A 69,266-nucleotide genomic window follows, 5' to 3' on the forward strand; every position below is an offset into this window, starting at 1 on the left:
GATCCAAGAGGGGAAACTCAAGGCCCCCACTCTCCAGCTCCATAATGTGACAGCCACCATTACTGAGCGTTTCATTGGTGGCAAACACATCACACTCATTACCTCACTTCAGTGCAAACACTTTGTGAGGTCGGCGCTGTTACAATCTCTGTTTCGCAGAGAAGGAAACTAGGGCTTGGGGAGGCTAAGGGACCTACCCGACTTTGCACAGCTAGTAGGTAGCAGGGCTAAAATTAACCCGAGTCCAGAGCACCAGCACCATGACCCTGAACTCATCCAGGTCTCAATAACTTTGGCTGCAGAGCTGATGCCGGGCCACTCCTGACCTCCAGGTCAGCATATCCAGCGTCCACTGGACATCAGCCTCAACCCAGTGCGCCACCAACCCCATATCAGCAAGTGGGCCCTTGCCCCTCGCCACCCAGCGCAGAAACAATGACCCTCATCTTGGGCTCCTCCTTCCCCCATCACTCCCTCCATCCCAGGACCTGCGAGTCCTGTCGGTGCCCCGGGACCCTCAGTCCACCCCCCCTTCGGTCTCCTGGCCTCAGTTCAGCCCACGTCACTCACTGAGTACTTCCACGCCAGGCCCTCTGCCAATGCTCAGGGAAGACGGAGATGAAGAGACTCTTGATCTGCTGGGGAGATGGACACACATTTACAACTATGAGAGAGGTGGGCAGAGAGGGCTGTAGAAGCAGAGGGGAAGGGGGAGTTGATGCTCAGCGACCGAGAGATGACCCCTCAACCCTACCACCGTGAGGATCAGCCTGGCTTGCCAGTTACCCCCTCTGCGCCCTCTCCACGCTGTGTTTTCTACTGCCCCAGCACAGGCCAGTTGCTCATTGGAGCCTCAGTTTCCTCACCTGCCAAATGGGGGCAATAATGAGCCCTGTCCATAGTGTTAACAAGACTCAGATGAGATCACGTATGAAAGGTTCCTGGCCCCCAATGGCACTTGGTGACAGGGCATTTTTTTTCCTGCTCCCCAGTTGGCATTTCCAGTATTAAACCAGGAAGGGAAGGAGAGCGGCAGCCCGACAACTGATTTCAGAGCCCACATATTCTCAACCGAGTGCAGCAGAATCCTGCAGCTGGACTCAGGCATAGAACCAGAGCCACAGTCTTTCTCAGACTTGGGGTTGGAGGCCCTCTGAGGCCCTACCACAGCCTCTGTCTCACACCTACAGCTATGGTGTGGGGCTCAGGGTATGGAGAGTGGCTCTTATTACCTCCCACGGCTGACTGCAATTTTCTTGTACCTTCACTTTGCCAATCCATGTGTAGAGCCTGGGTCATAGTATATGTTCAATAAATTATACTGAATGTGCACTTGGCTAGGCTAATCCTGGGGAGGGTGGGGGCAGGGAATGGGGCCAAAGGGGTGAGAACCCAGACTTTTCCAGTTCTCTGTGCCTGCCTGGCCCCCTCCATTGGGCCTGCTTCCCGGAGCCAAGCAGGCCGGTGTCAGGGGGTGGCCCAAGGGCTAATCCGTGTTTTCAGCGTGGCTGGGCCCTCTTTTCACAGGCCCTGGGCCGGACGGGATGCGGCTGAGCATCCGGGCATAAGATGGCCAGTGAAGGCGGCCCCTTTCTCATGGGCCTGGATTCCAGGCGGCCCAGCGTCTGAGTGGAGCCCCTGGGGCGGGAGGAACACAGTGGCTGGGCTGGGCAGTCCTTTGTCTGACCATGCTGGGTGGATATTCAGGCTGGCAGGAGGGATTAATGGCCAGGGATTGGCCCTGGGGCCGGCCTTCCCACTGCCCTTTGGAGGCCAAAGGCCCAGGTCAGGGCACACAGCGTTGATGGCTCCCTAGATAGGAATGGAAATTCCCACCCTGTCCAAAGCTGTTAGCATCAGCCCCCAAGGCTCCCTGCCCCCAGCCCCACCCCTACAGAGGCACGGAGAGCCAAGATGGGCTTCGAGGCAAGGAGCAGAGGGTGGGGGCCAGGCCTTCCTAGCCACTCCGAGAGTCCTTTCAGGTCCTTGCCCTGAGAGTTGCAGCCCCTCAAGGAGGGCCCATGATTGCCACTCCAGAGCTCTGGAGAGGAAGAGCTATGCTAAGCCAACGAGAGTCCAAGGGGCCAGCCTCAGCTGTCACCAGGCCTCAAAAGACTTCCTGGAATATTTCTCAAATACCCCTAGAGACCACTCTAAGGTCATTTATTCCTTAAGCCCTTCGTCACAGCCGCCACGGATCCCATAGCCCAGAGGGTGCAGAGGGGCTCAGGGACTGAAGAAGCTCTCAGGGACACCCCCCCCACCCCAACCACCCCAGGATTCTGAGGGCTGCCACAGGGCCTCTTCCCTCTTCCCCCCAAGACTAGAGCTGCCCAGAATACTGCTCCTTCTCCTCGGGAACCTGGGACAGGGGGTTTCAGCCTGGCTAGGGGTATTTGGGCCCCCATCCTGGTATGGCCTTTTCTAGCCAGGCTGCTCCTGAACTAGTTACTGAAGGCAGCAGCCCCAGCCTGACCCCTGTGGGGTGCCTCTGGGCCAGGGGCCCGAGCCAGGCTCAGGAAAGGGGAAAAAGTCAGGCCTGACTCTGGGGAGAGCAGCAGAGAACAACCCAAGAGGAAGAGGCCCGTCTTGGTGATTCTTCAACCTTCAAGCACTTCTATTCAGTGAATCCCAGGGGAGTGTCCAGGCGGCCTCGGGTGCTGGGTGGCTGCTGAGTTAGAGTGCTCTCTGCCTTCATGTGTGCTCCCCGTGCACGGTGGTCGCTGTGTGATGTGGGCCTAGAAGGGACAGTAGGGGCACAGAAGGGGGACCTCACCCAGGTTGGCAAAGCCAGGGAAGCTTCCTGGAGGGGGCAGAGCTCCAGCAGCCCAGATTGGCAGGCCCCTGGCTGGATTAGGGCTCATTCTGTGCACCCGTCCTGTCACTGCACTTACCCTATCGACTCTCCGTGGATGTGTCTCCCACACTAGACTGTACGCACTGAGGGCAGGTACACGTCTCCCTCACCCTGGGATCCCTGGCATAGGCTAATGGTCCATAGATGTGTACTGCTTGGCTGGAAGGACAGCTGAGTACCGGAACAAGTGAACTGAAGGTACAGAGATCGGAAAGCAAGAGACATCGATGTGGCCCACTCTGGGAAGTCCAAGACCTGCCATATTTTTCTATCGAGAACTGCATGAGCAAATATATGTAACATTCTTAGGACACTGCCCTGCACACCTCCATGTTGTATGTCAGCTGTTGTTTGTGGTTGTTGCTGTTACTGTTATTGCTCACTGTGGCTAATAGAAGGTGCCAAGGGATTGAGACAGAGAAGGTAGACGGGGTCAGAGTGTAGATGACTTTATTTGCCAGTCTAAGGAGCTCAGATCTTTCTAGACAACAGGTAGCCGTTGAGAGTTTTTCAGCAGAGAAGTGACACAGTCAGATCCCTTGTTGAGATCAGTGTGACTGCAGAGACTACAGAGGGAAGAGGCTGGGGGCTGACACCAGAGGGGACGCTGAGCTGACAATGAGGTATGAACCAAGGCTCTGGCTCTGGGGGAGCATCGTTCTCCTCGTTCCCGTTCCCTCTAGACCAGGACGGAGAGGGACCCTCCAGCCATCCGTCTCAGAGGCTTAAACGTCACTGCCACTCGGTGCAGGAATTGGCCACCATCCCGTCCATCCCTGTGCGCCCCTCCATCTCCTCCTCCGACCACCTCCACTCACCCAGACCCGTCAGTTCTCAGAAACCTCTCTCAGATCCGTGCTCTGCTCTCGTCCCTCCGTCCTGGTCGTCGTTCAGGCCAATAGCAGTTCTCACCATGCCCAGTAGCCTCCTGGCTGCTCTCCCAACCTCCCCCTCTGATTCCACCTCTACTCAGCAGCTAGCGCGATGCCCCCTCTGCAGCATCTTCAGCCCCTCCCCCCCCGCTGCCCTCGGGAGTCCGCGCCCCCGCTGCCTCACCAGCCCCCCTGCCTGCTCCCCTCGATGCACACACATTCTATCCAGAGCCGCTTTCAGCCCAGTGCCAGGTCCTCTCCACTCTGAGCCTTTGCTAACGGAAAGGAGCACGGCCCACTTGGCCAGCTTTTTTTTTTTTTTTTTTAAGATTTTATTTATTTCTTCAGAGAGAGAGAAGTAGAAACACAGGCAGAGGGAGAAGCAGGCTCCATGCTGGGAGCCTGACATGGGACTCGATCCCCGGTCTCCGGGATCACACCCTGTACTGAAGGTGGCGCTAAACTGCTGAGCCACCAGGCCTGCCCTTGGCCAGCTTTAGATACAAATACAGACCCCTTTATTTTTCTAGCCAGCCCCTCCGTCTCCTAAGATCTTTATTTTTTTTAAAGATTCATTTATTTATTTGTTTGTTTGTTTGTTTGTTTGTTTATTTATTTATTTATTTATTTATTTATTTATTTATTTATTGGATAGACACAGAGAGAGGAAGAGATACAGGCAGAGGGAGAAGCAGGCTCCATGCCGGGAGCCTGACGCAGGACTCGATCCTGGGACTCCAGGATCACACCCTGGGCCAAAGGCAGGCGCCAAACCGCTGAGCCCCCCAGGGATCCCCTCCTAAGATCTTTATAAGCAGGACATCCCATCCTTCCCTCTGAGGCTCCCTCTGCCCAGCCCGTGGATGGGTGTACTCCTTGTCTGTCGAGTACCGCTCACACAGATAACCGCTTCACCCACTGGAACACAGTTCCCTGTTTCCCCTCCATCTCCCTTCCCCAGGCAGAAGGGCCACTGGCCCGACCCCTCCCAGAGAGACCGGAGCCCATGCTCTGTGTCTCCCTCTGTCTGTGCCCGGCTCCTCCTCGGACCCTGTGCCAGGCTGCAGGCCACACAGCCCAGTGAGCACTGGTGAGGGACTGAGTCCCTGGCTGAACGAATGAATGATGAATGAACAAACAAACAAACGACACACGTGTCTGGAAAGGCAAAAGATCCCCGTGCCTGGTTTCCAGCTAGGGATCTGCCTCCTGCCTCCACTGCCTCTCTGCTCAGCTCTGCAGCCCTGGCCCCAGACCCCCCACGGGGTCCCTGCCTCTGCAGGGTCCAGACTCGGTTCAGGCTGAGACTCAGACAATGTTGGCTCAGCCCTGAGGGTGTAATTCCAGCCGCTCCTAAACCACGCCCCCGGCATCTGAAGTATGTCCCCTGTCATTTCGGGCTGTCAGCGTTCTGTGTTCTGCCTTCGACCTTGTCCCCCTACCCTAGGCGATCTCAGGGCTCACAGGCCTCCCTGCTTCTCATTTCCAGGGACACCGAAGGGGACCGGTGCTGTCAGCCAGGCTGGCTGAGCCAAAGGAGCCCAGACGGGAGAAGAGTGAGTCTGAATTCACCATAATTGCCATGTGAGGGATCCCTGGGTGGCGCAGCGGTTTGGCGCCTGCCTTTGGCCCAGGGCGCGATCCTGGAGACCCGGGATCGAATCCCACGTCGGGCTCCCGGTGCATGGAGCCTGCTTCTCCCTCTGCCTGTGTCTCTGCCTCTCTCTCTCTCTCTCTCTCTCTCTGTATGACTATCATAGATAAATAAAAATTTAAAAAAAAAAATAAATATTAAAAATTGCCATGTGACCCTGAGCGAGACGTACAACTGTATGGCCCACACCAGACACACAAGCCCCCAGTGCCCGAGGTGCTCTGTGATGGTCCAGGCCAGTGTTCCCAGCCTGCGGGCCCCCTCGCTCAAGGAAGGCATCTGGAAACCACGTGGCACACAGTGCTGTCTGTAAAGAGGACAATGTGTCTCACACACAAGTATGAAGGCTTTCCAAACGGACTTCGATGCTGCCGTGACACCTGCATTTTAAAGCTTTGCATCAGTGGATTCTGAAAGCATAATCGCTATTATATAGAGGCACTGAGAGGTATTTTGAATCCCAATTCTTAAACTATTGCTTTAGTCCACAGTATGCCTTCTCTACACTTTTGGATATTAAGGTCCAGACAGAGGAGAGATGCACCGAAAGTCCCGGAACAGGTCAGTGCAAAGCCAGAAATGAAGCCTAGGACCCTGACTGGTCCCCCCGCCCCTACCCCCAGCTCCTCTGCACTTATTCAAGTGTTTATTAAGCACCTGCCTTGTGGTGGGCTCTATGCCAGGCACCAGGAGCCAATGATGACAACCCAGTGCTCTCCTTGCAGGGGCTGACGTTGTCTGGGAGGTGAGTAGGCATGAGGCAAGGAGAGGACACAGTGAACAAAGATTTGATCAGACTCCCTAAAGAAGCCAATGAAGGACTGGAATCGGGAAATGATGTGATAGGGCGCCTGGGTTCGGTGGCTGCCTTTGGCTCAGGTCATTATCCTGGAGTCCCAGGATTGAGCCCCACATCAAGCCCCCCCATCTAGCCCTGCATTGGACTCCCTGCTCAGTGGGGAGCCTGCTTCTCCCTCTGCCTCTCGTCCTGCTTATGCTTTCTCTGTCTCTCTCTCTTTAAATAATAAAATCTTAAAAAAAAAAAGAAAAAAGAAAGTGACGTGATACGATCCCTGTTGTATAACAACCACTGCATTTGCATGTAGATGATGGACTGGAAGTATTTCATCAATTAGGATGCTTTTGGCCTCAAGTAACAGAAAACATCAACTCAAAGTGATTTAAGCTGGAAGGAAATATATTTTCTCCCTAACAACAAGGTCAGAAGGAGGATGCAGTTAGCACTCTGGCTCCCCTTTTCTGTGATTCTCTGGGCTCTGCTGTCCCTCATGGGTAGGCTTCATCTTCAGGCTGGCGACAAAATAATCACAACACCCAGAACACTGAGTTGCAGGCATCCAGAAGAAGAGAGATTGTCTGTCTCTTTTTTTTGCACAGCCCCTTGCTCCCACCCCGTGTCTCCTCAGCTCTCATTGGCCAGAAGTGGATCACTTCCCATCCCTAAACAATCTCTGGCAAGGAGGAATAAATTACAGGTTTGACCAAGACTGATCAGAACTTACCTACTCCCAGAACTGGGGATGGCTCACTTGCCCATGAAACGAGTTGCTACATGAAAGAGTAGATACTGGGGGAAAAAAATGGGTTCTCCAGGGAAGGAGCAAGATAAGTCCTCAACAAGTTCTGCTGCCGGGAGAGAAGAGAGAAGCGTGGAAGCCCAGACTGCAGCTGCTGAACAGAGGAGCTCCTACAGGACACTCACCCCTCTGCCTGGTGTAAAACGCACACGTGTGTCTGCCTCCCCGCTTGGCTCTCAGCTCCTGGATGGCAAGGCCTGGGACTCGTGCTCTTGTGGATCTGGGCACAGGAGTCCCCAAAGAGGAGGGGGAGGAGGACGAGTGTATTTCCACAGTAGGAAGCATGGGCTCCCATCTGAGAAGTGTCCCAAGCAGTGAGTAGGGAATGACACCCAGTGGAAGGTCATCTAGCTGGGTGACCTGGGGCAGTCATCTGGACCTCCTTGAGCCTCAGTTTCTCCTTTAGAGAACTCTCCCAGAGGATGTTCTTATTCTTCAGCAACATCCACCTCCCCACAAAATATTCAGTTGGATGAGCCTGGGGGAGGGTGGTGAATGGGGAGGAGGAAGATGAGGGACCAGAGGGAGCCATGGGCAGGTAGAAAGACAAGGGAGCTCCAATCAGCCTGTGGCATTAGGTGCATCTCATCCCAGCTCTGCTTTCCATGATGTGTTGGCAGTTTGAAATTGGCCAAAACAGAAGGTTTTACACCACAGAAATGGGCAAATGCCACAAATCAGAACCTAACCATCCCCCCACCCCAACTACCACCCAAGAGTCAGCTGTTAAACATTCACGAGCCCACCATATGGCAAGTCTCAAGTGATTGAAATAATAAAGCTCAGACAAGACTGACATGCTCTTTTGTGGCTGTCGGGAGACCCCAGGGAGGGAGGGCTTCTAGGGAGAGGAGGAGCAGGCATTTACCTGTGCTTTCTCTGTAGCCACTTAGCTCCCACTCACGGAGCCCCGTGTGTGTGTGTGTGTGTGTGTGTGTGTGTGTGTGTGTGTGCCCGGCATGAGGACAGAGCCTTACATAACGTCTCTAACACAGCAGTTCTGTGCATCACGCCTGACCCTCCATGCTTTCTCCTGAGCTGTAATACTATAGTTCATATTATTCAGTTCAGTGATTCCCCTACCAGGAATTCATCCAGAGGGATGTGCTCCATGATGCACGTTCAAGGATGGTCATCACTGTGTTATTTATAATAGGGGAAAATTGAACCTGATACCCTACAGTAAGCTTGGGTCCTTGAAACATTAGGCAGACCCTGAAAGAAAATTTGGGGGGGAATAAAGTTTAAATATAAAAAACGGGCCCAAGCTGCAATGCCATCCAGCCTAGCAAACCCTGAGTATGTTTGGCACTTTGAGTTTTCAACGTAAGTGCTGCTTCCCTGCAGACTCATTGCCACGTGATAGATATAGAAGCTGAACACACACTCAAGTTCAGAATCCCCCTGCCCCCCTATCCCCCTGCCCCACCCAGATCACCTAGAGCACTGGCTCCTGGCTTCCCACCCGGCACCCTTCTCCCCACCCCCACCCCCATCAGGCGGGTAGACCTAGTCTCCACAATGGTCTATGAAGGCAAAGATCCTATAGAATGCCCCTATAAGGCCGAGAGAGGTGATCACCTACCCCAAGACCCTCAGCTGACCCGATGTCTCCCAAAAGACTAGACCCCAAGGAAGAGTCCGGAACCTCAGGCTGGAAGAAAGAAGGGCTCTCCCGGAGGCAAGAAGTAGCATCTGGAATAGTTTATGCCTTTGGAGCAGGCGTGCAGTCATTAGTTGAGCTTTGGCATGTTTGGGGCAATAAGTGCATATTTTCTCCGGGATGCATTGTGAACCGCCTTTGCTCAGAATGTAATGAGTATGTTTCCCAGGAGGGGGGATGTTTGCGCTCCTCCCAGGGCTGCTCTTCTGCCGTCTGCTTGGCGTTAGGCTCCCTGCCTTCCTATTTTTAGACAGGTCCAACAGCTTTAGGAGCAGCCTCTGGATGCAACTGCGAGCTCGGCCTCCCGAGGGGCCAAGGACCAGTGAGGCAGCCCACTAGGGAAAGGATCATTTGCTCCAGTGCTTTGCTGTGGTCAAGAGTCACTTCTTTTCATCCCTGTTCGGGACTCCACCCTGGGGATTTTCTGAGCTTAAAAAAAAAAAAAAACGGAGGTTTTGTTATTGTTTTTTCCTCCCCACAAAAGTTACAGGGGTGGAAAATACAAATAAATCCATCTCCTGTGACCCTTCTGTCCAGCCCCGGGCTACTACTTTCCCTCGTTCTCCTTTGGGCCCGTACAGAGTTAGCTGCTTCTGCCGGGAAGGCCCTTTATCCTTTCCCAGCTCCCACCCCCATCTGAAAAACTCAGCTCATGCCACCTCCTCCCGGAAGCATCAAATGGCCCCAGGCTCCTTCTCTGACTTTGCTACAGCTCCTATGCTTCTCTCCATCACAGCCATTACCACACTCAGTACTGAAGGCCTGCACAGCTTCCTCCTGACTGTGCATCTTGGTGTGAGTTATTCCTCTAGGGAGGCTCCCAGCATCCAACACGGGGCCAGGGACAGAACAGATGCCATGTAGATGCTGACTGACTGCTCATGGATGAAAGGACAAAATTGATGAATGCAGTAACAGAGCATCAGACATGAAGCGACAGGCTGTAGCCCCAGGGTTTCATAGGTAAGGATTCTGAGGCTTACACAGGGAGGGAGAGGTATTACCAGGAGTCACTGCTTGCAAGTCACAGGATACCAACTCAAACCAACTTAAGAAAAATGAAAAGGAAAGGGACGCCTGGGCGGCTTAGAAAAATGGAAAGGGAAAGGGACACCTGGGCGGCTCAGCAGTTTAGCACCTGCCTTCGGCCCAGGGCGTGATCTTGGAGTCCTGGGATCGAGTCCCACGTTGGGCTCCCTGCATGGAGCCTGCTTCTCCCTCTGCCTAATGTCTGCCTCTCTCTGTGTGTCTCTCATGAATAAATAAAATCTTAAAAAAAAAGAAAAGAAAAATGAGGGAAAAAAAAGAAATGATGAAGGTATACTGGCTTATAAATGATGGTAAGGGGATGCCTGGGTGGCTTAGTGGTTGAGCATCTGCCTTTGGCTCAGGGCATGATCCTGGGGTTCTGGGATGTCCTGCATCAGGGTCTCCCCACAGGGAGCCTGCTTCTCCCTCTGCCTATGTCTCTGCCTCTCTTTGTGTCTCTCATGAATAAATAACTAAAATATTTTGATTAATTAATTATTAAAAATCTATAGCATCACTAGCATTACTGGAGCATCTCAGCACCCAGCCCACACACATGCTCGTGTGTACTGTCTAACGATGGACTCTGTGAGGTGGATATCATTGCTCCCATCTTACTCCCAGGTGAGAAAGCAGAGGTTCAGAGAGGGTAAGTCATTGGCCCAAAGTCACAGAGAGTTCAGGAGCCCAGCAGAACTCTCAGTCCTCCCCCTCCTCTGTGTACAGTGTAACCACAGCCCAAGAGGGGAAGGACTAGCGTGAAGTCACAGAGTAGGTGAGTAGGATAGTCATGAGCATTTAATCACAACGTTATAGATACGTAATGGACATCTCTGGGGTGTCTGCTCTGCTTGTGACAATGTTCTTCTGTCAGAACAGCCCAGCCCCCGATCCCCATGACTATGGGGAATCACACTCAGAGGAATAGCCGGGCAGCCACGTTAGTAGGCTGTGACCCCACTCCCCTTTCCAAGGCCCACTGGGCCACACTGGGACACCTGCTTCAGTTGGGCCAATCACCTTCTCTTGGGAATTTGGAGATTCTTTTCATGTGGCTGGAACATCAGGTGCTGTGAGCACTCATGTTGCCCCATCTGATGGAGGGCAGAGAAGGCCAGCCTGAGAAGAGAACAGAACAAAGGTGGAGACAGAAGAAGGGAGAGAAGCCACCCCTGGATCACTGGGTCAAGTCCCTCCCTGCATTAGGTTGCTTGAGATTCCAAGTGCCTTGTAATCAATTCCCCTTTCTTTGTTTAAACTGACTCGAGTGGATTTCTTGTTGTAAAAATAGCATCCTAATACAGCATGTAGCAAAGCATTTACTGGAAAGGGGATCATTGCATGAAAGCACAGAGTTACCTCAGTCACCTTTGGTGGTCCAAGAAGGCCATAGCCGGCTGGAGTGGGCAGGAGAGTGTCCCTGGAGCAAGCAGGACTCCTCTGTCCTTGCAGGAAGAGATTTGAGTAAGCAGGGAGAGAAGAGGCAGAATGCTTCCAAACACCTGAGGTGATGCAAGGGAGCCTGTTTTGAAGGAGTTGAATGTGCGACAAAGCAGGGAGGTCAAGTAGCAAACAAGAAACATGGTGGTCTTCTGGTCCCCAGGAGCTATCCAATCCATCCAACGTGTTGGGTGGTATAGGGAGGGGTTGGGGAGCATTAAGCCCTGGGAGGGTTTCTCAGGCCTGGTTATAAACCAAATCACTGCAGTGACAGCAATTATATACCCCCGCCCCGGCCCCCCCACCCCGCCCACTGAGGTGCTCTGTCTAGCTTGACATCAGACAGTTCACCATTTCCTGCCCTGCCCCTCATTTGTGCCTCTGGTTCTGCAGTTCTGCTGGCCGAGGAACCCTTCATCCAATCTCGGCGCAACTCAAAGGCCATCATATCCTGACAGCCTTTCCTGTCACCCTCCCCCAAACCCCAAAGTGAAACCCAGCCTCTCTTCCTGTGGATTCCTCTACTGTGTAGACTGTATAATACTGACCTGTGCAAGCATCTGTTGTCCCTACTAGAATGTGAGACCTGAGGCCAGGAACTCAGATCGGATCCATGGCTTCTCTCTTGCCCAATGCTGAGACTGGCCCACAGTGGGGAAAATTTGCTAAACACCTGTACATTTCCACGGTCCATACTAAGCACAGAAGAAGTGATGTGTTTGCTGCGTCCTTACCGGCCTCCCTCCCTGACTTACCAATCAAGAGAGCAGGTGAGGTTTGAGGGTCGGGAGTCCTTCACCCAGAGGGAGCTGTGGAGTTGGGAGCGGTGTATGGATATGCAGTCTACTGCACAGGTATGGGCATGCATGGGTACCTGTGGGGAACTCTAGGCTGTGAGTCGAGGAGGGCTCCCCCGAGAGCAAAGCAGTTGGCAGCATACAGGCCCAGCTGTGTCGGCCACCCCCTGGCCCCTAGTCTTCATTCTAGTCACATGGTCCTATGGGCCATAGGCATCAAGCCCGGAAGCTGACGGACTCAAAAGCTCCAAAGCCCACCCAGTTTGGCCTGGTGCCCAGGAGGGCCCGGGGTATGGTAGACACCAGTCTAATCTTCTGTCAAATGATGCCCCAAAAAGATCTGGTTAATCTTTGTTAACCTGTAGTTTTATAACCAGGCTGATTGGGTGTACCCTGAGTCTCACGAGGGGCCAGGAGACAGATTGGCACAGCCATATGAGGAAACCGGCTTTTGGCAAAAAGAAATGAGCAGGAAATGAGTGAGAGCCTTCTGAGGATCTACAGGTTCCACCTCTGATACATATTTCAACTTTTCCTCCCAGTAAGCCCAGGAGCTAGTTACCCCTTCTCCATCTTATAGGTAAGGAAACAAGTCCCCGGGTGTTGAGGTGGCTTGCCCCGCGGTGAGGGCTGAAAAGTGGCCCCGTGGGGACTTGAACTCAGCTGGCAGATGGCCACCCTCTTATCATGGAGTCCCATTGCCTTTAGAGGGTGTAGAAGCAGCACCTTGTCTTCCCAGAGCTCCATGGCCCTAAACTTTCAGCCCCCTACTTGTCCGGCTCTCTCAAAAACAGCTCTCCTCAGGCTGGCCCCCCATGGACCACAGTCAGATCATCCTGTCACAGCTGCCCTTTCTCTCCTAGCATTTAGTCCTGAGGTTGACTAGGTGTCTAATGTCTGCCTCCGCCATTGGACTGTGTAAGTCCCCCAACAGTAGGGGCTTTATCTTTGTCACTGCCTACGCCCATCTGTTTACTCAACAGATATCTATTGAGCACCCACTCTGTGACAGCCACTGTGCTAGGTGTTTGGTATTCAATGGTGGGGAAAAAATGACAAATACCCCTGCCTTTTGGAACTTACCTCCAAGCATAGACAGACAATTGGCAAATCTTATAGTGTTTTTTTTTTTAAGATTTTATTTATTCATAGACACACACACACACAGAGGCAGAGACACAGGCAGAGGGAGGAGAAGCAGGCTCCATGCGGGGGGGGGGGGGGGGGGGGGGGCGGGGGGCCAATGTGGGACTCTATCCTGGGACTCCAGGATCGCACCCCGGGCTGCAGGTGGCGCTAAACTGCTGCGCCACTGGGGCTTGCCCTCTTATACCTCTAATAGTGTTTTAAGTCTTAGGAGGTATTAAGCATGATGGACAGAAATAAAGGGGGAGGGCATAATAGAAAGAGTAGGGGTGTGATTTTATGGAGGGAGGGCAGGAAGGGCCTGGAAAGAGGTAAGGAAGGGAGCTATTTGGATATATGAGGGAAGGGCATTCCAGACAGTGGGAACAGCACATACAAAAGTGCTGAGGTGAGAGAGTCCCTGGCATTTTCCAGAAACAACAGCAAGAAAGCCAGCAAGACTGGAGCAGAGTGAGCCAAGGGGCAGGGCATGCGAGCTGTGCAGGGCACCCTGAGGGTTTCCCCTTCCCTTTGTGTTGGGAAGTCACTAGAGAGTGACAGAGAAGTTGATCTGACTTGGGTTTGATGTCACTCTGGCTATTGTGGTAACAAGAGATAGTTTCAATGCACTTTTTTTTTTTCACTTTAGAGATTTAATAGGGATTTTTGAATGAATGAGCAGAGGAGAGTGAGAAGGAAGAAAGAGCTGCTCTCGAGGGGAGAAGCTGGAGAGGCAAAACCAGAGGACACTTCTGACCTTGAGCTTAGTGCTTCTGAGTCCAGTTAGGAAGATGCGAAAGGGAATGAATGTCCCCTGAGCAGACCTGGCAGGGCATCTTAGTACATGTCCTGTGAGGTCATAATACCTGGTTGTGGGAGATGTGCAGCTCAAGCGCCGCTGACCTCAGGAGAACGATGAGCTGTGGCCTTCCATGGGCAAGGGACAGCCTGTGTCCCCCCCACCCCCCCATCCGTCCTGCAGCTCAGATGGCGCAAGAGGGCGCAGCAAGTTTCCTGTCTCCTCCTACTGGGCCTCAGAGGACCCTCAGGGCTGTCGAGCCCCCTTGGAAAGTCTGGTACCTGCCTTGGCTGGGGCAGGTGATGGAGGAGGCCTGGCCTCCAGCCCGCAGGAGACACTGGCAGCAGAGCATTTGGAGTGGTACTTGGCTGGGGCCAGGAGGCTGTCCAGAGTGGCAGGCCCTCTGTGGGCAGAGTCCTGGATTCCAGGGAGCCAAGGCCAAGGCAGGCCAGGAATTCCTTGCCTTAATTTTTGCCTCTAATTCCTCCCAGAAATGAGGCATGTCAGTCTTTAAATTCTCGGGTTTTTATGAGGCGATTATGGTGATTACTATAAATCTCCCGTGTGTTGTTTTCAAAGGGGCAATTAAGTGGAGGAACCAGGCACCATTTTCGTTTCTCATTAAGTGATTAGGGTTTGTTTGGCAAATCCCAACATCTGTGGCTAAGAGGCTGGCTCTTCGGAACTTGACTTGGGCAGCGCATAGCCTTCACAGACGGGGGAAGCATCCAGCACTTCTCGTCTGCCCTGGCTTCTCCTAGCCTGAAGGAGTTGGAGGGGGTCCTTCCATTGTATAGATGAGGAAACTGAGGCACAGAACAGGGAACCAATCCACCACTATTGCACCACTGGCAAGCAATAGAGCCAGGTTCTGCCTTCCAGAGAAAGACTAACCATTGCACCATACTTGCCATCTAAAGAAGGAGTTTTCAGTAAACCTGTTCCCACTGGCAGCTTTGCTTCTGGAAGGGAGCAGTGATGGCTCCTTCCTTAGTGGAGGGTCACTTTCTTCCACCTTCTTTTCCTCTTTCTCCTTGAACATCCATAGTGTCAACAATACAGCAGACACTGTTGGTGTCCACCCAGTGGTCATTTCCAACCTCCTTTTCCTTTGATTCCCACTAAGGAGGCCGTGCATTACCTCCCTGGTGGCTAGGAGAGACTGCGTGACCTAGTGCTGGCCAATGAGAGATGTGGGGGATTTTGCTGCTGGATTTCTGGATAGATTTTCTTCCTCCTTGAAGTTACTCAAAAAGAAAACCTTTGTTCCACACGTACTCCCTCACTTCTGCTTTTACCTTTGGTGGTTTGTAGTGATGCTAGCTGCTGAGGCAACCATCTGGTAACTTGAGACAACAAACTTGAAGAAGAAAGCCAGCTGTTCTGGTCATCTATTACTAGGTAAAAAATCACCCCCAAAATTCAGTGTCTTAAAGGAACAATTTATTCTCTTTCACCATTCTGTATGTTGACTGGACTCAACTACATGGTTCGTACTTGAGGACTTTGGTTGCAGTCTGATACAGGTGGGGGCAGGAATCATCTTAAGGCTCAATGGGGCTGGATGTCCTAGATGGCTCACTCGCATAGCTGGTGAGCTGAATGCCCACTGGGAGCTCAGCTTGGGCTCCTGACCAGGACACCTGCACAGGAATTCTCCATATGGCTCGGTGTCCCACAGCATGGCCGCTGATTTCCAAGGGCAAGTGTTCAAGCACTAATCATTTTAAGAGGCCCAGACCTATGCTGCAAGACTCATGATGTAACCTTGGAAGTTCAAAATGTCATTTCCAGGGACGCCTGGGTGGCTCAGCAGTTGAGCACCTGCCTTCGGCCCAGGGCATGATCCTAGAGTCCTGGGATCGAGTCCCATGTTGGGCTCCCTGCATGGAGCCTGCTTCTTTCTCTGCCTTTCACTCTGTGTCGCTCATGAATAAATAAATAAAAATCATTAAAAAAAATAAAATGTCATTTTCAGCACATTCTATTGGTTAAGCTATAATTACTAAGGCCCACTCTTATTAAAGAGGAAGAGAATTAGACTCTATATCTAGGAGAAGGAATGGCAACATGACATTGCAGAAGAGCAGGTGGCATGGGAAATATTGTTCTGTTCATCTTTGGAAAATGCAATCTACCCTACCCACATGATGTGGTAAGCTGGAATGAGTCATGGTCCTTGTTACCTCTAAGCCACTGCACTGGTCCTGGGACTAATCTTTCTGGACTTCTCAAGTAAACAAGCAATGTCCTAAAAGTTTAAGCCATTGTGAGTTGGATTTTCTGTCCAAATTTGGAGCAGGAGGCAAACATGATCAGGGAAGACTTCCTGGAGAAGGTGGGACTTAAACTGCACATTTCAAGACCATCTCAAGTTCTTACACTTTGGTATCAAATACTCCTAGATTTGAGTTCTATTTCTGCAATTACTACTAGCTGTGTGACTGAGCAACTTAGACTCTCTGAGCTTCAACTTCCTCATTTATAAAATAGAAATAATAATATTTGCCTCCAAGGCCCTTCTGAGAATTCAGTGAGATGATACATATAGTAAGAGCTTAGCATGAGACCTGATACATAGGAAGTGATTTTTTTTTTAAGATTTTATTTATTTATTCATGAGAGACACACAGAGAGAGGCAGAGGCATAGACGGAGGGAGAAGCAGGCTCCCTGTGGGAAGCCTGACATGGGACTCGATCCCAGGACCCTGGGATCACAACCTGAGCCAAAGGCAGACACTCAACCACTGAGCCACCCAGGTGTCCCACATAGGAAGCGATTTTAAAATATTTATCATGACTATCTTATCAAATTATTAAAAGGCAAAAAACTAACCCAGTTGGTTTTGTGTTGATCCAATGTTGCTGTTGAGACCACTGAGAAGTGTCAGGAAAACATTTTGTGGGGGACATAACTGCCCCTAGATGTGCCCCTTCCATCTCCGGGGGCAAAAGCAGAGCTGAAGGTGCTGTGAGCGAGACCAAGGGTGGGGGACTTCTGCCCTGGGAAGAAGCTGGATTGTCCTGTACAGCTCAGTGATGGGAAAGAGGTGAAAGTAGCCTATAATTTGGGGGCTGGTGAGAGGAGCCTGGTCGAGACCCCTGAACAATCACTCAAAACAGTCTAAGGCCCCAAACCTTCTTCTATGGAAATCTGAGGTTGGGATGGGCAACAATCTTTTACATGTAGGGTGACCAGTTTGCCCTAGTTTGCCCGGGACTTTCCAGTTTTAGCATTGAAAATCTCACATCCTGAGAAGCCCTTTAGTGCAGGGCACACCAGGAGGGTTGGTCAGACCTTGTCCGCAGGGATCCTGCAGGTGGAGCCCTCCAGGATTCAGGGAGTCCTGTGTCCCAGTATAAGGGATAACATCCTGGCCAAGTAGTCTGTCCCATGGAGGCCCAGGATGCAGAGCCCCCTCCAGGCAAATAGGCTTTATAGCCTTATAGGTCAGGGGCAGCAGCGGCCCCTCAGTGATCACAGGCTGCATGTCCGGGTCTAGAGACAGAGGGTCAAGTATGGAGTAGCAGCAACCTCTCTCCAGCCACAGTTGGCTTGTCTCAGCCTTTGGGAGATTCACACTTGTGCTCTTATCACCAGTGAGTAACATGAGATAATTTTAGGGGTCATATAAAAACGGAGATCATATAAGAACGGTGATCATATAAGAACAGTGCTCAAGCCTGAGCTATATAGCTTTCCCAAATCATGCCTGAAAACTGAAATAGAACCAATCAGTCTTCATTTGTCAGGTATGAACCAATAGGGACTGTTTTCCCAGAAGCTCTCACCTGACATGCACACTCGGCATAAAGAAGCCTACAGTCCTTTCCTGCGGAGGAAAGAGCCTTGAAAGGTGAAGAAGTGGTTCCTGCAGCTCAGGGATGAGGGAACGAGCACAGGAGTCCCAAGACACATTTTGAGGACCTCGCAACTGGGCCAGTGTGGTAATAAGAGGGACAGAAGGAGTTTTGGCTGACACGTCACTGGGGATGATAAATTGATGGCTTCTTTTATTCCTGTTTTTCTCGAGAGCCTTTCCAAAATGACAGTTAGGAAATAAGGATGTAAACCCACAACAGTAAAAATAATGAGTGAGGTACCATCAGCAGGGGAGATGCTACAACAAATTTCAGGACAAAGAGAGCAGATGGAAGAGTGTAACTGATGCAGGAGGGCAGAGAAAGCCTTGGCACGGGGCATGCAGAGAAGATACAGCCAAGGAAAGAGGTGGTCTTCCTTAGTGCAACCAGCAGACTCAGAGCTCAAATCAGCAGATGAAAGGAGAAATCTGCAGACTGGACAGTGCCTCCCCACACCTGGGCACAGAGCACCAGGAGGGCAGTCTACTCTTCAGGTGGGGGCAGGCAGTTTCTGGAGAAACCTAATGTTCCCTGGCAGTGGGGAGGGGATGGGGGAGGAAGTCCTCTGCTGTCATGACTGACCGATCGCCTAGTCAACTGGGGCATGCCAGCTAATCAGCAAGCTCTTTAGTTCTTCATTCTTATTTTTTAAATTAAGATTTTATTTATTTATTCGTGAGAGACACAGAGAGAAGCAGAGACACAGGCAGAGGGAGAAGCAGGCTCCCTGCAGGGAGCCCGATGTGGGACTCGATCCCGGGTCTCTGGGATCACAACCTGAGCCGAAGGCAGATGCCCAACCACTAGCCACCCAGGCGTCCTTAGTTCTTCATTCTTAAATGCGAATGGACACCTAAAGATTAACACATATTTGAGGAAAGCCTCCAAACTGAACCTAAGGCAAACAAATAAAGTGACCCCAGAGGAAATGGACATGATGCAAGGAACAGAGATCTAGAAAAAGTTTACACTCTATTAATACCCCCACAGGGATTCAGCGAGGTACTGTGTCCATAAAATAGAAACTGGATAATATAAAGAAAAAAGAACCAAACAGAGCTCTTGGGTTAAATATATATATATTTATTATATATTTATATTACATATATATTAACTATATAATTGTATATGTGTATATTAATTATATAATTTATATAATATGTAAATAAATTATATATAATGTATATATAGTATAAAATATATGTAACAGAAATAGAATGTTTTCAAGCTAAGGAAGAGTTTCAGAAAGTGAAATAAAAAGATGAGGAGGTAGAAAATATGAGAGAATGGGGTTCCTAGCTGGCTCAGTTGGAGGAGCATGGAACTCGATCACAGGGTTGAGTTTGAGCCCCACATCGAGTGTAGAGATTACTAAGAAAAATAAACTTTAAAAATATTTTATTTATTCATGAGAGATATACACACACACACACACACACAGAGAGAGAGAGAGAGAGGCACAGACACAGGCAGAGGGAGAAGCAGGCTCCATGCAAGGAGCCCGTTGTGGGATTCGATCCTGGGTCCCCAGGACCACAACCTGGGCTGAAGGTGGCGCTAAACTGCTGAGCCACCTGGGCTGCCCAATAAACTTTTTTTAAAAAGGAAAATATGAGAGAAAATATAAACTACTTAAAGGATCAATCCAAGAAGTTAAAATCCAACTAACAGGAATTCTAGCACAGATACAAATGGAGAAGAGGAATTATTTAAAAGTTACATAAGAAAATTTCCCATAAACCAAGTTCATAAAGTCTCCATATTAAAAGAGTTCAGTATGTGCCCCCAAAATGAATGACAAGGTGACCCACACTCAGGTACAGTATCTGGACACTTCTGAACACAGGGATTAAAGAGAAGATCTAAAAAAAAGAGAGAGAGAGAGAGAAGATCTAAAAGCTTTCAGAGGGGAGAAAAATGAAAATAAAGAAAAAAAGGTCACAAAGGAATGAGAATGACTTCAGAATTCTCAGCAGGAACACAGGATGCTAGCAGTCAGCAGAGAAATGCTTCCAAATGCCGGCCAAGCGGAGTTCTCAATCTAGAACTCTATATAGGCTAAACTATCAATCACTGGACTAGAATAAAGACATATGGAGCCATACTGGAGTCAGAGTATTTATGTCCCATGCACCCTTCCTTAGTTAATTACTTGGAGCGTTTTCTCTAGACAACCCTCCAACCCATGGAAATAAGCCATGGAAGAAAAAAGATATGTTCCAGAAAAGACTAGCCCCCGTGCAGAAGCTATGAGAGGAATTCAGGCTGACTAGTTAGTGTCCAGCAGGTTTAGACACTCGCAGATGAGATTCGAGTGGGAGAGCAGGGGGCCTTGAAAGGAGAGGTGTCGAGGAGGAGGGGGAGGCTGAATGAGAGACTGGATAAACATGAGAGAGAAATAAAGGCAGTAAGGAAATAGGAGAAGAAAAAGTGGTGCATGAAATAAAATGCCGTCTAGTAACCACCAGCTCTGCAGTGAATGATACTAACACAATTATAAAAAAAAAGAATTTTATTAGTTTCTAAATTTTTGGATGCATTTATAAACAAAGCATAAAAGACATGACTGTCTAGCTGGAGACCGAAGAGAAAGTCAGAGATGTGTAGCATGAGGAAGATTCCATCTGCCTTTGTTGTCTGGAAAATGGAAGGGGCAAGAGACCTGAGCTTTGCCTCTAGTGCCAAGAGCACCCCATGACCAACAGTCAGCAAGGAAATGGGTGCCTCAGTCTTACAACTGCAAGGAACTGGTTTCCACCAACAGTGTGGATAAGCTTGGAAGTAGATTCTCTTCCTTCCAGCCTCCAGATGAGAGCCCAGCCCAGCTGGTTTCTTGATTTCGGCTTTGTGATACTATGAGCAGAGAACCCAGACTTCTGAACTGTTAGGTAACACGTGGTTGTTTAAAGTCACCAAGTTTGTAATGATTCGTTACACAGAAATAGAAAACTAATACGCCTGGCATGTCTGCCCCCAAACTCCTGTTGTAAGAGATGTTTGGCCTAGTGGTTAAACTGTCAGACTGCAGGCAGGCTGACCTGGGTCAGAACTGTTCCTCTGAGGAGCAGCAGTCGCAAACACAGTAAGCGTTCAATAACTATTGTTCTATTCACTGTCTCTGTTCAGCTCTCAGTCCCTCGGACTCCCTGACTCCCTGCCTCACTCCTCCAGAAAGTTCACCACACCCTCCCGTGCACTTTGTACTTGTTGCACTAATGCAGATCTCAGGCTGTGCTGCTTAAATGCCCTTTCCAGACTATTAGCTTGTGAAAGGGAAGAAATCTAGGCCTGCGGCAGACCTCATGAAGATGGAGCTCTGGGAATGTTTATGGAGAAGGAACATAGAGAAACTTCCTAGAAGTCTGAGATGCCCAGTGGGGACAACTGCTTAGGGAGTGGTGAGCAATCTGTCACTAGGGTAGTTACCTGTCAGGGATGCTGAAAAAGACACATTTCATGACATACCGAGGCCTTTCTACCCTAGCTTATGTTTTGAAGCCAGGATTTGTTTTATAGACACACTGAGGGGGAAAAAAGTCGGGAGGCAGGTGCTGGGGGTGGAAGACCTCTCAGGTAGGGCTAGTGGGGAAGTTGTTCAGTTGGGCATGAACTCATTCAGTTATTTTAACATGCATTGTTAACTCGGGCAATCCTGCCCTGGGAGATGCTATCTCCGGCTCTGAAAAAGAGATGAGATTTTGACAGCTGCTCCGGGGGGAGAAGCTTTTGGGAGAGGTCACATTATGATTAAGACTTGACAGATCCAGTTCCCAAGCCACGGTCTCAGGACGGGGCAGGGAGCTCTGAAATATGTTTGTTCAGCTAGGAGGGAGAAGAGAGGAGGAGCTGTGGCTGTTTCAGTGGTTTGGGAGAGGGAAAAGGTGAGAATGAGTACAGTGGATCCTAGAAGGTTGAGGTTGGAAATAAGGAGACTCCCAGCTCTATGCAGGGAGCTGGATCAGGAAGGGGCAGGCTCGTGGGACAGAAGCAATTGACAGGCTGGCGGAACCAAGAGCAAGTGGATGCAGGATGGGTGACGGGTGCCCCCTGGCGGCCACACTGAACAACTACACCCGATGCCAACCAGGCACAGCCAGTGCCCGACTTGTTTCACTCAACCTGAGGACCAGAAGGGCCCACTCACCCGCACAAGAGAACCACTTATTGCAATAAAAATGATTTGTGTGAATGCATTTGTGTGTGGGGTTGTGTGTCTGTGTTGCCTAACTGGGTAGGCGTACACGTGTCTATGAATTTAAGCATGTGTATCTGTGTGTCCATGTACTGGTGCTGGTGATGCGCACATGTGCAGGTTGTGTGTGCATGTATGTGCTACGTGCTATTGTGCAGGCATTGTGAGCACTGGAGCCAGAAGGTGCATCTGTATGTTGGTATGTATTTGTATCTGTTGGTACGATTGCTTGTGTCTGCATGGATGTGTGTTAATGTAACTTTTTGGGCCTTGGCTTTGTTTTCTGTTACACATTGAAATAGTTAAGCTCCATAATCTTATTGTTTGTTTAAAGTTTGCTCTTGGATGCAGGCCTGTTCTAGAATAACTAGCAGATGCGAAAAGCATCCATTATGTATTTTTGCAATTAGCCGAAAACCCAGAAACTTTTCTTAAATAACAGACACAATTCTGTGGGTTGCTTATTGCTAGGAGGCGCCTCCTCTCCCCAGCTCAGGCAGGCCGGCCCTGGGCCCAGCCCTAACCCAGGCCAAGCCAGGGAGGGTTTGCAAACTGTCCCTAGTGAGATGGAAAAACCATTAGGGTTCAGAAGAGAACTCAAGGGACAGCTCACAGCAAGGAGGAGAAAGAGGAGAAAAAGAGGAGGGGGTAAGGAGTAGAGCAAAATCTGGGAAGCTTTTGTCAAACAGCCTCATCTAGCTAGGCAGTTGCCCAGCATTCTAGTCTGGACTCAGCTAAACAGACACAGATTAAGTCCACATTCTTTTACCTGCCTTTATGGTTTGTCCATTACATTTCCCCACCTTGTCTTTATGTCTTTATGTTCCTATCTCCCATTGTTTGGTATATGGACCCCACCCTGTCCAGCTGGGTGCATCCCCCCAACCCTTCACTCATCCTGTCATGCTTTTGCTATTCCTCTCCTCTGATGCAAAGCAGGCACCTCCTCACCACCAGCGGTATTACCACCAACAAACTTTGTTGAGTACCTATTCCAGGCTTGGGGAGGGGACCCGGGAGGCAGAAACAGAAGCTTAAAGAAATTTCTCAGTATCTGGGTCCCTATGGGAAGGCACAGGCTCCCATGATGTTCCTCAGCCTTTCCTCCCTGCTCCTATTAACAGGAAGCTGTTCTGCATGCTGGGTTTCAAGAGAGCCCAAAGAATATGGCTGGGATTCAAGGTGGACCTCAGATTTAGATAGCTACAACTTGAACAGGATGGTCCACAAACCACTGAACCTAAGGGCTGAAAGATTCTAAAACATCCTGCTGAGTAGGCATCCAGGCTGCTTGCACACCTCCAGTGATGGAGAACTCATGTCCTCTACCCCAATTCACTGCTGGGCAGCTCTATCTTTAAAAGGTCTTCTCTTGCTTCCACGGTCCTAGCTGTGCCCTCAAGCCCACACTGAACACAACTACTACATCTCCCTTCAGAAGTCTGGACAGTTACAGTGGCCCCCAGGGCTCTCCTCACCTTTTATGACAGTGGCAGCTGGTGAGCTAAAAGCCACCCTATCATATCAAGTTTGTACCCATCTGACAACTTCTTCAGGAGAGAACATTTGTGATCTTCTCCTAGTCCTTCTCCCTACTCTTTCCCTCCACCCCCTCAGGGGGCTTCAGGGATGGCAGACTAGGCAACTGTTTGTGAGTTCTCGTTAGGGTTGTTATCAATTTGTCATTTATCCAGCACAGAGTACTTACTCTATGTTAGGCACTGTGGAATAAATACCAAGAAGACTTGCTTGGTCCCTTGCCCAAGGATACAAGACTGGGAGTTTCCAATATCAGCCTTAGTCACTGTTTAGTATAGTGGTTCTCAAAGCACCAGTATCGCCTGAACTTTTTAAGAAACACAAATTCTTGGGTCATACCCAGATCTAGTGAACTAGCAGCTCTGGGGTGGGCCACACAAACTGGGTTTAATAAGCCTTCCAAATTATTCTGATGCACTTGAAAGTTTGAGAACCACTGATTCAGAATCACCTGGGGAGCCTTTAAAATGAAATTAGAATTTCTGGGAGTGATGCCTGAGGCACCATTTGGTTTTTTTTTTTAAAGGTTTAAAAGACATTCAATAAATATTCCACTTATTGAATGAAATTCTATTAAATAGAAGTGGCTCCGAAACATCACAAAATATGACTTTACCTAAATTTTTGTTAGGAATGACAGTGGAGGGGTGCCTGGGTGGCTCAGTTGATTAAATGTCTGCCTTTGGCTCAAGTCATAAGTGATCTCAGGGTCCTGGGATTGAGCCCTGGGTCAGGCTCTCTGCTCAGTGGTGAGCTGGCCTCTGCTTCTCCATGATCTTTCTTAAATAAATAAATAAATAAATAAATAAATAAATAAATAAATACTCTTTTAAAGAAGAATAATTTCTTCATTTTTCTTTCAAGAAATATTTATTGAGAGCCTACCATGTGCAGACACTGGGAAACAGAGATGAAAAGAGACATTTTTGTTCTCCTGACACTTATAATCTAGCATGGGAGGTCAACGATAAGTAAACAAAGTAACCTCACAAATTGCAGATCTGTGCAATAGGGAAAATAAACAAGGTAATGAGCTAGTGATGAGGAAGTACAGGCTACCAGAAAGACAGGAGGCAGATCTGGTAAGAGCCAAAGGTCTGGAGTCCAATTCCAGACTTACAACTATCTAACTATAAAGATTGTTGGGCAATTGACTTGGATTCCTTGGGCTTCAGTTTAATAATTCATGAAACAGGAAAACTGCCATCCCAACCTACATGATTTGGAAAACAAAATGAGATCACAGAGGTAAAAGTGGGTGGCATTAAAACACTGTGCAAAACACAATACAGTTAAGAAACCACTAGACTTGAGCTTAACTGGTGAGTTTGTTGAGAGCAGGAACTGTGTATAACTGATTATGGTATCCCTAATTAATCTGTCTCAAACATATTTTGAATGAATGGCCAACCAAGTTTTTGTAACGTCATCATTTAGTGCTCTCGTCATCTCCTGGTCTGATGACAGGCATATTACCCAAGGAAGATAAAGATTTCCTGTAACAAACTCTGATCTCAGTCACAGGTTAGCATCTCTGAAATGTAGCTTGTTAACATGATGTTAGCTCAATTAAGATGGCAGATCCTTTCATGAATGTGATTACAAACAGTAATAATGCCTCCTGTGTGAATCTAGCTGTTATCTGACCAAGTGGCCACAGTCTGTGTATTGTCCTAACAATGATTTAGCTGATGACCATAAGTTAAACAGCTACTTTAAGTCATAAACACAAGCTAAACTCATAAATATCCACAAAATTACTCAAACCATAAGTTAAGGATAAATGAAGATAGATGGTATCAAGGGAATCACATTCCTGAAACCCATTTTCATCAACAAAATACTCAGAGAGTAGTGGAAATGTGGCCTATGGATCATGAAAACTTTGGACTTTAGATTAGGAAACGGTGTTTAGTAGGAATGATTATGGCTAGAATAAGTCGTATTATACGCCATTATGGATGGAGAACTGGACTGAACCTACTCCTGCTTCTCTATACAAATGGTTTCACTATCCCTGTCCTCATCTCATCCCATTTCTGAATCTTCCATTAGCATACAGGAGCAGCAGCCTCAAGTCCAGTAGCACGCCTTCCTTCCCTAAGGAGTACTTATCCAGACCTAAGTAAAGGCCCTAAACAGAGGAAGTCTCTGCTCAATCATGTTTGATACTGGATATGACATGGACATTCTGACATAGTATTTGATGCCAGGGGGATTTTGATGCAGCTGTTTTAAATTGGTCATTTTGATGTAAGAAGATTTTGACCCAACATGAAAGTTAACCACTAAACTTCAGCATTTTCCCCCCACATAATGCAAATAATATGTCTATCTTAATCACTACCCTAGTTCAGAATAGGATAATGGTAGTGACTCTTGTACACTACCTGATAATTAAAAAGAAGGGTTTCCACTTTGACAAGGCTATTTTGATGCAGCCTTGTTTTCAATCATAGATACTCTGACCAAATTCTGGCAGCTACTTAAGAGCCACTTAATGAACAACCTACAGTGAGCCATGTACAACAGCTTTGTGCTTTAAAGTACTAACTGCTGAACCAATTCAATGTCTTTTTCCTCTGGTTCTGGAAGCCCTTGGAGCCAGGTGGTTGTGAGACGGCCAGTTCCACCCAGAGTCCTTAGAGAGCTGCAAGCATTTACAAACTGGCAAGGAATCTCAGCCAACTCAGGGATTTTCTTGGACGTCTATATTGAGTCCACTATAGCAATTTTTCCCCCTTAATTTTATAGAAGCAGCTACTGAGAGTACATTTTTTCCAGAAAGCCTCCTAAAGGGTAAAATATGAATATTCCAAAGCTCACATGCATGTTTTTTGAATTTTACTTTCTCTTTTTAAATGTGGTTGCTCAACCAAATGAGAATGCAACTGCTATCTTTGCAGATGCTGCTTAACTGCTCAATTCTACTGTGCAGAAGACACTTTTTAAAGTCTGTTTGGATTATCTACCGTTACAGTTGGGATGTGGTAACCTACCTCTGCAGATGCTTTTCCTCTGGTTGGTTAGAGCATCAAAGGCCAGCATTAGGAAGCTGCATAAAATACTTCAAAATATATCATAAATAAAAAATTTTCTTTGGCTGAAGAGCATCACTTAAAGAAATGTTGATTTATGACCCTTATCTCACCCATTCTAAATAGGACAAAATAATTAAACCCTCTTCTTTCATGCCTCAGTCTTAGGAGGACAAAATCATGAAAGAAAAGCCTCTCTGAAGAAGGCCTCAGGAAAACCAGGTTCTGCTCTAATGAGCAGAAATAGCAGAGACCCCCATAAAAATCTGAGTCCTGGTGATAGCTTGGAGCTGGTATGGCTGACCAAGGGTACAGGGTGATAGCCAGAAATTCAACTTCATCCTTTACCTCGCCCTAGGACAGGTAAGCTGGTGACCTGCAGAACATAACTGAGACCCAGAATTAATACCACAATCACAATAACCACACTCATTCCAAGGAAAGCATACCTGGATCCAAGAAAAGCTTACTCATACTACAGTCAGGAGTGAAGAAACAGAAATAGAGGGATAGGTAATTAGGACCATTTTTACCTTTTTTCCTTGGTACACAATAAATAAGCTATCTTGCTTTCATTAGAAAAAAAAAAAAAAAAAGCCTAGAATTAAGGAGCACTTAATTTAGCCGAAGTATGAAGGTAGGCTAGGAAGAAGTGAAATAAGCTATATAATAATGATTATTAGCCAACAGAGAACATCTGAAGGTCTACCCATATCGGGGTATCAGTTTCAGGTAGAAAACTCTTGAAAGGCAGAGAATGTATCTGTAGCACCATGGCTAGTGCAATTAGTATGTGTTTGAAGATGAAGGACCAAACCTCCAGGGAAAAAATGCTGACCCACTTTGGCCAATACTTTCAGCCACTGAAATTGTCTCCGGAGATCACTGGAATGTCAGGCAACCACTCAAATTACATGACAAAGCCACAAGCCCCCAAAACCCTGCATCCTGAGATATTGCCCGCTGCCAACCTCCCCTTCAAAGAGACAAGCAATTGATGTAGGTAGGTAATGAAATATGCTATACTTGTGCCTAAATCCAAATTACTTCTTAAAGAAATGGGATTAAAGTCGTGCTTTCTACTTAATTCAAGATGTGCAAACATTAATACCAGAGCAGAAAATTCTCCTATATCCTGAACTCTGCTTTTGCTGTAAACCCACACGTTAAATATATGATACTTCTCGGTCTTTCAATATGCTTGAGAGAGAACAGAAATCTGAAACAGTAAAGGCCATGGCACAGAATTTATTGGGATTATTTACCAAATAATTCATATACATCCAACATCACTGAATGGAAATAATATCGATTTTTTTTTAAAGCAAGGCTTCCACAGGGGTCTTTCAAAAAAGTTAAAAACTTCTTGAAATGGAATAACCAACCTAACGAAGTCAAAGGTAACTCAGTCAAATCCTAAACTCACTACTGCCAACATGTTTTTCTACTCAAAAGCAAACAACAAGCAAAGGCTCATAATTTAGTAATTATTGTTTCTTGGTTTCTGTTCTCAAATGCCACAAAAGGATGTGTGATGAAAGCAAAGCATCTAGTCTCAGCAGTCTTCTGAGTATCAATATAAATAGATTCCCCCATCTGATTAATTTCTTCACTTATTTGAGTAGGAATATTCTCAAAACCTCAGTCTTAAAAAAAAAAAAAAAAAAAAAAAAAAAACCTTAGTCTTTACTTTTGCTTCACACTGCAGTTGTTTGATTAAACCACCAGCAAAGTCCCTCTGTATTGGATGGACTAAATCACTAGAAAAGAATTCATTACAATCCCTTCCAAAAAACCAAAATAATCTCAATACAAATTTTGGTGCTAATATTTTACATTACTTACAGATACTTTGTTTCCTGATGGCAAGTATGTTGAAAAATGTATCATTAATAATTTCATAATACACAAAGAAATAAATGAACCTATTATAATGTAAAACAACCATAAATTGCCTTCACTATTCCCAATGACCTTATACTACTCCTTTTTTTTTTTTTTTTTTTTAAAGTAAACGCTATGTCCAAAGTAGAGCTTGTACTCAGGACCATGAGATCAAGAATCACGCATGCTCTACCACTGAGCCAGCCAGGAGCCAGGTGCTCCTATTCCCAAAGACTTTAAATATAAAATCTAATTACACAAAGACAAAATTCCTTCCCTGACTTAATCCTGTATACCAAATAGCATAAGTGCTAAAAATGAGAAACATTTTAATAAATTTCACATTAAGAACCTTGGAAATCACTCTGCATTAGTAATGGCAGAAAAAGATAAGAAAGGGGAAAACAAATTTCTCAAGAGATTTTTTAAAAGAAGAATGGATTTAAGGGAAAATTCCTTTGGACTCTATAACCTTTTTTTTTTTTTTTTAATTCTGTGCCTTTCAATGCTTCAACATGATGCCTAAAAAGAATATACTAAATAAAAGTAGCCAAGAAGGAAATCAAACATTTATAAGATATATTTATTATTTTTCTGACCAAAGTGCAATGATTTTTAAATCTCCTTAAACAAATAACTGAAAAAAAAAAGGATTCAAGAAAATAAAACACAAATGGGAAATTAAACATTAGATGTTTTTTACTTCATACCAACCCTACATTTAGTCTAAAAAAACAAACAAAAACACTCTGAATGAAGTGTTACTAAAATGTTAACCAAATCATTTACCATAAACCTAATACATGCACTTCAAGGTTCCACTGCTAGGAATTTTGTTAAGATCAGTTTAATCATTAATAACACTATATAATAGAGCATAGGAACACATGTCATTAGATGTGATCCTTGCCTCTTACCCTCAGACTATGTCAGAATAAAGCTGACAACTCTGCCAGGCTCTGAACCCCCAGTGACCCCAACCCAATCCCTGGAAGCAAAGAAGATGCCCTGTCACACAACTTTGTATAAGTTGTAATAAAGCAAAGCCTAAGTTTTCTTACTTTTCTGTAGGAAATGGTCAGTTATTTGATAAATACTAAAACACCTCTAGGAATTCTTTTTATGAGTTTGTTTACCAAACACATTTTGCAAGAACCGACTACACAAAAAGTTCCTTTGGAATTTGGTCCACAAATTCACTTAACAGGTTGGAAATTTAAAACCTGCAAGAAAACGAGGAAGTGGGGAATCCCTAATCCTAACATGTTGTAATTATTAAAGGGATATACACACATACTAAAAAGTTCTGCTCACAGAAGGCACAAACTATAAAAGGGATATGCTTTTTGAGTAAAAACAAAGAACTAGCTGATATCCTTCTTTGTTTGGTGAGCACCATAGCTAAGATAAAATTAGACCCGAATTCACTCTCTACTCCTATAACCAAAAAAATCTAAGATAAAAAATTTAATTTGTCTTACTATATTCTTTCCAGCCATTAATTGAGATGTAATTATGAAAGATTAAAATTGCCTTAAAAAGGGGTTGTAATAGCAGCTATCAAAGCAATATTCAAGCATGATTTTGAGTTTCCTTTCAGGTTTAGAGTTAGCCTTCTTTGTCAAAAATCTTCACAACTTCATCAAAAACCTGCAAAGGATAAAAATAATAGTAATTTTAAAAGCAGGTATTATTAAAACACTATATGGCTAAGTTCCTGCTAAAAGGTCAATTTTTTTAATAAATTTTTAAGATGTATCATTAAAAAAATACTGTAATTCCTTGGTTTTATCTGTTTTACTTTACACAATGGCATATAATATCATAAATACATAATTGTGAACAACATACATTTAATTTTATTAGTGGTTTCAGGACAAAACAAACTTCTTGATCAGTAGCAATTATTTGATAAAATATAAACTGAAGTAGCTTATTTTTCTACTTTTGATTCTAAAGCACTAACTTCCCTGATGTATCACCTCACCTCTATGGGAAGGAGTAATGGATAAAAAACCAACAGAACTGGGGCTCAAATGGTTAAACATCTGCCCTCAGCTCAGATCATGATCCTAGAGTCTTGGGGTCACTCCCTGCTCAGCAAGAGTCTGCTTCTCCCTGTCCCTCTCTGTTTCTCCCCTGCTCATGCTCACTCTCTCTCTCTCAAATAAATGCATAAAATCTTAAAAAAAAAAAAAACAAAAAAACAAAACCTAGAACTATGTGATAAACAAGAAAGGTCCAGAAAGAAAGACTCAGGGAGTCAAGGCGAGAGGATTTGGATTAAGAGATACCAGAAAAAGCTGCTGGGCATTGAGGGCTTGCATAGCAGTTTAGAGATTATGGATTTTTGGAGGAGGTGAGAAGAGCTAGGTCTGGAAGACCTACTCCCCTGGAGCTCTGTGCGCTGTGATGATGAGCTGGAAGCAGCCTGGGGCCCTTGAGGGGCCCCATTCACATTAGAGATTTTTAAAAATGAACATGGTCCAAATCACAGTTCTCAAAATGCCAATTTTCCAGTGCTTGAGAAAAGAGGTTTGGAATTAATAACCATCCACTTCTTGTGAAGAACAAGTCTCAAGTTGTAAAATCTATTTTAGATGTTATTCAAAACGGAGAAAAAAAAAATCTCATTTTCCATTTTGTCTCCGGGGTCTTTAAAAGCAAACAAACTAATCTGCCATTTCTCTTTTTCTCCTGCCTACCCCACCGCCCCCACTAAATCACATTTTTACTGGACTTTTAAGGCAAGCTAGGGATACTCACCTCGTCAACAGACTTAGAGGCATCTATTTTCTTGACTTTCCCCATTTCTTCATATAAGTCAATAATTGGCTTTGTTGATTGAAGATAGGTCTGAATTCTGCAAAAGCAGCAAATGATGCAAGATTCTAAGTACTCCCTCATTCTTCCCCAGGTTATAGGACTGCTCAGAGCACAACCCAGATCCAACCCAACTGACTCCCTTATCATCTTCTTAGACCAGACATTTTACATATTTAAGCATCCCATTATATTTTTCTGGGCAAATTGAGGCAGGTATTTAATCTGCTCCTCAAGTTCCAAACTGAGTCTGAGGTGGCAATGTGTAAATTCTGCAAAGTACCTCTTTTCCAAGCTCTCTCTGTTATCATCACTTCTACCACTGCTCTTTCCCCTCTCAAGACATCGTTCAATACAGATCTAAAAAGAGAAATAAATAAAACGGTCATTACAAAAAAAAAAAAAAAAAATGATGTGAATTTGCTGTTCACATTTGCCATTCTTTTAACCTGAAAAGAGAAAAAAGTTTGAAGAGATTACAAAGAACCTGACATTAAAACTAATTTGTCTAATTCATTAATCAACATGCAAAGTCCTTTTAAATTTAAACATGTGGTTCAATTTATATAAACTAGGTTAAATAAGTACAGAGCATAATAAGAATTCATTCATGACTCAGTTTTTCCTGTGTACTTTTTTTTAAAACCGCAATAAAAAGAAGATCTGTATGTGTATGCTTCCATCTAGGATATATTATTAACTTATTAGGTATGAATTACATGCCTCAAACTTTGTTCCATTTTGCTTACTTTTTGATAATTCCATAAATATCCAAATATTTAAGAGTCAACATATTTGCATTTGAATAAAGTATCCCTTGTTAATCGTGAATAAACATTCCTTAGTTATAAAGCTGTGGTAACATTCTAAAGTTAACTTTGAAGAATAAGTGAAAACATATTTTTGGGAGTTGGAAAAAGAGTTACATTTTAAAACAACTCAAAGGCTGCAGTAAGTCTCTCCACCAGAGGCACATTTGCAATTCAACCCAAGAATAGCCAACTTCCTTCAAGGCAGTACTTTAGATTCTTATTCTTTCAGGCTGTTGGCATTAATTTAATGAAGTTATATTACAGCTGTCAAACAGTCAGGCCTTCTAATTAAATGATTCTGAGAAATTCATTTAGTTATTTAAAGGTATGTCTGGGTATGTTATTAGAAGTACCAGGAAGAAAAAACGCTTTCCTGCTTTTCTCAAGATCATTTCACTCTTAGAAGAAATATTAAACTTTTTTTTTTTTCCAAACCAACCAAGCTACCTTACATGTTTCTTTAAAATAGAAAGTTCTCCCAGCTTACCAAAAATGTTTCCCTAACATCCTAAGACAATACTCTGATAAGAGCACATACAGAGGGGCCTGGGTGGCCCAGTGGTTGAGCATTTGCCTTTGAAAGCTCAGGTCATGATCCCAGAGTTCTGGTATCAAGTCCCACAACAGTCTCCCGGCAGGGAGCCTTCTTCTCCCTGAACCTATGTCTCTGCCTCTCTCTCTGTCTCTCATGAATAAATAAAGTCTTTAAAAAAACAAATACTTGTTATTTTGAAAATAAAGCAAATTTTAGGCCCACAAGATTGCTGATGCCAAATAGTTTTTAGTAGTGCAGCCTCAAGATAGTGCTGTTCCATCCATCCAATTTGCCAGTTCAAGGTAATATTGTTGCCAATATAAAATGTAAATATAAAAGTCACTTTGTTTTTCTCTAATAGTGACCATCAGTTGCTTAAAGACCATATGAGCAGATGAAGGTTTTCTTTACCTCATTATTACAGTCAAAAAACAGAACAAAAGACACATCTGCCTTCCCATCCATGGTCTTATTCCAACCTTGAAGGTTGTCTTGATTTCTTGGAAACCCATCAATCAAGAATTTATTCTTCTGAGCATTGGCAGCCATTGTCTGATCCATTTCCTAAAAGAAAAGGAAGATTCAGGTTCAACACATTAACAAAATCCAATTTCTTAAGCAGGGTGAGGGAGATATAAGCATTTTGTTATTATTATTATTCCTTAAATCATCAGTAAAGAGTGGAGGGTGCATAGAAAAAAAAAGACTTAAAGGAAATAATCCAATATACATATACATACACATACAATGTTTTTTTCTGCAGTTTCTAAATTTTTTACAGTAAGCATTTATTACTTTCATATATACATTCACAAAGTTATGAATAGCAGAAAGAAAAAAAAAAAAAGCATTAACCAGTACCTTTGCTCCAGCTACTAGAGACCCCATCTTGCCTTCCCCTCTCCCCTCCCAAGTCATTTTGCTATAGGAAGAAGTATGCTGCTTCTGCAGGCATTCAGATTTTCCGCAACAATTCAAGTCCAATTGCACAAAGCTTTGGACAAATATAAAGAGATTGCAAGCATTAATTATTAGCATAAAAGTTAATACATTTTTTACTGAAGCTAATTAAATTTTAAATGCCACTGGCTACCCCAAAGCACAGGTAGCAGAGGAAAGAATACAAGCAAGGAAGACAGCAAGAGTAGCACGCTTCACCATTCCTAGCCAAAGTCTGAGACCGGAATGTTGAAATATGTGAATGGGAGGTGCAGGTCCCTAGTTTCCAAATCTTCACCACTGCCAGCCACCATAGGGTATGCACTGATGGAGAACTGACCAATTCTGGAGCAACCTCTATTCCAAAACACATCAACATCCAGTCCCCTCAGTGCTCAAACTGCTCCTTGTTTCTCACGAAGAACAAAGGCTGTCAGGTCCTCTAATTCCTTTATCTAAGGGTTGGCTTTATCCCAGCATTTGCTTCTCCAATATCCTCTAGTAATACAAAACTTTCACAGAATATTTTTGAGCCCCCGCTACAGCATTTCTACCCTGATTATGACAGAGGAAGATATCTGAAGAGGTGTGCTACTCACTCAACATACATTTATTCAAGGCCTAAATACCAGGGAACATGAACAGTAACATGGCTCTTGGGAGGCTCACGGTTCAGCAGGTAACAATTACATGTAAGTAAATGTGCTAAGTTCTATGAGGACATAGGAAAAGATGCAATGATAAGACAACAAAATAAAGCACAAATTACCAGGGAAACTGCCCAAGAGAGCTTTACCAGAGAAATGGCAGTGGAGCCGAGTCCTAAATAGCAAAGTGGCAAGCAGATGGGGGTCAAGATACTCCAGATGATGTAAACTGGATATATATAAAAAAAAAAGAAAAAAAAAACTGGATATATAAAGGCTCAGAAATGAGAAAGCATAACAATTTTAATGAATCTGAAATAAGCTGAGAAAACTGAATATTAAGACACACATAGAGTGGTGAAAGATAGGACTAGAAAGTAGGTAGGGGTAAGATTAATGAAGAACTTATTATGCCACACTAAGGAACTGCTCTTTATTCTGGAAGCAACAAAGGATTGCTTAAGGAATTTTAAGCAAATATGCTTATATCACCTTCCGGAAAAAATCACCCTGACTAGGGTGCTTGGGTGGCTCAGTCTGTTGAGCATGGACTCATTTCAGCTGGGTCGTGATCTCAGGATTTCAGCTCAGGTCGTGATCTCAGGTTTGTGAGATGGAGCCGTGTGACAGGCTTTGTGATGGGCTCTGCAGTCTGCTTGAGATTCTCTCTCTCCCTCCTGCTCTGCCCCACTCCCCTGCTCACACTCACTCTCTAGCTCTAAAAAAAAAAAAATCACCCTGATTGCAACATGAAGGATTAATTAGAAGGGGTAAGCATGGATTAAAGGCAAAAAGATTCATGAGGAGGCTCTAGTGATGGTCAAGGTAAGGAAAAGAGGATCTGAACTAAGGTGACAGTGGTAAAGGAGAAAAAAAAAAAGACTATATCAAAGACGGTTAAGAGGAAGATAACTGAAAGGTTTGTTCACTGAATTTGGGAAATTGAAGTGGAAAATACAAGATGGCTGGCTCCGAGATTTCAGATTTGGGCACAAATGGTAGAACCATTAACCAGGAAAGGAGATAAAGGGTGATTACATTTTATTTTATTTATTTTATTTTATTTTATTTTATTTTATTTTATTTTATTTTATTATTTTATTTTATTTTTTAAAATTTTATTTATTTATTCGAGAGAGAGAGACAGACAGACAGACACAGGCAGAGGGAAAACCAGGCTCCATTCAGGGAGTCCGACGTGGGACTCGATCTCAGGTCTCCAGGATCAGGCCCTGGGCTGAAGGCAGCACTAAACTGCTGAGCCACCCAGGCTGCCCGGGTGATTACATTTTAGATGATACACTGATACGCTGAGACAGTTACCAAATATTCAGATGGATATCTAATAGGTCTGGAGTTCAGAAAAAAAGTTGTGTCTAGAGCTATAGATTTTAGCATTTATTTGTATAATGAAAGCCTTGGACATGGCTAAAACCATCCAGCATGAAATACATAAAAGGAGAGGAGGACTATGGATAAAACCCTGAGAACATCATGGTTTAGGAAACTTGCAAGGAGATGTAAAAAACAATAGCCATTTAAATAGGAAAGAATCAAGAAAAACGGTGTCACAGAGAACAAAGAAGTTTCAAAAAGACAGTGAATAAAGTTAAGTACTATAAGAAAAATGACCAAAGGGGTGTGAGAGTGGCTGAGTCCATTAAGTGTCTGCCTTCAGCTCAAGTCATGATCCTGAGGTCCTGGGACCGAGCCCTATATTGGGCTCCCTGCTCAGTGGGGAGTCTGCTTCTCCCTCCCCTACTCCTGGCTCTCTCTAACAAATAAATTCTTTTTTAAAAAAGAAAAATAATGAAAAATATCCCCTAGATTTGATAAGGAAGATCACTGCTAACAATAGCAAGAATAGTTTCAATGAAGATGGAAGTAGAACCTGACCACAGAGGGCTGAAGAGCAGAACGTGAAAAAGTGAAAAATGTGACCACTTTTTCACAATACTGAGTGATAAAGTGGAGACAAGGCATTTAATCCAGAGAATAGGGAGAGAGGATATATTCTGAAATGGAAGCAGGTTACTTCAATCTCTGAAACAAAAGGTAAGAATGTGTGTAAATGAGCCACTCTTCCACCTCAAGTTTCTGTGATTCCATCCAGGTGCTCATATGTATCTCTTTTCCACTAGGTTTCAACTATTTCTTACTGTTTTCACTCCTGCATTTCTCCTTCACTGTTTCTTATATGTCAAAATACCTGTTAATGTCTAGTCTTGGAGGGATCCCTGGGTGGCGCAGCGGTTTAGCCCCTGCCTTTGGCCCAGGGCGCAATCCTGGAGACCCGGCATCGAATCCCACGTCGGGCTCCCGGTGCATGGAGCCTGCTTCTCCCTCTATGTCTCTGCCTCTCTCTCTCTCTCTCTCTCTCTGTGACTATCATAAATAAATAAAAAATTTAAAAAAAAATGTCTAGTCTTGGAAATCTATAGTGGAGAATCACCATGTACATGCAAGATACTGTTTTTAAGATAAGACATATTTAAATTTGGTAGCTGTTGATCTCCATATTTCATACTGAAGATGGTGACATATTCACCACAAAAGGAAACATCAAAATTGAGAAAACAGCAACAATAGGAGGGTCATGGGAAAAAGGGAGAAAGGGAAGAGAGGAAGGAAAGGAGGGAGGGAAGAAAGAAAGCTTACAGCTTACAAGAAAACAGAAAAGGGAAAAGTGAGGGGGAGGAGGAGGAGGAAGGAAAAGAAAAAGGAAGAATAGAAATGCAAGTGAGACACTGCCACTGGGGAAGAGTTGAGGACACGTACGTAGACGTGAAGTTGAGCTAGCTGATCCTAGATCAAGGTAGAGAATGCTTGCTACTGTCTAATTTCTTCCCAGGTAAAAGTAGAATGTCCAGTAGTGCTATTCCCAAAAAGCATGACCACCTACCACAAGCAAGAAATTTATTACTCTCATTTTTTTCCATTACTCAAAGAAAAGGTAGAATTAAAAAAAAAAAGAAAAAGAAAAGATAGAATTAGTTTCTCATTTCCTTGCTGGTTTAAATTGGCTGGCATTCACACTCCTTACCCTCTTTAACAAACTGATGGTTATCTCAACTGGCACAATCTTTCCATCTTTAATGTACTTTTCAATGAGTTCACCATACTGTGAAGCTGGGTTCTTCCTTTCATCACGAAGAAGTTCTCCTGCAGAAAGGTGTGTGTAGCCATATTTCTGAAAGGAACAACACATAGGAGGAAAAATCAGAATATATGCAACTCAGGGGCACCTGGGTGACTCAGTCAGTTGAGCATCCAGCTCCTGATTTTGGCTCAGATCATAATCTCGGATTGAGCCTTGCATCTGGATGTGCACTAAGTCTGGAGTCTGCTTGTCCCTCTCCTTCCGCTCCTCCCCCACCTTGCTCCCTCTCTCTCAAATAAATAAATTTTAAAAATAATAATGAAATCCAGTAGTAGGACTATCAATTTTTTCCTTCATGTTAATTTCTAGTCTAATTTTTCTACAATAAACAAGCTTTGCTTATATATTTAAAAAATACTTTTAAAAATTGAGATTTCATATAATCAAGTTTGCTTAAAAAACATACTCAACCTGGTAGGACATGGTAGCTATAATAGTAACATACCATGAAATCATCCCAAAATTTATGTAACTATTCAAGGCATAAACGTTTCATTATAATCCTTCATAAACACAATCAAAACTTAAATGTCATTAATAATGTCTAGAGAAATGCCTAACAAAAAACTATACAATTCAGGGGGGAAAAACATCTTTTACCACTGTTGGTTGTACCTACCTTCTGCAAGATCTCTGCTTCCCTTCCCTAAACTTAACACATCCTAACTAAACTCATCAGCATTTATACTAACCCTTTTCTGGTCTGTTCCCTTTCTCAGTAAATAGCACAGGTCCAACCTCCTCCACAAAATTAACTTTCCTGGGATCCCTGGGTGGCTCGGCGGTTTAGCGCCTGCCTTTGGCCCAGGACGTGATCCTGGAGTCCCAGGATAGAGTCTCACGTCAGGCTCCCTGCAAGGAGCCTGCTTCTCCCTCTACCTGTGTCTCTGCCTCTCTCTCTCTCTTTCATGAATAAATAAATAAAATCTTTAAAAAAAAATTAACTTTCCTGACCACTTTCTGGAGAGTGGTCACATAATCAAATAGTGTTTTCAATTATCACTGTCTCTCTACCTAGACCAGTACCTTCCTTACCACTCTTAAAAGCCCATCTTCTCTTCCTCTAGTTGCAACTAGAGGTCTCATCATAAAATAGGAATACAGAGACCTATTTTATAAAAGTTAGTGGTGATGACTAAATGAGATAACGTGTGTAAGTTTCCTACCAAAGAGCCTGACACATAGTAGGAGAGAAGTCCTCAATTACCTCTTTGCCATTATGATGACTTATCTTAAACAATCAAAAAGCATTTTTTATATTATATGTATATATACCGTTTTTATACTATACTATACACACACACACACACGCACATGAATATACACTCACTTTAATGGTTTTCATGGAAAGACCAATCAAAGGGCTTAGATGAAATAATAGATATGAATAGCCTATGAAAGGTGAGTAGTATAATATTATTATGATTGTGATGATCATTATTATGTAGGACTTACAAATGATGCATTAGGTCGGGGTATAGGGTAATAGCTGACTAAGTCAGATAAGATGCTGTAGTGTTGTGCTGCCACTTTCCCATGACTAGAATGAGAAAACAATGCAGATCTAAGAAATAATTCTGAACAATGAAAAGCTTTTTCCTCAACATGAACATACACATTCCATTTATCAAAAGAACTATAAAATCTATTTTTAAAACGTTTCTGGGGTGCCTGGGTGTCTCAGTCAGGTAAGCCAAGGACTCCTGATTTGACCTCGTCATGATCTCAAAGTTGCAAGACTACCCCAAGTGGAGCTCCATGCTCAGTGGGGAGTCTGCTTCTCCCTCTCGCTTTGCCCCTCTCCCCACTTGCTAGTACACTCTCTCTCAAATAAAATCTTTAAAAAAAATTTTTTTAATAAATAAGTAAATAAAAAGAACATTTAATATTTTAAAAAATACACTTTTATTCTCAAATATCAGTGCACTCAGAACTATATTCAATTTTCAGTTACAACAATCATCTCACCCCAAATTTTAAAAACGTCCTAAATGGGTTTATCTCATTCACATTTAGGTATATAATAAATATTTAATATCTTAAATTTATCTTTAATTTTAACATTAAGATTTGAGGAAGCCCACATTCCCATCTCCTTTTTAAAGTAGAATGTTTCAATTGCACAGTTCATAAAAATTCTCAATTACCCAGATTATGGTGAGTCTTCTTTTTTTAGATGCAGAAGCCATATATTTCTTACCCCTTTTTTTATTTCTAAACATCGTTAGCTAAAAGCAAGCTAGCAGTAAGGTAGTCAGCGAAGGAAAACAAACTCTAAATAGTTTACTTGCTGACTAAAACTGGGCATAAAGTTGGATGAGAATAAACCAAATCAGAGTGTCACTTGTGTCTCTTAGTCATATAGCCCCTTCCATTAGAATAATCAAAAGTGGATTTAGTTGTTGAAATAGGCTTAAAAAAAAAAGACCCTCCCATCGCTTACAGAAAATGGAATACAAAATGTTTAATTATTTAAACTGTTATTCTAAAATTATTTCCACACCACACCATTTTTAAATGCCTACTTTGATCACCAAGCATAAGGAAACTTCTGAAAGATGGGTGTAGAAAAGACTATAAAAAATGAGGCGTGACCCACTCTCCCACTTACTATTACCATTTTCAGAAAGCATTTTGCAACTAGTGTCCATAAAATTTTATAGCAGCTCCATTTCTTACAACTTATTTTGTTTCCTGCTTGGAAGTCTATGCTTGCTGGATGTTCTCATCTGGTCTAGAGATTATAGCATATGGTAATACTGAATAAATGTAGAGACAAACAGTACTAAACAATGGCAAATGCTTAGTGAAACACCAACCCCACAGACTGCTCTGTACGAATTGCCTCTGCTGCATGAACAACATACATTTAGAAGCCCAGCTAGTAATTTAGAAATTAGTACATACGGTGTTGGTTTCCTGACATTGAAGCGCTCAAATTTCCAAGCTTTATATTGCATTAAAATGGGTTTTGGCATATCGCTTTTTTAAAAGAGACACTAGTTGTAAACTGTAGAGGTATAAAAATGATATTTTAAAAAATAATTACACAGTTTGTCAAAAAGAAAGAAAACAACCTTAACTGCAAAGTCAAAGGAAACAAGGAATTTAAATAACTGTAACCATGTCAGATGTAAACATGTGTCTTCCTCTTTCTCATCCATATCCCATTTTTAAAAATCCTCTATTTACTGCTTTTTTATACTATATTTTTAAGGATTTCGTTGAAGCTTTCCTCTTACCACAGAGTTTCTACAACAAAAAAGCAACTATTACTTACACACTAGCTATTATGGTATTTTAATAACAGCTAGACTTTAGGCAGCATGTTTTTAAAGCATTCTGTTGTCATTAAATAGTCACTGATGCCAATTTTGAGGAAAGCAAGAATGGCTATTCCCCAGGCTTAACCAAAACTTTTCACATTCTCTGAAATTTCCTAGCAATTAAAACCTAGTGGGTCACTAACTGCAATCTTAAGAGCAATATTCAAAACCACAGCAGGTTATAAATACTATAAACTACAATAAATACAATTACAAGCTACCATTCAACTAAAAATAGTTTTCAAGTGACAAATGTATAAAAATTCATTTAGAGTAATGGTCTGAGCTTTTTACTTTCATTTTCTCCGTTGAAAAACTGAAAAACAACTCAATCAATTTTTATAAACCACATACTAAAATTTGGAGGGAGAAAAAAAGCACCATGTTCTCAATAAGGATAGAATGGCACTCTATTTTTACTACAACTAGGCGAATGTTGACTATTTTATAGTATTAAATCTCTAGTCATCTTGATGGGACTTCTCTCACTTCTCAGCAATCGTCTTTCCTTCTTTTTTAATTTAAGTAATGTGGTTCTATGTGAACAAAAGCAATAAAAACAACAACCTCATAAAAGAGTTCAAGGTAAAAATGATGCATAAATGGCAAGTCCTTGGAGCGAGTAGAGATCCAGCTGCCAGATACCTCCTCTAGTTAGTGTGGCAATTAGAAAGTATATGGGGCTGCTTCTGAGCTTCATAAGAAAGGACACATAGCAAGTATATTAGGTATAAATAGATTTTTAATGCAACTGTGTGCATTAAAATTATTGAATGTCCTTTAAAATAGTGGATGCATCTATGAAGCATTTAAGACTAAGTTTATTTTGCATTCCCTAAAGATTAATGAACCCTAAAATCTAAATTTTGGTTATATACTGTCAACAATGCGCCAACAGAATACCCAGAAATGCTGCAAGGACTATCCAGAGTCATCCAGATTCACCAGTCTGGTGCTTGTTGCAAACAACAGCTTTAGAGTCTACAGCCTCCCAGAAACATTTTATAAAAGCCTACCATTCACTTCAAAGGCATTTCCAATAGAATTTTTTCCAATTACTCTAAATGAGATGTCTGGTAAGGACCTTCCAAGAACAGAATCTGCCAGTCTTCGGGAACTTACATTATTTTGAATGTAAAAACCACTACACAGTGCTCAGATGCTGAAAACTGGTCAAATATTTAAGGTTCCCTCCAGTTTCATCCATAGGAAGTTTGAAAAAGGGTCTTTTCTATAATCAGCATTAAAGAAAGATCAGCATTAAAAGAAAAAAAAAAGATTATCCAGTGTGAGAAAAGTTGAGTGTAATAGCTGACTTAAGTTGCTAGTGGAAAAAAAAAAAAGTTGCTAGTGGATTTCCGATCTCATTTTTAGTTTGTTCTCACTGTATTTTCAAATATATGCACTGCATTTCACCATGCCTATTTAATTGCAAATCTACATATTAACTATAAGCTATGGAAGTTACAACAGAGCTAAACCTTTTCTTAGCAAAAAGCTTTAGCAGACAGATTTTAAATTAACATGAAATGTGCTTCTTTTTCTAATTAAAGAGTGATATTTTAAAAGCTTATATTTTGAAAAGAAGAGGGATATAATCCATTCAACTGCACACAATTATAACATTAAACATTTTCCTCAATGTTTTGCTCTTCATATAAGAAAACCTAAATTCAGGCAATACTTGGAATTTATTCTGAATCCATAAATATTTATTTATTTATATTTAGACATTATGGAGTATCTATGAAGTGCCAGGTAACGTTTCAGGAGAGGTAAACAGGATATAACAGTGACCTACATATAGAAAGTGACCAGAGCCTACTATTAAATAATAAGGCAATTCTTTACACTTGCATTAACTTTTCTTAAGGAATTCAGTCTTTACCAGCACCATCTGCTTGGGGAAGAAGCTGATTCTTCAGAGGTGGGGCAAAAAGAACAATAAATAAAACAAAGCAAAGGTGAGTTAGAAACCACCCAATACTCTCTGCCCACTTGTGTAAGCCTGTATATTCCTCCAACAGTTTGCAGAAGGCTCTCAGATAAAGGAGGATGTGAGTACCTGATTTACATACCAAATGGCCCTTATAGCAACTGCAAATAGGAATTTTCACACTTCAACTTCATTCCAGTTGGTCATTTCCAGTATTTCTCTTTTAATTCATCTCACTCATTCTTAATAAATCTGTACTCCTTACATTAGAAAGGAATGGAAAATGGTCAAAGATGAAGACTAGGCCCAGAAACCTCTTGGGATTCCAGAAGCTCACAAGTAATAATTTGAAAACTTCCAACATTAATGGACAGGCACAGAGGTCTTGTTAATGTTAGGAAACATTCTCTGATCTTGTTAATTGAATGATCAGTTCGTACACTATAAGGCCTACAAGCTACACACTCATATCACTACAACCCAAGTATTGTTGCAGGTGGCCTAAGAGCCTAGAGTTCAGTTAATTCATTTCCTGTGAGAACACTTGGAGGACATGTATCAAACCACTCAGATAAAGAGCCCTTGCCTCTATTTCATCTTAGAAAAGAGAGATTTTTAAAATATTAAGCAGACCTAGTTGTACTTGTTTCTTATTTTTTAAAAAGCAAGTAACATTAAAATCAGAATATCATTTACCTAAAGAATACCAAAAGTAACAAAGTCACCCTAAGAGACAAAAATGCTTGAGACTACAATTTGTAAAAAGCCTCATCACAAAAGAGCCACAACATTTTAATAGCTCAGGTTCTCTGTAAGAGCTAGCATGTATTTGGATTTACGAATCAACTCTTGAGTAAAATGTGCAAAGGATACCAAATTCTGAATTCAGTAATGTATACAAACATAGCATTTTAAGTATCTGCAAAATTATCGAACGGAGAAATACACTTAGAGAAATAGAATTCAGCAAGAACCACAAGAACACAGAACCTTGCATGAAGTCACATCCTCAGAAAACTGAACGTTTGTAAAAGTTAAGGGATCAAGTCTTAAAACTGAACTCTGTTCACAACCCTGTGTGACACTGGAAAATTTATGTTACCTTTCTTAGATCTCAGCTTCTTCATTTATAAAACAGAATTAATATCTATACTATCAGAAGTAATATCTATACTATGCATCAGCTACAGCAAAGTATCGATATTAGCTATTACAACTAGAGGCAACTCCTTAAGAACATACTTCTGAAAACATGGTCTATACTGCTGGATTTAAGACCTACTATGAGACCTGCTAACTTCAGGGAGAAGCTAGACAAACATATTCAGGTTATTCCTGAAGCAAAGGCCAAAATAATCAGTGGCTAACCTACAAATTACATACCAATTAAGGAAAAGATCTACCAAACTGGCTCAACAGCATACAAATGTACACAAGAAAGGAGCAAAGTCAATAAATAACTACAGAGCAAGTATAGTATAACAAATGACAATTCAACCCACTATGCAAATAGTCTCAAAGGCAGAGGCTCCAAAAATTGGCATCAGAGATGTATTTGAATACATTTAAAAATTTATGAGAACAGGAATTTATCTTGCTTATAAACAAATAGATCAATATCTTACCAATCAACTAGCAATGACTAATTAGAAAATATACATTTTAAAAGGTCTTATTCAAAACAGCAATAAAAACAAATTTAGGATTATACCCAAAACTAACATACAAAAATTATATAAAGAAATTAGAAATCCTTAAAACCACTATCATAAAAAGAAAGCACTGGCATCCGGCTGACTCAACTGGAAGGGAGTATGATTCTTGATCGCGGGGTCATAAGCTCAAGCCCCACAATGGGCAGAGTTTACTTAAAAAAATAAATATTTAAAAAAAATAAGTAAAAAGAAGGCATTCTGTCCATCTGTGTTCCTGAATAGAAAGATGCAATACTGTAAATATTTTAAAATTACACAAGTTAATCTGAATTTATTGCAACTTCAATCAAAATTCAATTGGAATTAATTTTTTAATTAATGAACTGATTCTCAAGTTTATCAGACAGTATAAATGTGAAAGGAGAATGGCCAAACCTGAAAATAATTTTAACCACTAGAAGTGGGAACTTGTCTTACCATTTGGCATATTATAAAATTATAATAATTAAAACAGTAGGACACTAGTATTAAAATAGGCAAACAGAACAATGAAAGTCAACAGTCCAGAAACAGACCCAAGTGTAAATGGGAACTCAATAAGTGATAGACTTAGCATTTAAAAATCAGTAAGAGGAGTACCTGGCTGGCTCAGTCAGTAGAGCATACAACTTGATCTTAGGGTCGTGAGTTTGAGCACCACATTGGGCATAGAGATTACTTAAAAAAAAAAAAAAAAAAAAAAGTTTAAATAAATTTAAATGAAATTAAAAATCAAAGAGGAAAAGATTATCTATTAAATGATACTTGTGCAACTAGTTACCCACCTGGGAAAAAATTAAATCAGATTCCTACATCAAACTATATGTAAAACTAAAACAAAAACCCTATGACAGTATTAGAGAAAAATAATGTGCACCACTATTGCATCTCTGGCTCGGGTAGTGATCCCAGGGTCCTGGGATTGAGTCCCACGTCAGGCTCTCCACAGGGAACCTGCTTCTCCCTCTGCCTATGTCTCTGCCTCTTTCTGTCTTTCAAGAATAAATAAAATCTTTTAAAAAATAAAAATAAAAAAAAGAACCAAGTCAGCTAAGATTTGTTTGACCACATAAATAATAAAAACCTCAGAACAAAGAAAGATATCATAAATATAATCAAATAACAAGAGCCTAGAAGAAAATGTTCTTAACCATACAAAGGTGAAAGGGGGTAATACAGACTGTACATAAAGAGATCATACTAACAAATAAAAAAACCTCAATACAGAAATGGACAAAGGATAAAAATAAACAATTGACAGAAAAGAAGTAAAGAACAGATGCTCAATTTCACTGGTAATCATGAAAATGCAAATTAAAACAATGTGATTCCATTTTCTATTCATCAGATTGGTAAAATAATGGCAAGAATGGCTATGGCAAGAATGGAGGTGCAGGTGAGGGAAAACCGGCATCCTCATACTTTGTGGGAGTGTGAACTGGTTCAGCGTTTTTAAAGGGCAATGTAGCAGAATCTATCAGAATTTAAGTTTGCACATCCTCTGGCTCAGTACTTCTGTCTGTAAGAGCTGTAGTACTGAAACAGTCACAAATACACACAGACGTTCTGTATATGAATGTTCACAGCAGCATCATTTGTAAACAAATAGAAATGTTCACCAAAATACAAGTGGCTACACAGATCATTGTATTTATTACAAATGAAGTAGGCTATCTATATGGAAAGCTATCCAAGATACACTGGTAAACAAAAAAATACAAGTCACAAAATAGGCAACATGTATGCACTATGTGCACATGCATTATATCGGTGTATAGATACATCAAAAAAGGACCAGAGGGTTGTTTGGCTGGCTCAGTTGATAGAGTGAGCTACTCATGATCTCAGAATCGTGAGTTCAAGCCCCAGGTTGGGCATGGAATTTACATTTTTAAAAAAATAAGGACCAGAAAGACACACACACAAAAATTAATAAGTGATTATATAAGGAGTACCCTGAAGTTAAGGAGAACTTTCACTTTTACTTTATGTACTTTCAAAATGTTTGAATCTTTTATAATGTACATGCATACATATTAACTTTTTAAAGTTTTAATTGTATATGCTTTTATATAAAGCATGTATACTATCCACACATCTCTAATGGCAAATACCACAAAGAAAAATTAATATTGATTTAAATGTTTTATTAATACAAAATCCTTGGGTGTCTGGCTAGCTCAGTTGGTGGAGCATGAAACTCCTGATCTCGGGGTTATAAATTCGAGCTCCATGTTGGGTAGAGATTACTTAGAAATAAAAATCTAAAAAGAAAATGTACATATATATGTGTATACATAAGTATATGTATATATAAAATCCTAAGAAAACAGCAAGATGAAATTCAAAATAGCCTCACATTAAGGATAAAATCCCTATATAAAAAACATGTAATTTCAAGAAGAAAGAGAAACAGTACCTGTACAATCGAAAACTTTTAAAATTTAAAACTAAATCATTGTAGAGGATAGCAAAAACCAATTCAAATGTCTGAATAAAACTTTCTCTGGAAAGTGATCCATTTCTTAAACAAAAGAGAAACAGAAGTATAATATAGCAACACAAAAACATACTATGTGGGCATGAAGTCAAGAGTTATAGAAGGAGACAGAAAACAGTCCAGTTTTATAGCCTAGAAACAGATGGAAATTTAGAGACAACACTCAGTTGAGAGAATCCAAAAGGCACAGCAGCAAAGGTTTAAAAGGAAACATATTTCAATGAAGCCCCACTTTAGAAACTAGAATTCAAAATTATAAGCAAGTTGTTCTGGAAATGACACCTTCATGGCAAAGACAATATACTTGTACTACCTCTAGTCTACAGAATAACCCTTTGGAGCACTTTCAGAACTTTACTGTGCCAAGCAACCTCTTTCAATTGCATTTTCTGACATAATTAATCTTGCTTAACTTTAACAAAGAATCATCTTCATTTTAGTCCACCAACCTGTACAAATAGAAGAAAGTGTGAGCAAAACCATTATTTATTTGGCTGTAAAAGATAGTACATATTTTTAAATTTGGGGTGTATAAAATTTAGTTTCATTACATTTTGCTCAATTTAAAATTAAAGTCCACAAAACGAATAAATAAACAAAAAGCAGAATCAGATCTTCAAATACAGAGAATAAACTGATGGTTGCCAGAGGGATGGGGGATGAGCAAAATGGGTAATGGGAAGTGGGAGATACAGGCTTCTAGTTATGGAATGAGTAAGGTATGAGAACAGAAGATACAATATAGGGAAATGTGTCAATAATAATGTAATAGCATCATACAGTGACAGATGGTAGCTACACTTGCCATGAGCATAGCATAACCTTCAGAGATCCTGAATCACTATGTACACCTGAAACTAATATAACATTGTGCATCAACAATCAATCAAAGTCAGTCTAAGAATACACATTTTTGATGGCACAGCCATCAAAACCAAATCCTAGCCCAGCCTGGAATTCAATGTTGACCACAGAGAACTATACCCATTTCTATAATGTAGAGCAAAATATAAGGGACTCCCAGTTCTTGATTACAGCCTCATTTCTTCATATACGGGAAAAAGTGGTAAATGTATGGGAAATTTTATGGCAAATTTTCTTTCCTGCCATGACTATACAATAGGAAGAATGCTGGAAACCATTCTGCAAAATGAGCAACTCCTCTCACCCAGCCCAGTAGTCTGACTTACCGTGGCATCAACTATGCCTTACAATCAGTCAAGAAAGTAGTTAAGAATCTGTTACTCTCACTCTTCCTTTCCATCCACCACTACCCTCTCTCTCCTCCACCCCCTACTCTCAGTTCCAGGTGTAAGACATATACTTACCAGTTACCCTCTTTTTAAAACTTATCAGTCTTCTAATCTCTGCATCATAGGCAATAGAAAGCCTAATGTGCAAATCGTAAAGCCTCATCAAAATTAAGAAGTACTGTGCTTCCAAGGATACTATCAAAAAAATGAGAAGACAACCCACAGGATGAGAGAAAATATTTGCAAATCATATAGCTGGATAAAGGATTTGTATCTAAAATATGTAAACAACTTTATAACTCAATAATAAAAAAGATAACCCAATACAAAAAGGTAATTTTTAAAATGCAATATTCTAGGAAAAAAAGAAAGAAAAAACAATAACATCAAAGGACAAAGGATCCAAATACACATTTTTCCAAAGATATTCAAGTGACCAGTAAGCTTGAAAGCTTGAAAGTGGGAAAGCTGCTCAACATCACTAGTCACCAGGGAAATACAAATCAAAATCATAGTAAGATACCACTTCACGCCCACTGGAATAGCAAGAAAGGAAGAAAAAAAGAAAGAAAGAAAGAAAGAAAGAAAGAAAGAAAGAAAGAAAGAAAGAAAGAAAGAAAGAAAGAAAGAAAGAAAGAAAAAGAAAGAAAGAAAAGAAAAGAAAGGAAAAGAAAAGAGAAAAGAAAAGAAAAGAAAAGAAAAGAAAAGAAAAGAAAAGAAAAGAAAAGAAAAGAAAAGAAAAAACAGATAAGAAGTGTTGGCCAATACATCAAGAAATTAGAACCCTTATACCCTGAAGGTAGGAAAGTAAAGTGGTGTGGCCACTATGAGAAAGTCAAGCAGTTCCTCAAAAGGTTAAATATAACATGTGTGCACATAATCTATCTGACAAAGGCTTAATATCTAGAATAAAGAACTCCTATAACTGAACAACAAAAAGATAACTCAATTAAGAAATGGGTCAGGGACTTGAATAGACACCTCTTCAAAGATATACAAATGATCAACAAGTCCATGAAAGATGTTCATGCTACTCATGAGGGAAATGCAGATCAAAGCCACAATGAGATACCACTTCACAGTACTAGGATGGTTATAATTAAACAAACCAAAATAATTAAGTGTTGGTAAGGATGTGAAGAAATTGGAACCCTTATGCATTGCCGATGGGAATGTAAAAACGGTATAGCCACTGCGGAGAAGTTTGGCAGTTCCTCAACAAGTTAAACAGAATTATCATAGAACCCAGCAATTACATTCCTAGCTACACACCCAAAAGAATTCAAAACAGAGACTCAAACAGATGCTTGTATGTCAATGTTCATTGCAGTATGATTCACAATAGCCAAAAGGTAGAGAAGCAACCCTTGTCCCACAACAGATAAATGGAGAAACAAAATGTGATAAGGACAAACTATGAAACATCAGCCATAAAAAGGAATACAGTACTGACATGCTAATGTGTACAAACCTTGAAAACAGTATGCTAAAGTGAAATAAGCCAAACACAACAAGACAAATATTGTGATTCCACTTGTATGAAGAATACAAGATAGGCAAATTCATTAAGGGAGAAAGTAGATCAGAGGTTACCAGGGACTGAAAAAGGGAGGAATAGGGACTTAACGCTAAATGGCACAGTTTCTGTTTCTATATCAAATAAGTTTTAGAAAAGTGGTGATGGCTGTACAACATGGTGAATGCGATTAACACTGCTCAACTGTACATTTAAACTGGTTAAAATGAGAAATCTTGGTTGTATTTTACCACAATTTTAAAAAATTAACAATGTAATATTCCAAAGCCACTGAATTATACACTTCAAATGGGTGAATTGTTTGGTAGGTGAATTATATTTCAATGAAGTTATTTTTTAAAGAAACAATACAATTTCTGAAAAATCACAAACAATAAAATTTCCACAACAGGGAATTAATTAATTATGTAATGTATCTAATCTACATGGTATATTATTAAATAGATTACATGGTAAAAGTATATTTATTAATATGGTAATATGTTTATAATATTATAAGTGAAAAAAGCAGGAAACCTGTTTTCACTTATAATAGCACGAGCCAAAAAAAAAAAAAAAAAAAAAATAGCACGAGCCTACTAAAAAAAAGATGTCCAGAATAATACGTATGCCCCAAAATACTGATTGATGGTAGCTTTCTCTGGATGGTAAGATTACTGGTAATTTTTATACTTTTTTCTTTTTAAAGATTTTATTTATTTCAGAGAGAGAGCACAAGCAGGGGGGAGGGGAAGGGGGAGGAGAGACAGGCAGACTGCCCCCTGCGTGGGAAGCCCAATGTAGGGCTTGATCTCAGGACCCTGAGATCACGACCTGAGGTGGTCAGATGCCTAACTGAGTGAGCCATCCAGGCGCCCCTATACTCTTTTTATGTATCTATATTTTCTAAATTTTGTGTAATATGTCTATACTACTTGCATAATAAAAAAGTAACCAAAATAAAAAGCATGCACATCTTTAATAACAGGACTGTTAAGGTGTGTGTGTGTATACATATATACACACACACACCTTAACAGTGTGTTATACAGCATTAGCTCGACACTTAACCCATCATTAGGTCATTAGCTCCATTTGGCATCTAATCATCTATTTTCAATAAATAGCATTTATACTATAAACTTCCTTAAATCCACCACCCTTTCTAGGAATTTTAAATGTAAGCTAACTCCAAATATTTTCTCTAAGTAGAAAGATCTTTCATATTCCATAGACTCTAAAATACCATACTAGATTTTCTAAAATTTATAAACTGATTAGTGAGCAATCACTTCCTATGTTATAGCAAACAAAGAATATAATGCTTTCCAAAACTATTTTTATCCAAATTATTTTTTTATTTCTTTTTTATAGATCTTTTCTAAAATAAGTGTCACGTACTCGGCCAAATGTTATAGAAGCATCATCTCATTTCACCTTCCTAACAACTCAGTGAGTTCGGCATACAGAATCACAAAAGTTAGTGAAAATAACTGTAGGTGGTAGACAGAGATTAAAACCAATGTCTGACTCCAAAGTCTAGATGCTTTCTAATTCCATGCTTTCTTGTAAGAAAGTTGGTCCTAATATCCCATTTCTTACATATTCGTAACTTTAAAAATACATACATACACAATTCTATTTCAGAAAGCTATTTCTTTTCCCATCTTATACATTGTTATCAGCCTAAAGATCTATGTAAACATAAAATACATGGGAATTTATTAAACACAATTGCTTGGTGCTCATAATTCATACAACACAAATGGCACAGAAGGTATACCTATTCAGAGGGACTGGATAATTTATCTCTGAGTGTGACTACACATGGATCACTGAAGTCTTGGGATACAGATTTGTTTCAGGGTTGGCAAGACCACCTACTTCTATCCATCTCCTTTTACAAAAGAGAACATTGAGATAAACTGCCTTGCCAGTTAGTGGAGAGGAAAAAAAGCACCTGAACCCAAGTCTCCTGACTATTAATCCACAGTAGGCATTTGGGGCAATTCCTCGGTGACAGACACAGAGAGACAGTCTTTTGCCTTCAAGCTACTTATTGCCTTTAAATAATAGAATCTGCTGGTAGAAATTAAAAAGGAAACTTCAACTTGATATACTTTATCATTTGGTTGTATCCTACCATATGGATGAAGAGGAGAACTTTATCCATACACAAAGAGCCAGGCATATCAGTCAGATTTTGACCATCCTTGTTTCACTCTTGCCTTTGAGACCGCCACCACTTCTGACACTGTTACCATTTCCACTTGCCTCATCTAATAATTACTAAGTAAGTAGCAAATAAAATATTCTACAATTTAAAAACCTAAATCAGCCATTAAGTTAATTCCCAATTACATAATCAAAACATCTGGCCTGTCTCTATTCCCTGTAGACACCAAGAAAATACTAATTTATGTTATCTACCTAAACCATACATAATTGGGATGCCTAGGTGGCTCAGTGGTTGAGCATCTGCCTTCGACTCAGAGCGTGATACAGGTGAGTGTCTCCCCCCCACCCCCCGCCTCATGCTCCCAACAGGGAGCTTACTTCTCCCTCTGCCTATGTCTCTGCCTCTCTCTGTGTGTCCCTCATGAATAAGTAAATAAAATCTAAAAAATAGATAAATAAACCATACATAATTATAAACGTGTATCTTATCCGTTAAATTAAACATAATACTTTCCAACAGCACATACCAGTGATGAATACATCACAGAAATTCCAAAGAGAAAGTAAGCAGGGCAGCAGTCTTTTGTGTAGCCCCAAGTTAAGCATATTTAATTGTTTGTTGATAAAAGATACACCCTAATGATGAATAAAACCAACTTATGGGTCTTCTGGAGAAGACTGATGGAAACCAGGCATGGAACATGATTCATAGGACCCAGTCCCTCAAAGTGAAAGTTTCTGAGAATGGTAGGTAGCAACTCATGCTTTTTCCTTTACCAAAGTAATAATGTTTTGTTAGTTTTATTTACCAAGCAGCATAAAATTGTTGGCAAACAATATGTTCACTCATACCTGTTCTCTATTAAATTCTAAGTGCTCTTATCACATGTTTAGTCTGTAAAAATGTTCTTAATTGTCAAGTTAAAGTAATAGAAATGTTAGAGCAGATACATTTTCATAGGCAATTGGGCTAAAAGTATTAGCTTTAAGGTTAACAAGAGTCAGTGTGATCAAGCCAACATGATATGAAGAATAAGACAGTCATCCCCCCACGTCCACCCTTCTCCTCTCACCTGATCTAAAAATCCCACTACTAGAGCAACTTCTCACGGTCCTGGGACTAAACCCTGCGTAGGGCTCCCTGCTCAGTGGGGAGTCGGCTTCTCCCTCTCCCCCCCACTTCATGCTCTCACTCTCTCAATTAAATAAATAAACCCTTAAAAAAAAAAAAGGCTAACATTTATATAGTTTACCACATGTCTGATACTGCTCTCAGAACTTTACATATATTAGCTCATTTAATCTGTACAACACTCCTGTATATTATTATTCCCATTTTACAGATGAGGAAATTTAAGCAGAGAGATTAAATGAGTTGGCTGAGGTCACACACACACACACACACACACACACACACACACGGTAGGTATTAGGATGAAATTCAAACCCAGGCAGTCTCAATATAGAATCTGAACACTACATATTGCCTAATAGACAATACATAGGTATGACTCTTCGACATTAATTCATATCCTTTCAATTCTTCTTCAGTTTAATGACTAAGAATGTAGCTACTTGTACCAAAATGCACCCAAAGTGTAGCTACTTAGACTCACTGCTCTAAGCATTTCCTTCATGACTATTTAAGGATAATAAGCAGAGTAGGCAAGGGGGGGGGGGGGGTGCTAACTTACACAAATAATATGCATTAGGCACTCTGCCAGACATTTTATTACATATGTTCTTTTGGTTAATCCTCATAAACACCATGAAAAGTAGATTAATATCCCAAATTTTCAGTAGAACTAAAAAGCAAAAATTTAAGTAACTCACCAAGGGGCAGGCACCCAGGTCTAAATGGCTTCAAAATCTACTTAAATGTTTACTGAGCATCTATTTATGCCAGATATCCTGCTGGGCACTAAAAATATGAAAGTAAATCAGAAATTCAAGGTTCTTCACCCATTCACATAGTCTTTGGGGTTCCCGGATCCAATTCTAACTTGAGGGACAGATTCCCTCACAAAGCAAATAATTCTCTAACACCAGCAGTGTCTGAGAATTCAACTCAATTCTGACAGTATCTACCCAGAAGATATTGTCAGCTTACACAGGTTAAAGGTTCAGTCCTACAAGACTGCCCCCTCACCACCACCACTTCAGGGACCAGTCCCAAGTCAAAGGTATTGCCTGTACTTCTGACCAACTGGCTATAAATCAGAGGGCCCCACGACCCCCTTTGGGTGTAAGTTGCTAGAATGGCTCACAGAACTCAGAGAAACATTTTACTAACTAGATCACTGGTTTACTGAAAATAGGATGTAACTCAGGAACAGCCAAAGGCACAGAGCTTCCATGCCCACTCCATGCAAGTGTCTCCCCCTAAATCTCCACGTGTTCACCAACGCAGAAGCATTCTGAACCCTGTCCTCCATTTTTTTTTTTTTTTTGGAAGTTTCATTACATAATCATGATTGATTAAATCACTGGCTACTGGCAACTGATTAAAACATCCAGGCTCACTGTCCTCCCTGGAGGTAAGGGGAAAAGGTGAGACTGAAAGTTCCAACCCCCAGATCACATGGTGGGTTTACCTCGCAACCAAACATCCCCCTTCCTTAGGCAGGGTCCAAACCCCACCTCCTTAACCTAACAAGGAACACTTTTGTAACTCTCAACACTTAGGAAATTCCAAGGGTTTTTGGGAGCTATTTAAGTCAGGAAATGTGGACAAAGATCACAAGTTGTTTCACTATACCTAAGTATTGTTCAGATCTAATTACTTAACAAATTAGAATGGTACACCTATGCTACTATATATTTCTTTTGGACTACAGTAGTTGTGAAAAAATTACTGAGATACTAAGAGCACCATGAACTGAGAATGTTTGGGAATCTCCGTATAAAACTAAGATCTGAAAGATGAGCATTTTTTAAAAAAGATTTTATTTCTTTATTCGTGAAAGACATAGAGAGAGAGAGAGAGAGAGGCAGAGATACAGGCAGAGGGAGAAGCAGGCTCCAAGACCGACGCGGGACCCGATCCCGGGACTCCAGGATCACGCCCTGGGCCAAAGGCAGGCGCCAAACCGCTGAGCCACCCAGGGATCCCCCAAGATGAGCAAGCATTTTAAACACCAGGCAGGAGGAGTAAAAGACAGGTCCCACCCTTGGAGACATTACAATACAGTTCAGAAAGCAAACTAAAAGATAAAGTTGTGTTAAAGCAATGTAATGTTAAACTTTAATATTTGCAAAACTTTTAAATATTTTTTCTCATATAATTCTATTAAGTGTGTGTCTATCTCCATAAATTGAAAGCCCCTAGAAGCCTATATCCCTATACACAGATACATCACACAGTCTTTATTCAGGAAGTGTTTTCTGGGTCAATCTCTTTTCTCAGAAATGAAACCTCCAATTACCCTATTCAAGGGTAACTCTGCTTTAAGTATTCTCTCCCCCACATCTCCCAGCTTCTTGCCTATTGTCCTTCAAAATTGATTTCAGACATATCATCTACCTTGGGAAGACCTCCTTGACCCACTAAATTTGACTAGACTAAAATTTAAATGTTTCCTTACCTAAATGGTATATTTAGTACATTTGTATCATAGGACTTACCACTTTGTTCTATAGTAGTCACCAATTAACTTCCTTACCCCCATACTAACTGTAAGGTTTCAACAGTAGGACCTGTAACTTATTCATCTCAGCAACAATCACAATCCCTAGCTCTCAAAAAACTAAATAAATGACAAGTAAAAGGTAATCTTTAAAATTATGCCTTTTTACTTTTATATACTTACTGAAAAAAATGAGGAATTTACAAATTTGCAAAAATTAAAGTGACGGATAACCATCCTGTGCTAATAAGGAACCATACACTGCTGATAGAAATCTAATAAGTATAATGTTTTTGAAAAGTATTGACAATTAATTATCAATTAAAATAAAAATATGCATATCCTCTGACTCAGCAATCCTACTTTTAGGACTTAACTTACAAAGAAAGTATCCATATGCAATGTCATATTTACAAGGAAGTTTTTTAAAGTACTGTTTGCAATAGTAAAACAATTCCTGAAGACTATCCTCAATGTCCATCAATGGGGAATGGTACACCTATGCTACAGAACATGAATATGAATATTATGGAATATTCACAGCAACTAATAGAATAAATTAAATATATATGTAAAGACCTGAAAAGATATCCACAATACATTCAGTAGAAAATAGAAGAATCCCATCTGGAGGTGAAAAAAAACATATACACTGGCATTTTTATTTCTAAGAATATTGAGAAAGAGATGCGGAAGCAATTAAAATTAGACAGCTAATATGAGTAACATCAGAATTAGAGGTGTTTAGCTTTTCCCAACCAAGTACATAAAAGGAGCAAGCTTTCAAAAGTAATGATAGTAATATCTCAATATATTCTCCCCTCCTACAAGTTCTTAACAACAACAACAAAAAAAATTCTGTTACAATCAGCTTTAATAAAAAGGTGGTACTTCAGAAGAGTCGGGAATTCTGTGGACTACCTCTTTTACAGATAATTTAAACTTTCTATTAATATATATATATGTATGTATATATATATAAACCAACCTATTTCTTACTCTATCCTATTCCACCAAAAGGAGAAAAAGACCTAATTAAACAAGGTTCAGTGGATCTTCCTATCTAATTTCTTCTATGAACCATAATCTGCTTTAGGGATTTGCAATCAGGAGCTTGGTTTTAGAACACTCAGCAGATTTTCACAACCATACTTTTTATTCAGTGAGAGTAAGCAAAAGTGTTACATAAGAAATCTGAGTATGGGGCAGCCCAGGTGGCTCAGCGGTTTAGCGCCGCCTTCAGCCCAGGGCGTGATCCTGGAGACCCAGGATCAAGTCCCATGTAGGGCTCCCTGCATGGAGCCTGCTTCTCCCTCTGCCTGTGTCTTTGCCTGTGTCTCTGCCTCTCTCTCTCTCTCTCTCTCTCTCACTCACTCTCTCTGTTTCTCATAAATAAATAAAGAAAAAAAGAAAAAAAAAGAAATCTGAGTATGACAGCTGAGTCTCATTCAAACGTTTCCGTCCTGAAATTGGGAGAGCTAACTGCTACTTGGGCGCCCCCTGGGGACCAAACTTTAAAACTTCTTACATCTCAGGACAAACCAGGGTCCTCTAAAACTACTGACTCAAAAAAATACTTATTGAGCCCTTAATATGTGCCAGGCACAATGTTCAGCACTGGAAACACAGAGGTAAATAAAATCAACTTTCTTATTTCTACATGCTTAAAGTTAATACTATCCCAAAATTTCTAAGCACGGTAGGTAGGAAGACCATACGAAGTATGAGTTACCCATATAGGCCCTGGAGAGAGTTATGACACAAAATGACAAGAATGCTTTTGGGGTTCTGAAGAAAGCAATTTGGCATGGAGATAAGCTTTAGCGTAGATTGTTTATGTATGCAAATCTTTAAAAAAGGAGGAGGTTTAAGTATCCTTCCAGCTAACACATGCAAAATTGTGGTTATTTTGAAAGACAAATTTAGGTTATGGCACCAAAATTTTTCTTGGGCCAAAACATTATAAATAAAGCTTAATTTTAGAAATTAAAAAAATTACACAGATTCTCCATCTTGATTTTTTAGTAACAAGTTATTCCACAATAACTCTAAGCACTTAACTAATGAAAGGATTGCACTAATTTAGAAAACGGCTAATTTTCAAAGACAAATGGAGTACAAGAGGCCACAGATTTAGAAGCCATTAATCAGAAAATAAAACTGAGGACCAGTACAAACAAAAGGGTGAAGTCAAACCCCAAATCTCCCTCAAATCCTCCCTTCCCAGTTCAGAACACTTGCAGAAGATACTATATCAGATTTGCCTTTTCTTCCGTAAGGTCTAGGAGAGTAAGTAGCAGAGGTAACTCACCTCAAGGAAGGGAGGGAGGGAGGGAAGAGATGGAAGGAAGAGAGAAAAGAAATAGTAAGTACATACAGACATACAAACCAGCTTCCCTCCCATTATACCCTCATCACTAACTGCAATGCCCCAGGACATTGGAGGGCCAGATATTCTCAGATTCTATAGCCAGGCCCAAATAGGTACTTCTGGCAGGCTGAGTTGGAAATCAATGTAATTCCCCATCTCCCCAAATTGTATTTCAGCCATATTTCAGGTACTCTGTGAACTAAATTAGCACTGGCATGATAGACAGGAAATTTAAACTTGACTTATAGAACTTTTTCTGTACAGAAAAAAACTTAGTCCCCAAAATTACAATTGTTTAGGATTCAGTTTATATTTGCCTATGAAATAAAATATTGAGTCAAAATACAAAAGACTCATGGGGGGGGGGGAACCCTCTGACTTAACATTCATAGACATTCCACGGTTTAATTTAGTCAGCGAGGAGGTAGCAATTGCTAAATTATAAACTATTTTGAATTTGTCTAAATCAACTTGTTTATGGCAATTGGAATCAAGAGCAACTATTTTCATGAAAGAAGATGACAATTTAAAACAATTTAAGCTCATATAATTGCCAAAATATTAAAGAATAATACAGTATGAAACATTTAATCATGCAAGTCTTCTAGTTGGTAATTAACAGACTTAAAACATTATCAGCCATTACTGAACAGAGTAAAGAATACTAGCTACAGAATGTGTAGATTATTTTTAAAGCAGTGGAGTAATTTGAGTATTATTAGTTTAGATGTAGATATTTAAAACCAGGTCATGATTCAGAAACAAAATATTTAAATGAATTCAAATATAGGTTTCAGTCACAAACCAATTTTTAAAGTAATACAGCTTCAAAGTATAAATAACCAACGTCAAAAATTAAGAACAGGAAGTCTAAAATGGAGAAAAAAGTCTGCATCTATGTGTGCCAGATATCTGACCTTATTTAATATTCACAAATACCACAGTAGATAGGTATTATTTCTCTCTTTTCACAGAGGAAGCCAGCTAAATGTAACAACTTCTCTGGGACTAAAACAGTAAATGGGGGGTTGCCTGGCTGGCTCAGTCTGTAGACCTTGCCACTCTTGATCTCCAGGTTGTGAGTTCAAGCTCCAGGTTGAGTGTACCGATTACTCAAAAATAAATAAAATCTTAAAAACCAAAACAAAACAAAAAAAAAATAGTAAACAGCAGAGTTAGGATTTAAACCCATGTCTGTTTGACTCTGAAATCTTTTCTCCTTCCCCTATCATACCATATACATGTATTTCATATATTAAAAGCAAACAAACCTGAAATCATCCGATTGCCACTTGTCTTAAAAAGTTAAAAGAACCAATAAAAATAAGAAAAAAAAATTTTTTTTGATCGATTTAGCTCCACTTTTACTCCTAAAAATGATCAAGACATCTGTAAAATAGCGATGAAGTAGATGTTACCATTTGACTTTCTTTGGGCGTTCTTTAGAGAATAAAATATAGGACAGGGGTGGATTGTATGAACACAGGAGAGGAGTGAAAGCCCGAAGGTAACGCTGTAAGCCAAGTCCTGGAACGGAGGAGGGCATTATTTTAGAAGTTCTGGGTCACGCCTTGTGTGGTCACCGAGTGTCACAGGGGTTGTCTGGGTGTTCTACAGGACCACTCGTTTCTAGATATCCTCTGTTTTCCTTTACCTCCAATTTCATTCCCCGGATTCGCCAATAAAGCCTTTCTCCTCAGTGTCACTGCGGCTAAGCACGTTTATCTGTTTGAAAAATAACAGAATTGAACCGGTAACCCTAACACGTCGTGAAGCGACAACAAAGAAAGTACGCAATCTTAGCGCTGGGAGGTATTTTACGCTGAGCTTAAATCTGGTGCACAGCCTTAGGGTCGAGAGCGCAAAGGGGAGTCGGAGGGAGGAGGGGGCTCGGCGGCGGCTGGAGCGGGGCCGGAGCGGGGCGGGAGGCTGCAGCCTGAACTCCTACCCCGCGGCTCGGCTTTTCCACCGCACGAATCCCGGCTGCGCCTCGGAGCTGCTGCGGCCACGGCCGGGGCCAGCACAGCGCCGCGGGCACATCGCCGCGTCCCCGGGGTTCCTCCCAGGGCTGACACCGGGCTTCGCAGAGGGCGCGCGGGCAGGGGTGGAGGGGAGGAGCCGGCCCCGCCGCCGGACAGCCGCGAGCGCACACCGCCTCTGACCTACCCCGCCCGCGCTCCCGCTGCCCGCACCCACCTCCCACCAGCCACACGCGGACCTCGGCGCGCCGGGGGCGGGGGGGCCCGGAGGCTGATCCTCCCGGATCCCCTTCCCAGCCCACTCTCCAGACGAACTTGGTCCCCAAATTGTAAGGAAAGAGGGGCGCGGGAACAAAGCGACCCCAAGCGGTCCCCCTCCATTCTGGGCGCCCCCGAGGCGGGGGGACGTGGACTACGAGTCCCGACAGGCCGCGCGCCTCAGGACCCTCGACCACCGCCACGCGGGCGCCGCAAGGGTCGCCGGGACTCGTAGTCCGCGGAGACCGGGGCTCCGGGGGGCGCGGACCGCCCGGCGCGGCGGGACGGGCCGACCCGGCGTCCGGTCAAGCCCAGGGAGCGCGCCAGCTGCCCGGGCCTCACCTCGACGATGCGGGCGCACTGGGTCCCCTTGCCGGCGCCAGGACCGCCGAGGACGAACACGACCAGCGGTTTCATGAGGCGGCGAGGGCAGAGGAAAAGCGGCGGGCGGGTCAGCAGCGGGAAGCTAAGGCCCAGGACGTGCAGCAGCCTGCGGCCGCAGCGGCTCAGCATACACCGCGTCTCCGCCCGACGCCGAGGAGAGCTGACAGCGGCCCGGCCGGCGGCGGCGCGGGGCGGGGCGGGGGCAAGGGGGCGGGCCCAGTTGGCGACCGCCACCGCCCCGCCGCCGTGGCTGCCGAGGCGTCCGCGCCGCGGCCGGAAGGGGCGGGGCTTCCGCTGCCCGCCCCGCGCCTGCGCTCGGGCGCTCCTGTGCGGGCTCGCGTCCCCCCGGTCCCCGCCCCGCCGGCCCTTCATCCCCGCTGGCCGGGCGGTGGGTGTGCGGCTGCTGCGTGGGTCGCCGTCCGCGGCGGGCCTGAGCCCGAGTCTGCCGCGCGGCGCGCGGGAGAGAGAACCTAGTGTCTACGCGGGACGGGGGTGGGCCGCCGAGCTGGACAGGCCAACCTGGAAGGGGTGGATGACAGACAAGGAGGAGGGAAGAAATAGCCGTACAGGCGTTGCAGGAAAAAAGCGGAAGAATAAGGAGGGATGGATGTCCCTGGGCGCGCGCAGTCCGAGAGAGCCTCTGCAGAGGTGACCTTTAAGCCAAGACGTAAGGCTTGGAAAGAGCAAGAGCAGGGTAGCGTGTCCCACAAAAAGAAATGCATATGCAAAAACCCTAAACCGGGGCAGCCCGGGTGGCCCAGCGGTTTGGCGCCGCCTTCAGCCCCGGGCCTGAGCCTGGAGACCCGGGATCGAGTCCCACGTCAGGCTCCCTGCACGGAGCCTGCTTCTCCCTCTGCCTGTCTCTCGCTCTCTCTCTGTCATGAATAAATAAATAAAATCTTTAAAAAAAAAAAAAACCTAAGCCGGCTTGTGTTGGGAAAGGTCAGAGAGAGCAGAGCTGTGGGAATGAATGAGGCAGAGAACGGAGTGTGGGAGAGGAAGGCCCCAGGCTGGTGTTACAGGCCCTTTGGGGGTGGAAAGGAGTTGGGATTATGTTCTAATTACGGTGAGAAGCCCCTTAACTATAACTCCACTGCTCTGCACGTGAGGAAAATCTCTTTAAATACAAATAAAAGCTAAGTGCTTCGGTCACACCAACCACATTTCTTTTTTTTTTTTTTTAATATTATTTATTTATTCATGGGGGGGAAGGGCAGAGACACAGGCAGAGGGAGAAACAGGCTCCATGCAGGGAGCCCGACATGGGACTCCAGGATCACGCCCTGGGCTGAAGGCAGACGCTTTAACCGCTGAGCCACCCAAGGATCCCTACACCAACCACATTTCAAGTGCTCGATGGGCACGTGCGGTAGTGGCAACTGTATTGGACATCGCACAGAGAGAACATACCCACTGCACTAAGTTCTGTTGGCTAGTGCTGTGCTGGGCTTGTACTTAAGCTCCCCGGGATGATGTGATGATAGAAAGGGAGACAGGTAACCCCCTGAGAAGAAAAATCAAAGGGGCAAAAGGAGGACCTGAGATGACTTGAGAGGTTTTAAGAGGCAGGGGCATCTGCATGGCTCAGTTGGTTAAGCTTCCAGCTCTTGATTTTGGCCCATGTCGGTGGAATTCAGGCCCCCTCCCTGCCCTGTGCTTAGCGGGGAGTCTGCTTGAGATTCTCTCCCTCACCCTCTGCACACACACATCCCATGCACGCACTTCTCTCTCTCTCTCTCTCTCCCTCTCAAGTGGATGGATAAATCTTTAAAAACATATATTTTTTAAAAAGTAAGAGACAAAGACATTAATTTGCAATAGGAGTTGCAAGAAGGGCACCATTGCAAGAAAGTGTGAAAGTAGAGTTCCTGTCTGAAAATTGTACTTTCTCAGTAAAGAAAAGGCAACATCAACTAAGGGTAAAGATTTTGAGGTAGGATGTTTGAGGAGAGAGAAGATACATTTTTTTTTTATTTTTCCATCTTTTAAGAATGGAAAAATTAGTTTTCTAAAGATAACTAGTCAGTAGGACTTGTGAGCAATATTAAGAGCTCATTTGGTATTTTAGATCATGGCTTTAAATCACTGAAGGTATTTGTTCAGGTGCAGGCAGAGAGAAGACAAATTCTTGAGGTCATCCAGGGTTGGGTATTTACCAAGCAAGTACAACAGAGGGAGAGAGGACCAAGATGGTGTTTGCACAAGAATATTTGTTAGGATATATATGGAATCAAAACCATATTGGGCAGCCTGGGTGGCTAGCAGTTTAGCATCGACTTAAGCCCAGGGCATGATCCTAGAGACCTGGGATGGAGTCCCTTGTTGGGCTCCCTGCATGGAGCCTGCTTTTCCCTCTGCCTGTGTCTCTGCCTCTCTCTTTCTCATTAATAGATATATTTTTTAAAATCTTAAAAAAAAAAAACATATAAAAAGCAAATGATGGGGCAGCCCGGGTGGCTTAGCGGTTTAGTGCCGCCTTCGGCCCAGGGCCTGATCCTGGAGACCCAGGATCAAGTCCCACATCAGTCTCTCTGCATGGAGCCTGCTTCTCCTTCTGCCTGTGTCTCTGCCTCTCTCTCTCTCTCTCTCTCTCTCTCTCTCCTTGTGTCTCTCATGAATAAATAAATAAAATCTTAAAAAAAATAGCAAATGATGGCATATGAGGCCTGATTGTGGGGATGTAGAGGAGAGCCAGGAAGGGGGCCAAGGTATTCGAAGCATCCATGTTTTGGGTTTTTTTTTTTTTTTTAAGATTTTATTTATTCATGAGGGACACTGAGAAGTAGAGACACAGAGGGAGAAGCAGGCTCCCCACAGGGACCCCGATGTGGGACTCGATCCTGGGACCCCGGGACCCTGAGCCGAAGGCAAACACTCAACCACTGAGCCACCCAGGCGTCCCAGAAGCATTGGTGTTGAAGAATGACTGCAGTGGGGTATTTGAGCAAGTAAACTGGCAGTACAGATGCCAGTGCTCTGGGTGGGATATTTGGAATTAAGATTTCAGAGACTATAAGTTTCTGATGATGTTGAGATCCAGGATGAACCCAAGCTGGATGAGACTATGGGAGTTGAAGACTGAAGCAAGAGCATGCCCTGTGGTTGGAACTGAGTGGCCAGGGTGTTGGATTTTCATCCAAGAAGTTTACATCATCGCATTAGGGTCCAGAGACAAACTATGAAAGAGGAACAAAGTTGTTGAAGTGACAAGAAGGTTGGTACATGATAGCAAACAGGAGGGGAAGAGGGAGATATAGCCTCTGTCTGGCTACCCCTAGTCTCTTTCCCCTCTACTACTCCTTTCCTCCCCCTCACCCAGTATTTCTAGTCTCCTCTCCATCTCATCCTTCCTTCTCTCCCTCCCTCCTCTCCCTTTTTTAACTTATTCCTATCTCTCCTCCCCTTCTCCCATTTCTCACTTTCTCCCATTCTCCTCATCTAGTTCTCTTTTTCTGTCCTTCTCCCTGCCTTGTTCTCTTTCTTTGCCTCTCTTATCCCTTCTCCCTTCAGTTACTACTTCCTTCCTTTCCATAATTTCTACCTTTTCCTTCCCATCATGGAGGAGGGAATAGAATATCTCAGGTCATCACAGCTCGAAAAATATTATGATTAGTAACTTACTTGTATTCCCTCACAATATTCCTTTTTTTTTTTTTTTTTTTTTTTTTTGCTTGTTTATTGAGCCCCCTGGACCCCTGGGAAGGAGGAGCTGGGGCACCAATCAGCTGAAAAAAAAGAACAGTTGGTCATAATACTAAGAAGCTGTAGGAGTACAAAAAAGGCCATACTGAAGCAGATGTGCCTTCTTTTCCTTTGTGCATGTTCTCTCAACTGTCTTTTCTGTATCTCTTCTGGCAATTAGAGTTAAAAGATGTTCAGGATATGGGAGCTGTGAAAAAGAGGATTAGGAAGCTATTCACATGCTGTCAGTGAAGGCCTTAGGGCATAAACAAAAAAGTAGTCTTTCTTGCTCCCTTGGTAGAGTCCACCAGAATAAGGAATCCACACAGGAGTTTGAACCCCAAATCTCATTGTATACGTACATATAGCAAGATGCAGGGACCTTTCTAAGTCTCCCTGGAGAACTATGACCACCTTACATTGAGTACTTACGGTCTCGTACCTTGTGCAGCTCTTTGTGCCAACCATGCTAGGCAACTAAGGAAAATACTGTTGTGAATATATACCAAAAAGTGAAACCCATATATCCATCTCTGCCAAGGGTTTTCCAGGGAGTTATTTCCAGGAAGAACAAGGTTAGGCCAAAGAAAAATTTATTATTTGTTAGCTCTTTGGGCCTGTACTGGTTATCTATTGCTACATAACAAACCAACCCCTTAATGTGGGAACCCCGCCCTCTCTTCTCCCCTCCTCCCTTTGCCCCTCATTGGTGACCTGGAGTGTTCAGTGTGAATAGTGCTCAGTAGAAAGGATAAACGTGGAGTTTTTCCAAAACACCTATGTCATCGGACCAGGCACTCCCATGGGCCCAAGCCAAGCATTCATAAAAGACACCATGATACTCGGATGCTTTAACATTTAACCCCTCTACTTGTCCACAGTGAAGGGTCAAACTCTTGCTCCTAATTTGTACTCAAAGAATTTGCTTTTTTTTTCTTAATCTTAGATCAGTGCTTCTACTCCTTGGAGGTAGCAGAGAAAAGAAGGAATTCTACCTAGATGCAAACAACCAGACCTTCAAAAATAGTATGCCTTAATAAATAAATATTGAATAAATGGATGTCACCCAGTAGAGAGCCATTTCCTATCTAAACCCATAGATTAGGGTGCCTGAGTAGCTCAGTCGGTTGAGTGTCTGACTTCGGCTCAGGTTGTGATCCCAGGGTCCTGGGATTGAGCCCCACATCAGGCTCCCTGCTCTGCGGGGAGCCTGCCTCTCACTCTGCCTCCCTCTTTCTCTGTCTCTCATGAATAAATAAAATCTTTAAAAAAAAATAAACCCATAGATTGATTTCATAATTTTGATGAACATCTATTGAATATCCACTAAGTACCAGGCATTTCACTTACATTATCTAATTGTTAGATATTCAAACTTTTTAATAATCAGTACAATCAGAATATCTGTAGATTTCCTTGCCAAGATTTGCTATGCCAGGCATCAACTTTCTAATTGCTGGATCATAAAGAAGTCCTTGGGGTCCCAGGAGAAGGGTGGAGGGCACTCAAAGTGCTCAGTGGAGTAGCTATAAACTAACTAATATGAAAATAATTATTTTAACCACCAATACGGTCTTACCAGTTGTGTTGGTTATACATTAGCCTTGCCTTATAGAATCCTCATAACACTGTGACATTAGTACTGTCATTTTGCAGATGGAGAAACAGCCAGGAAATGGAAATACTTTGTTCAAGACCACACAGGCAGTAGATAAAGTCAAATTCAGACTTGGTGTTATATGGCTTTAAATCTGCATTCTTTCTCTACAATTCAGACCCTTTATAAGATAAAAAAGTTGGGATCCCTGGTTGGCGCAGCGGTTTGGCACCTGCCTTTGGCCCAGGGTGCGATCCTGGAGACCTGGGATCGAATCCTATGTCAGGCTCCTGGTGCATGGAGCCTGCTTCTCCCTCTGCCTGTGTCTCTGCCTCTCTCTCTCTCTCTCTGTCTCTCTGTGTGTGTGTCTATCATAAATAAATAAAAATTTAAAAAAAATAAGATAAAGAAGTTCCATATTCACAAAAGTCCTGCAAAGTTAGTTCTGTTTTTTAAAAAGATTATTTATTTATTTATACCTGAGAGACACACACAGAGAGAAGCAGAGACATAGGCAGAGGGAGAAGCAGGCTTCCTTGGGGAGCCTGATGCAGGACTTGATCCCAGGACCCCAGGATCATGACCTGAGCCAAAGACAGATGCTCAACCACTAAGTCACCCAGGTGCCCAAAATTAGTTCTATTGTAGATGAGAAGACTGATCTCAGGAAGACATATAACAAGAGCTCTCCTCAAAACCCACTCCTACCCATATGTTTATTTATCATCAAGTACCTTAGGTCTTTGGGGCATGTATTCAGTGCATGCATATTATTTCCAGGGTATAGCTATGTTCCTAGTGAACTTTATAGGAGCTTAAAAAGCAGAGCCTTGTCCCCACTTATCTGCCCTATTTATCATAATTACCCTTTAGGGATAGATCATCTGTTCCTATATTTTCATTTTTCCATTCTTGAACATACATACCTCTTTGTTGGTATGTGCCATTCATTTTTCAGGATTCAGCTCAGAGTTTACCTCCTTCAGGAAGCTCTGTCCAAACTTGCAAGACTGGGTTAGGTGCCCCTTTTTTCTTCTTCTATACACATAACCACCACTGTGGTATATTGTGTATCACCACACTAGATTTAGAACTTCTAGAGGGAAGAGACCATGTCTGATTACTCTTTATACAGCATTACAACTTATTACTTGTAGCAGTATGATTCACTCTCTTAAGGGTACTCCAAGGTCCTTGGAAGATTTAGACTACTTTGGTTGCTGCCACTCAAGTTTTATCTATGGTGGTCTTTGGCAGCTACTTCCCTGTAATTTCAAAAATACTTGTCTTGATATACTTAGGAACCAGTTTCTAGAATCAGTCTGGGTGATGAAGCAAAGACACGGCATATGGTAGCAAAGGAGGGGGGTGGCAGGCCATATGCTTTACATTCAGGCCTTTGTAACCATCTATTATTTTGTGATCTGTTTCCTGGAAGGATGCTTAATACATTATATCACCTGATGCTTAATGGAGTTTCTAAAATGAAGATTTCTATTACTTAGATTTGCATATTTGCATATTCGATTTCCTCTTTTATCAAAGGACCTCTTATCAAATATTCTAAGAACATTTGTTAAAAGAAATATGGTCTTTAAAAACCTGACGTGGCAAATCTGATCACAGGCGATATGCCTAACCTCTTGGAGGTGTGTCAGCTGAACTCCATCAGGTCTATCTGCAGAAAAGCAGGCTGAACAGGGAAGGGAGATTATCTTTGGCAGGTCTTAGCGTCTTTGCTATTAACTCTGCAAGCACAGGTAGGTTGGTTACACCTGTAGTTTTCTTGCCTGCAAAATCAGGATGATGGTACATTAACTCAGTTAAGCAAATACTCTTAGAGAATGTATCTGTATGTGTTATTTCATCATTCCTGTCTTCATTCCAAACAATCCAAGGTTTAAAAAAATAAGTAAAATATGGGGTACCTGGCTGGCTTAGTTGGGCAGAGCATATGACTCTTGATCTCAGGGTCATTAGTTCAAGATTTATACTGAGTATAGAGATTATAGGGGAAAAAAAGTAAAATAAGTTGACTTGACACGTAAATTGTTGTTTTTACCTCTCCCAAGAGGTTTAAGAGTCTCAAAGGAATTTTATACAAATTGACAGATTAACAGTCCCCTTTAAAAATATGATGTTCCTTAAAAGCAAAGCTGTAGCTGTTTTAAAGAGCAGTAGTCTAGCTTAGCTCAGAAGTGTAAATAGAGAAAGGAAAAATTGGTATTTGGAGTAACAAAACTCATAACTAATTCCAACTTCCTTGTTCCTGGTGATAACAATACTGCTTTAATTCCTTCATCCAGCCTACTAGCAGGCACACCAGGGCTTATAACACTGAACATTTACCCAGCGTTATCATAAAGACTATGTCATGTGGACCGGAACTGGAAGGGAATAAGGAAAAATGAGAACAAGTGATGTGTTAAGGTTTAGCATTTTAGGTGAACTTTAGCTTTTACAATTTTTTTCTTGTTATAGTAGTGTTTGTGCAACAAACTCATACAGTTTTTCAAAGTATGACATACTAGAAATGATTCTCTGTGAAGCAAACTAAAGCACTTGCAAGTCTGAAAAATAAGGCCAGTAGCTTTTCTCTGTAAAGACCCATAACCAGAGCAATTTCATAGTATCCTGAAATGACATAAATTTTAAAAAATGAGGATCAAAGAATAGATCAGTACAGTAGTATATATTCAGTCTATTTAAACTGCCCACAGTCTAAAAGTAATTCATGTTTGCTTTGGATAATTACCTGTTATTACCCCACTTTAAAAATGGTGCCTTCCTGGTTCTATGTTTGTCATATCCTTCCAGTCCATTAAGCACAAAGCTTAGTGTGTAGAAGGTCCTTGGTATGGCATTTGTAGGTTTTATTTCACTAAGCTTATTCTCTAATTTAATAAATCAACTCCCTTAATCTCTGAATGTGTTGCTCATTTATTAACACTGTCAATTGTCAATACACTTGGACAAATAATAGTTTATGGGTACTCTTAATTAATTGTAATTAACTTTCACACTCATTAACTCTTTTCTATGATAATGTAGAGAGATTAAATGGCAGAATTGAGGCCCAATCCTAAAGCCAGTACTTATTACATTATAACATAATTTAAAATTTTTTCTCAATATCTAGGGAAGAAGGCCCTTTAGGCACCTCTAAGTTCTCCTCAATAAGAGGCTGAGTCATTTCAATCCTAAGATGAATTCAATAATTACTTTCCTCTTCGCTTAACTTGAAAAGTATCTATATTATGCATATTGTTAAATGTATATCCTGCTTAGAAGTCCAGTGGTAGGGGATCCCCGGGTGGCTCAGTGGTTTAGCGCCTGCCTTCAGCCCAGGGCATGATCCTGGAGTCCCGAGATCAAGTCCCACATCGGGCTCCCTGCACGGAGCCTGCTTCTCCCTCTGCCTGTGTCTCTGCCTCTCTCTCTGTGTGTCTTTCATGAATACACACATAAAATCTTTAAAAAAAAGTCCAGTGGTAAAGAAATGTTTACTTGAAGTTTTACTGTATTTGAGCTCTTATTAATCAAAAAGAAGACATTTTATTGTTATTGCTCAAAAGTTAATGTTTCAACTCTCCTCTTGCCCCTTCCTTTTTTCTTTTTAGTAGACTTTATTTTTTAGAACACTTTTATATTCACAGAAAAACTAAGAGCATAGTACAGAGTTCTCATATAACCCCCCCG

The 69,266-nt window shown here is 42.3% G+C and overlaps 1 protein-coding gene across 1 annotated transcript; it reads right to left on the reverse strand.

Annotated features, from left to right (window-relative positions):
- Positions 1 to 28,914: 28,914 nt before the first annotated feature.
- CMPK1 (cytidine/uridine monophosphate kinase 1) lies at positions 28,915 to 60,555 on the reverse strand. Its single transcript, XM_025991879.2, has 6 exons — positions 60,248 to 60,555; positions 37,152 to 37,298; positions 32,934 to 33,086; positions 31,459 to 31,535; positions 31,119 to 31,215; positions 28,915 to 30,002 (listed from the first exon to the last, which is right to left on the reverse strand). Exons 1-6 carry the CDS (start codon positions 60,416 to 60,418, stop codon positions 29,961 to 29,963), a joined length of 687 nt encoding a protein of 228 aa, XP_025847664.1. The 5' UTR covers positions 60,419 to 60,555; the 3' UTR covers positions 28,915 to 29,960.
- Positions 60,556 to 69,266: the final 8,711 nt, after the last annotated feature.

Source organism: Vulpes vulpes, chromosome 10 (genome assembly GCF_048418805.1).
Source record: "Vulpes vulpes isolate BD-2025 chromosome 10, VulVul3, whole genome shotgun sequence".
Lineage (NCBI taxonomy): Eukaryota > Metazoa > Chordata > Mammalia > Carnivora > Canidae > Vulpes > Vulpes vulpes.

What these genes read in the sequence shown, in the direction of transcription:
- CMPK1 (XM_025991879.2), bottom strand. Translation starts at nt 60,418, where the DNA reads ATGCTGAGCCGCTGCGGCCGCAGGCTGCTGCACGTCCTGGGCCTTAGC. An exon ending in AGTGCGCCCGCATCGTCGAG is followed by an intron (nt 37,299 to 60,247) that starts GTGAGGCCCGGG and finishes TGTTCCTTTCAG; the next exon opens with AAATATGGCTACACACACCT. An exon ending in CCTCTAAGTCTGTTGACGAG is followed by an intron (nt 30,003 to 31,118) that starts GTGAGTATCCCT and finishes TATCCTTTGCAG; the next exon opens with GTTTTTGATGAAGTTGTGAA.